Source organism: Anguilla anguilla, chromosome 14, assembly GCF_013347855.1.
Source record: "Anguilla anguilla isolate fAngAng1 chromosome 14, fAngAng1.pri, whole genome shotgun sequence".
Lineage (NCBI taxonomy): Eukaryota > Metazoa > Chordata > Actinopteri > Anguilliformes > Anguillidae > Anguilla > Anguilla anguilla.
In genome coordinates this window covers 25,170,125-25,242,213 of record NC_049214.1, presented here as the reverse complement: position 1 = coordinate 25,242,213, position 72,089 = coordinate 25,170,125, and the positions used below count along the sequence as shown (strand labels likewise).

Below are 72,089 nucleotides of genomic sequence, written 5' to 3'. Positions count from 1 at the left end.
TGCATTGACTGAATGTTTCATGCGAATCTTATACAACAAACTGAACCGAATAAAAAAAATATTTTTGTGAAGTCAAAAATATCGGGTGAACATAAAAATAGTCTGACTACACAGCTAATGCGACAATTATTTTTATACATTTTGAGGAAATGAGGGGCTATGTATAAAAAGCCTTATCATTTCTTTCATTTGATTGGATAGGGCACGCCTAGGACTCCTGGAAATCATCTTGATAATTATAGTATTATATTTTACTTTAATCTTGTTATATAATCCTCCCATCTCCCTTTTTCTCTTCTTGAATTAATACTCAACTGTGCTTTTTTAGCTACCTTTGTGTCACCCAGATATGTATCAGGAGCACCACAGCTAAAGCTTATACGCTGCTAAGATGCACTCGCCTGTGAGCCAGGGTCCATCTGACACATTACATCACACGACACGGTCAGTGCTGATTGGATGAGAGGCAGTGGCCCGTGGGCACCTGTTGCCACTCAGAGTCGCTAATGTAACAGTAACTCAAGGAACCCCGTCAGGACAAGGTCGAGGGCGTCCCGCCCAGTAACAGTCAGCTGATTATACGAGCCGTAAAGGCCTTGCTTTCAGGCCTTTGTGTGTGTGGACAACTATTGATCGAATCCAAGCCACAGTAGGGGCAGAACAAAGATTGAGCGCGATTGTTTTTAAATGGAATGATCGCTCTTATCTGTGTTCTGCTGGGGGATGTGAGAAACTCTGAGGGTAACCAAACCGCACAAAGTCCACCGCTTTGGGTGAACAGGCGTACATCTCAGACACCGAACGGGAGTTTATGTGTGTGCGGGGGGGGGAAAACACACGAAAAAGAACGTGCGATAAATGATCAAATGAGAGAGATATCACGCAATTCCAAGCGATTAATATCGTGCGCGTTTACCCCCCTAGCCGCGTGAACGGCGTTTCACATCGCGCACGTCCGCTATACCCTCCGCTCTTCGGCTTTTTGTTCATTAACACCTTTCGCAGCTCGCATTCGATGTTCATTAAAACCAGGAAAGGAAGAAGGCCCACCCAGTCAACAAGTTGCGAATACACTCAAAAGTTGTTTTTAAAAAAAAATTTATTTATTGAGCAAATCCTTAACACTTCGGCTCATGCCTTTAGAGGGGTAAAAAGACCGACCCGTGTTAAACAGGGAACACAGCTCGGTCGTACCGACCGAAAGAAGAGGGCGTGACCTTCCTGTTTGGCGCGTGTAGTTCACGTTTAACAGGGACTCAGAGCGGACGACACGGCGTTTCTCAGGCGGCGTAGTCTAGCCGAGACGCTCTTCCGCAGTGCGACTGCGCTTCAGCTTCCGCCGCCGGAAAGCCAACGCGCGGAGACGCGGAGCAGAAAACCCCCACCGAGGCCGTCAGGCCCACTCCAGGGCATTTCCTCCAACGCCTCCTTCGCCGAACAGCTGCCAGAGAGAGCGCTCATAATACGCGGGATTGCAGTTCTTTGCTCCTTATTAAGCTTATTAAGCACAATTAGGATTTTGAACAGCAGCCGCTAACGAAGGGAGCAGCCATGTGCGCGTCTGAAGCAGAACGACCTCTCGCTCCGGGACTGTTATCGCACGGTTATCCAGGATGGAATTCCGCTTATCACCCACATGCACCAGTGATCATTTATTCAGGTGACAAAGCTGTTTTTTTGGGGGGGCACAGCAGCAGCGGGATTAAAATCAGAACGCTCCAGGTGTGAATATAAACGAGCCCAGTCACAGAAGCACATTCAACATGTTCCTCAGGTGACTGGGAAAAAGGGACAAAAATGCGCTTCTGTGTCCGGTTTATGCTTGTGATGGAAATTTGCAAAAAAAGGTGTTCATGTTCGCCATGGAAACATGCTGAAGTGTGTTTCTTGGGTGTTCATGTTCACCATGGAAACATGTTGAAGTGTGTTCTTGGGTGTTCATGCTCATGTCATGGCAAAAGTAGCATGTCTTTAAGTACTTACTTTCCTTTCTCTAGCATGCACACATTCTTGCTGCCAGATCAGAGCCAAGTACATCTGAAAGGAAAATATTCATATATTAAGTATACCTTACTGTAAAATATCTGAACATGAATATTCACACTTGCAAAGTATGTCTGCTGGAAAGTATTACTACTTTCATTTTTAAAAGCTTCAGATGTCTTTTAAAATGGCCTTACATAATGGTACGTAATGGAAAAAGACTTTCAAAATGAGACCGATTCTGATTAGGCATGCCGACTAGGTGATACATAGAAGATCTATTTCTAAGAATAAACTTCCTTGCTTCAAGTGAACTGTTATTAGTTTTTAACAAATTCTAGCCAAAAGGATATTACTGCAAAAACCACGAGACACAAAACACAACCCAACATGTATAATACAGCTGCTATAATGAAGGTCTGAATGCACTTATGAAGAAAAAATGACTCATTACAAGAATTGTTATTGACTTGTCCAAACCTATGTCTTGGCCAGGAGGGTTTAATTCTGTATGCAGAGATAGTATAAGTGAGCTCTCATGAAGAAATAAAGTGCAATAGCAGATGTTCCATCTGCCAAGTCATTATGCTGTTGATGGCTATACAGCACTGAGATTTTCAAGGTTTCCACCAATTTGGCAAATTTGTTGCTAGATCTAGCTACATTTTGACCATCGGTGTGACATTTCATAGTCATTTGAGACAAGGAGAATTTCTGAATTCCATCATGAAATTCTGTCATATTATTAAAGTTACCCAATAATTAATCCACTTTAAAATATACCCTACCGGAGACTGGCTTTTACTTTTAGTTTTCTATTTTATGTTCCTGGATAGTAAGTCAGACGACCGCCTTTTGTTAGAAACCTGGAGTCTAATGGAAGACCTGTGGCTATAGTTGCAGTCATAGTTAAGGTATGGTAGAAAACTTACAACCAACATTTCCATTGTAATGTCATTGGGTTGGAGGTATAAGCTGGTTGAATTGGGTTAAAATATCAGTTGCCTAGGCTCCTCATAACATGGTGGGGATTTGTTGTTGGATGTCCTAATCTACATTAAGACATCAAAGGTAGGCTCAGTGACAAACCCTACTGTTAAAGTCCGAGTATTACTTATGTAAGTCAGTAAATTGTCAGCACTTATTAAAAAGCACATTCAGGTTCTGCTTATTCATTAACAATTGCTTAATGCGCATACAGGTAGTCCATGTTTTATCAGCGTTGCAAGAGACTTTCCTTTGCCGAAAAGACTAGGACTCTGGAACCGCGTGCATTTCAGGTACAACAGAAAAGGGCCACACATTCTATCCTCAAATATCATATCTATCCTCCCCTTTCAGGAAATATATCATTACCTTCACGACACAAACAACACCACTTTAAACACAATCAAGAGCCCAATGAATATAGCCCCCTAAGCTGACCAGACGCTCCTCTGTATTTCGAGGACAATTCTTCTTTCTGGGGCTGAAAACACCCAATGAGGCGGCATTTCAAGATTCCTAAAATGTCTGGCTTGGTGTTGCTCGTTCAATAGACCATGTAAAAAAAAAAAAAAAAATAGCCTAGTATTATATTCGTAAAGGCCGTCTGGCCTTGTTCTTTAAAAAAAAAAAACGATACGTGTGTGGCACATTGCCGCAACTCATTCCCATGCCAAGACTGTCTCAGTGCTTTCACTGTGCTGGAGGACAGACAGAAACAGACAGAGAGAGAGAGACAGAATCGATACCCATTACAAGCCATTTTGCACTTTATCTTTCTTCGGCCGGGGAAGAAGGCGAAAGGTAGGCGGGGCTTATTTAAACTGACACTAGTTAATTGACCGTTGTTAACAGCTCAGAACAATAAAAACAACTTGTAAACAACTGACAGATAAAAGGTTTTTTTTTTTTTTCTCTCTTCTGGCCGGTGCAGGCCGTCTGTTTGCGGGTGCAGTCGTATCGCGGCTCGGCGGTACGGAGAACGTCCTCAGACCGAGGGTGATTAGAACCGACAGGCAGACGACGCGGCTTAGCGGCACGATTTTCAACCCTCCGAGCCAGGGAAATAATGAAGCCGCTTTAATAGGCGAATTATCGCCACGCCGATTATGACATCATAATGGGCGCCGGGCGCCCGGAGCGTGCCTCAGGTGCAGGCCGGTATTGATCAGGAAATTGCGGAGCGGCGCTTAATTGATTAAGTAATCAGGCCACTTCTGGGGACCAGGCTCCTGACGGCTTCACTGTTACCAGCCAAAGCTGGCGCATAATGGAATCACTGACCTATGAAAATCTTTCCTCCTCTTTTCTATCCTTTTTTTCCTATCCTCCCTTTATCTTGCTACAGAATGTGGTCCCATGTTTCCCGGGCAAATACATATTTCCGGCCTTCTCTCTCTACCATATTCAGACCCCCAGCATCCAGCACCTTCAATTTACTAACTACCGTTATTGTATTTCCTTAAAATTAATAATTCAAATGTATGCATAAAAAATGAACCACTCGTGGCAGTGTAGTGTAATGGGTATGGGGCTGGTGTTGTGACAGTAAGGTCACAGGTTTGATTCCCAGGTTGGACGCTGTTGTTGTACCCCTGAGCAAGGTACTCGACCTGCATTGCTTCAGCATATATCCAGCTGTCTAAATGGATGCTATGTAAATGCTAATGCCAATTCATATTGGAATGTTTTTTAAAAACTGTAAATGTATTTATTAATGGTTAAATAATTATAAGTTTATCCTATGTTTTGGAATTGTATAAATAACTGTTTACAATAATCTCGTAACAATTGTTAATGTACAGCATTTGTTAACTACCAACTAATGAAAAGTTATTTTCATGCTCAATTACTGTATTTTTACCCGAATAATTCATGTTAACAACTACACTAGTTAATGTCAACCCATGTGACCTTACTGTAAAGTGTCGAACATGTTGCAGTGAACATCCGTCGTGTCACGGCAAGAACACGGCAAGCGGGTCCATGTTGCTCAGCCACCCTGAAACGCTCCGGCCCTTGTCTGAAAAACAGCGGCGGTCCTCTTACGACGCCGTTGCGTAAACAGCTCTCCGCTTTCATGCCCTTTTCTGTCCGTACGAAGCGGAGAGGCCTTAAGTACTCAAACTGCTTCCGGGCCCATCGGTGCTCCGCACGGCGCCGCTAAATGCTTTGACCTTCGCCGTTCCCCCCTCCGGCTGGAAACCGCGCACACAATGCAGGGTTCAGTGCGCCGCTCGCTCATTATAAAACCCTCATTTCCGCCTGCGGTGGTCGAACAGAGCGGCAGGCCCCCCGCTCCGGGCGTGTAACATAACGCAAGCCGCAGACGGGGGTAAAGCTCGCGCCCTTATTTAAATTTAAAGCCCTCGGAGGTTCGACCGCGGCGTCATGTTTGTCGTCCCGAACACCACCGCCGCGCGCGAGCGGATCCTGGGAAAGCGCCTCCGCCTCCACGCCTCCGTCAGGTATCCATTATTTACGCCGTGTATGTTTTATGGATGGCGCCGGAGGCGGGCGTCACGAAAACCGCGTCCCTAATGAGTTAGCGCCTGGCTTGTTAAGACGCGGATTTTTTCGGCGATATCGAACCCGCATCGGCACGCGCGGCAAATACCGAAAACGGCACCTCCGGGACGCGGCTCGGCGTTCCAGCGCACACTTTAAAAAAAAAAAAAAACAACCGGAACGGGACGGAAGCTCGGCACTCCACTCATGCCTTAGTCTCTCTCCTCTCCTCGTGTTGTTTTACCATTCCTTCCCTCTTCCTGTTTCCCTTACGCCGCCCCCCCCCCGCTCCCCAAGAGAGTATCGCTCCATTTCGCTGAAATTTCGCACATTTGTGTTGCAGGTCGGAGGTCACGCTCATAACGACTGCTAAATTAAATTACTGGGTAATTCATGTCACGCTCATCAATTCTGAACGGCGTAGACACACAAGCTGCCATTCACGGCTCGTAGACTCTCTCCCGCCTGGCCATATGCTCCATACAATCTCAAAAAACAACCTTTGCTCGGCGCCGCGCGCCTCATTAATCAAGTCCAACGCGGCTCATTTGTTATTCGTGGCGGGCGAGCGCGTTTATCAAATCCCCTTTGCCGGCGTATCTCACGAGCCTAATGCTGCTAGACGTGTTTTCCCACACATGACGGTGTTTCATAAATTAAATTCACCTCCGCCGCATTTACCAGGTACAGGCTGTAGACACGCGCCAAACTGCCGGTCGTGATTCTGCCCACGACCAGCCACGCCCAAGATGGCAAATGCCACTGCGGTCTCCAGATACGTGATCAGAGAACTTGCTTTTCTGTTTTGCCGTTGTGTAGACAGGTATAAAGTATCAGGCAGAGGCACATTGACCTCTTCATAGCGCCTGTGTCCGGATCACATGCATGGAAACTCTCTGTTCTCAGGCTCTGAGCTTTGAGCTCTCACAGTCTCACAGATCTCAATCAAATCAATCAAATATTATTTATATAGCGCATTTCACAGTAATTGTCACAATATGCTTCATGGACAACCCTGGCCTAACACCCACAGGAGCAGGCCTAAAGCTACAGTGGCAAGGGAAATCTCCCTGGGGCAGATGGGAAGAAACCTCGGAAGGAACTAGGCTCGGGGGAGGGTGGACCCATCCTCCTCTGGTTGGCTCAGGGTGTAGATTGGTGACCAACATGGTCAGTCAGTCATGGTGTGTGATCTGACCCCCCCCCCCCCCCCCCCCCCCCCCCCCCAAAAGAACCCTCCCGTCTCCAAACGCCCTGAACGAGTCTCATTTCTCACAGGCCAGAGCACATATCTCTGCACAGGATGGCCAGGCAGGTGATGTACTGCCATGCTGGGCTTGGAGTGAAATTTTCAATGCTTCACTGCGAGTCATGCTAGAAGTGAGAGATTCATGGAGTTCTATAATCAATATTTCCCTCACCTTTATCATTTTACCAAGATAAATTATATTTATGGAATCTCACCGTTGATGTATCTAAGAGCCACTTTTGTATCTTTTCTCTCAGGTACCCATTCACACGCACGCACATACACACACACGCCACACACACACAAACAAACAGACACACACGTGTACACACACACGTACACTCATGCACACACACACACATGCACATCACACACACTCACACAAACACACACACACGTGTACACACACGCCACACACACACAAACACACACACACACGACCACCAGTCAGAGACTTGCTGAGACTGGAGGGGTCTGATGGACAGAGAGAAGAGAAGAAAGGAGGAGAAATTGTTTGACTTCCTGCTTGACTGGTCCGGTCCTCTCGGGTGGCCAGACTAATGGTGGATGAAGTTGCTCTTGGAGGTATCCCATTGGGAGAACCGCTCTCTGGTCTCGTGTATTAGTCATGTGATTATTCAGCGCGTGAAAGAAGCGAACGTGCAGTCTGCATCTACAAGCTTCTGCACAGAATTACACTGGACCTGCCAGCCTGAGCCAGAGAACCCAGGAAAGACACGAGGACAATAGTGCATAGACCGATGTTCCATCAGACTGATATTTACTGGAGATCTGAGCAGTATGTGTTGGAATGAGGTTACTGGGGTTTGGGGCTGAGGGCGTCTTAGCCCCAAACCCAAGTGTACAGTAGCGTGTACAGTCTGTTCACTGCGCCCAGCTCAGCGTGAAGCTTGAGTGCCCTCCAAAAGTACAGTACGTTAACGGTAGAGTAAAATTATAGTACATTCAGAAGCCATTAAAATAAACAAAAACATTTCTTGTTAAAAGAATGAGAAAGAATGTATGAAATAGAAGCCTTAACATCTTTGATTGATAATTCATTCTAAGAATGTCTCTGTGGATATGCTGGACACTCCAGAAACAAAAAAAAGGAAGAAACTAGAATGGCATGGCCTAACCCTGTGCACACAGGGCTAGCTCTCAACCCGTGTGAGTCGCTTAGAAAACATTAGTAGCAAGGGGGAGAGGTTGACTTACTGCGAGGCTTTGCTGAAAAGACGATACAAAGCACATAGTAATCTTTCCCCCTTTTCTATGTCACTTCTGTGCCACCTACACATGCTGATTTTCCATATACATGGAGGTGACGTATCGTAAAATTCTCAAATAGTGGCCGGGGCCTTTATTTACCTCAACTGGACAGAGAACCAGGTGCTTATTTCAGACAGGCTATTATTGGAGAACTTTGAACTTGCGGCGCCGCTTTGGAAAGTTTGGAAACACTTCTTGAAGCAGTGCTGTGTGTTCTGAAACCTTGCAGTCCTCGGATTGTTTGATTGCACTGTTTAAGGACTTAAGGGGAAAGTAATGTTTAGACATCAAACCCTGTAAACCTAAAGCAATCTCTACAGGAAGAGGACCCTCCAACAGATGATGCAACCTGATCTGGAGGGAAACCACCAACAACTTTAAAGTGGTCCCAATGATCACCCGATGCATAGCTGGTACACCATGTCACTAATGCACTGTCCTGCAGAAATTTGTGAACTTGTTTTTTTTTTGTCCTTAGTTCCAAGGAGCCTAATCTAACATCTTTAACTTTATTTCCCTGCCTTGAGGCCATGCCAAATCAGCAAAGCAGACCCACTCGAAAACTTTGAGGAACCTGTACGCGAAATACCGCCCATATTATCTGCATAGTCATGCTGCACAGTTCCTCTTACACTTACACCCACTGCTCAAAATTCACTCTTTGCTGGCCAAGAAATTTCAAGTCTAGAGCGAACTGAACACCATGGAAAGAGGATGTGTGTTTTGAGGGCAGGTTAGGAAGAACCCAGTAGGTGGCAGGCAATATGTGTTTCTTTCTAGATGTCCTAAGTGGATTAGCCACTTCAAAATCATCTATGTAACGAAGAGCAGATCTACTCCCGTCCTCCATGCTAAATTAATTCTCATGGGGCAAAAACATAAGATTGATCATCTCCATCTATCTTATATTCAACAGGCTTGCAACTGGACATTTTCTCAAAAAGGACGATGCTCTCTTGTTGATAGCTGAAAGAGGCCCGCTGTCATTTGTACACTGAATTAGCACATTGCAGTTCATTAATATGATCATTCTATTAGGTAGAATATTTATTGCCCACACCCAATTTACAAGCCCCCTGAGGTGGCGTACTGCCTGGCCCAACTTGGAACTCTGAATGTTGGAACAGCTGGCCTCCGTACCGGGCACACTGACTCCCAACACACTATACCCAACAGCTGGGCACACTCACTCCCAACACACTATACCCCTCCGCCACCGCAGACACACAACAAGAATAAACCAAAATACAATGGACCCCCCCAGCCATGGAGACTGCAGACTTCATTTTTTTGAATGGATTAGTATAGGGAGATAATAGTACAGGGAGATGACGGAGAGTGGGAGATACGGTTGCAGAAGGCCGGTGGGTCTTTTGGGGAACAGACATTTGCAATATGACATCTGATATCCAATTGTAAATTAGAATTTTCTAAAAATGCAGAAAAATCTGCTTAAATAAGGCTGTCCTCTGATGAGAAGGGAAGTTGGTCGAATAAAGAAATGCAGCCCTTCGGAAAGTCCCGAAAAAGAAAGAAACCTCTGGTGGACTCAGAAATAAACACCGTACAGGTTCGGCCAAGGAAGATAAGATAAATCCAAAGAGCCTTGAAGAAAGCAATCGTCATCACATCACCAGCAGTCTGCAGAAAGAAGGGGTGAAAACATCACACGCCGGGAGATTCCGAGGACAGGATTATAGAGGCTACACTGCGAGATGCAAACCTCTCATCAGCAGCAAGAAATGAAACGTCACGTTCGAATGTGCCAAAAAAACAGCCTGAAGTTCTGAAGCAATGTTTTGGACTGACAGATGTTGTCTGGCTGTGTACAACGGAATTTTCCCTACCTCTACGGTCAGCAAGACCATGACCCCAAACTCCACAGAATTCATCAACGGGAAAAAATGTAAAGTGTAAAGTTTTGGACTGCCCAAGTCACTTTATTGCTGTGATTAACTGTGATTCATAAATTCATCTGTTAAAATTTTGATTTGGAAAATGGGGGACACAAAACCAGCTGTTTCTGTAAAATGGTAAAACATATACATAAACACCATAAAATAAACACCTGCCACAACATCCAACGGCCAGTCGAATAGCCGAAAATTAAAATATTTCCAGCTGGCTACCTTTTTTATTTCTGTCCTTGGTGAGCTGCTTCTCCTGACCCTAATGTTGATGCAAGGAGGCTTGCATCCAACTGAGCAGAGCCTACACCACGAAAATGAAAATAAACTGTCACTCATGCTCATCATTGGCCACAGCAGAGTCCCGGAACTACAAAGAAGTATTCATATGATTTGCCAAGTTCTGCTTTATTTTCGGTTTGTCGAGCAAGTAAGTGCAATACAACAGAATAACGGCAAACAAAATTGGCACGTGGCTTCTTATTTTTGTTATTGCAAGCTGCTTCCCATTCTGACTGCACTGATATTGAATCTTGTATTAGTACTTGTTTGTCTGTCTTCTCTGCCTTACAAAACAAAATTTTCATTTGTGCTTAAGCTTGCATGTGACACACAAAGTTGTATGTACTTGCCACATCAGTCAGACTTGGCTACCATAGAGCGCATATTCACATGATTTTGCAGATCTAATTGATTTGTGCTTGTTTTTTGGTGAACTTATTTGGTATTTAGACCAACAGAATAAATGAGAAACAAAATGGAGGTGGGGCTTGACTTAACTTTCTTAGCCAAACTATCACTGTTGATGCCAGGCAGTGTTAACGACATGCATGCACTCCTGAGTGAGTCTGATAAAGTGTAAAGTAGATGCTTTCACAGAGTTATCACGTGTGGGAATGATAATAACAGTCTCCCAAGGTATTTTTTTAAGATGGGCAAAAAAAATGATCCAGGCTTGAACCACCACGAAATAACACAGGACTACTCTTGTTTCTTTGAGCCAATCGTCTTTCAGTGTCTGACATTTGTGTTGTTTATTAATCATAATATTTACACAGACATTGGTAGCATTGCAAGATTCAAAGAGAAAGCTCTTTATTTGAATGAAAAGTTGAAAACAAAATATCACACTCTAGTTAGCTTGCTCAACATGAGTTAATTCTTAAATATTATTTCCCTGTGTGGCACAATTTTTTTTCAGAACACAAAAACATTATTTGTGGCTTACTTCATCCAGCTAATCCTGCTATTACACTAGTGGAACACCCTGGAACATCTCTTGAATGCCTACATTTATATAGCAAAAAAACAAAAACAAATATCACTCAACCATTGACATACTTTTGGAGGGCATTGTATATGGAGCCATTATAGTTGCACTTGTAGGAACATTTGACCTGATTAAAAAAAAATTGTACATAATTTTAAAAAGCTGTAAAAGGAGATAAAAATTAACACACTTCTGTGTCCATCATCCTGAAAGAAAACAAATAAAATATGTCCAATTAATTACCGTATACAAGACAGATTAATACACACGCAGTAGCCAGATATATGCCAATCATTTATTGTTTTTGTACTTTTCAGCCCAAACAGATGTCTGTTCCCAGAAATGAAAGGCAGAAATGGATTAACAAATGCATAAAATAGCCAGTGAACGAATTTTAAATGGACAGTGGCAGCTGTGGATGGAAACAAGACACGGAGAACAAAAACTGATGATTTATTTGTATTTGATTTATCTGTGCTCCCAATGAAATTAGAGGCCAACAATCATTGTTTACAAGGCTAAGGACAAACTAATCTTATGATTAAAATGAACTATAAATGTGTAAACTAAATAATCATTGAATTATTAATTGACGCTGCCAATTTATACTTAGCATATTTCATTTAGAGAATGATAAATAAACCTTAATGAGACTGATTTATTATTCTTAAATTACACCTCCATGTTTATAAGGATGGTATCATCTGCATTAAATGGTGCCCCATATTTCCTATGCATTATTTAACATGAGACAGTCTACACCAGTGGTCTCCAACCCTGGTCCTGGAGAGCTACAGGGTCTGCTGGTTTTCATAGTGACTCTGCAATTCATGAATCAATTAGAGCAGTTGATTACACAGTTAACTCAACTCACCTGGTGTCTTGGGTCTCAATTGGGTGCTGATTTTAAGGTGAAAACAAAAACCAGCAGACCCTGTAGCTCTCCAGGACCAGGGTTGGAGAGCACTGGTCCACACCTATCAAGGAGGAATCCACAACCTTACATGTGTGAAATTAAAGTTCATGACAGAATAAAAATGTTAAGCATGAGACTATGCTACATTCTAACTAAATAGGATTTAAAATGACAGCCCACTTTCTTCCACTGTGTTTAACAGGGCAATGCCAGCACCCTGTTACACAACTTCTAACACAGTGCATACCCTTACACAGTAGTTAGCTTGACAGTCCACACTTCTTACTAAATAACAGACTTGACTCACGTCCTCAGTTCTAAATCTAGCAGGATTTAAAATGTACCTTTTGTACATTGTATGATCTTCTTTGTGAAGACGTGATGTGGAGAGCTTCATGTCATGCCGACTCTCGCCACTCCATCCAACCATGTCACCGAAATTATGAACCGCCAGAGCAAACGTGGGCTTCTGTCAGAACCGGACACGCGTGGGCTCGGCTAGACCTTCACGTAACAGAAATATGACGGGTCGCTTCCTCGAAAAAAACTGCAGGCTTCGTTACTCGCCACCCCGTGGAGCTTGGACTGCGCCTCTCCGAATAGGCCCGTTATCGTTCACATATTCGGTGTCCGCCTCTGGTCGCCGTGGCGACATGCTTGCGTCTTGGGCGCGGTCACGAAACATTAGCGATGGCGCGCCATGTCCTGGGGGGGTGAGGGTAGGGAGTCCTGAAAAATAGTCTCAGCTTCACACACTTGTTTTTTTTCCACTGAGATGTGGCCAAGGTAGAGTGACATTCAAATCCATGTCGTAAATTTGGCAGTGACAATTTCATCAAAAGTCACTGTCTTGAAAAGTATATTTAAGAAATTTGTTGAGGGGGAAAAATGGAAGATAGAAGCTTATTTTCTGCTACGTTGAGTGTGCAGTCCTCGTCGTCGAAAAGGAATGATTTCGTTTTTAAAACGTTGCTGCGTTGCGTTTTCATACCAACCAAAACGGTGCTTCCGCTCATTACTTCAGAGAGGAGGAGAAGGAGAAAAACAATAATTGCCTGTTGGCAAAAAAAAGTTTTTCATGCTGATGTGAGCTCAGATGTCTTCTCCTACTCTGTCTCCCTCAGGTTCTTTTTGCTCCTAACTTGTGGAGCCCACAGGAACCTCCGACTCTGAGGAGATCTTCAGGGGGAGATGGAAGAGTATGGAAAGAGAGAGAGGGGGAAGGAAGAGAGGAGATCTGTGTCCCTGTATGTGTATGTGTGTGTGTGTGTGTGTTTTGTGTGGTGCCAGGATGTGCATGCACGTGCGTGTTAGCAAGCATGTTTCTGAATGCCGAGTAAAGCAACGATCTGCACAGAACATTTAATTATGAATGAGAATCTGTGGTGTTCAGTTCAGTCAATGTGAGAGCAGGTTCTACCTGTGTAACCTGAATCTATGGACCTGTTTAGATAATGCATCACACACTGACAGGCTAATGCAGCCTTAATGCTGTGCTTTAGCACTACAGCACTGCGGCTGGGCGCAGCGCGAGTCTAAGCCAGAGTAAGAGAGTTACATAAGCTGCTCAGCTCTTCCACCACTTCATAAGTCACTGTCCCTCAGGGTCACGGCCCGAAGGTGTTTACTGGGGGTGGGGGGGGGGGAGAGAGGGAGAGAGGGAGAAAGAGAGAAGGGGGAGAGAGGGGCGGGGAGAGGGGGAGAAAGAGAAAGAAAGAGAGGGGGAGAGAGGGAGAAAGAGAGAAGGGGGAGAGAAGGGGGGGAGAGGGGGAGAAAGAGAGAGGGGGGAGGGAAGAGAGGGATGGAGGATGAGAGAAGGGGAGAGGGAGGGAGAGAGAGAAAGGGAGGGAGAGAGAGAAAGGGAGGGAGAGAGAGAAAGGGAGGGAGGGAGGGAGGGGGAGAGAGAAAGGGGGAAGAGAGGGAGAAAGAGAAAGAAAGAGAGGGGGAGAGAGGGAGAAAGAGAGAGAGACAGAGAGAGAGAGTGAGAGTGAGTCACCGATGGTTTGAGGGGCCGGATGAAGCAGTCAGGCGGCTCAGGCCAAGCTAGTCTGGGACCTCCGATGGCTCACGCGATGCTTGTGTTGGGTGTCGTCCCCTCAGCGACCCCTCTCAGGACAGGCCTGGGGACCTCTGTGACCACGTGAGGTTTGGTTGCTGGGAGGACTAGGCTAGCTGGACACGCACTGGCCAGCCCCGCCACTGGATCGCAGCATAGCTAGCATCACAGCAGCATCCTACAGCGAATGAAATCAGATCACTGCGTGGCCTTCTTATGTACAGACAGAGCACAATGCTCCTCCACAGGATCACCTCCATCTTAACTGATTACTTGGGTCAGTAGGGAGATGCTTTCCTTCAGTAAATAAAAGAAATGAAGAGAGAAACATCAACTCCTCCTTAATATTCATGAAAAAAGCCAAAGAATTCAAAATTATTCAAATAACTGGAATCTTTGCAGCTGAAGAGAATTTGCCCCGATTTAAATTAATTTCCTTAATGCATAATTACGCACCATTAAAGAGATTGGGATTTTTTATATTTCAGTTTTTTTGTTGTTGCATGTTTTCAATTGCCCCGGGTACAATATAGTTAAATGCAAAAGTAGTTGGGACAGTGACACAATTTTTGTTGTGTTGGCTCTGTACTCCAGCACATTGGATATTAAATAAAACAATGAATATGAGGACGAAGTGCAGACTGTCAGCTTTAATTTGAAGACATTTACATCTACACTGGGTGATCCCGGTAGGAATTACAGCCCTTTTTCATACGATCTACGTTCCTATCCTTCAGCCGAAATATACAAAATCTACCTGGGAGGGAAGTCATTTCAAAGGATGCATTAAAGAGATAAAGAGACGCATTATGTAACCCACAGACTGCGAGTCGCCTTATATTAAAATTAGCATGACTGCTCATTGAGTTTCCCCTAAAGTGGGGGGAGTCGGAGCTGTCTACCTCTCACAGACCGGGGCTCCATTCTGCAGCCTCTCCTAGTGGATGATCATAACAGAGGAGCTGGAACTGAGTCAATGGGCACAATGGGGCCCAGTCTTTACACTCTACTGTATTATTCCAATTCCAATTAATAGGGTGCGATATGTGAGTATAATGGACTAGAGGGGTTATTTCATCTTACGCCAGACTAACGCAGCTAACATTCCGCAGTCAGAGCGAGCAGTGTAGTCATGTGGTTGGATAAATCATAAGCCTATTCCCAGCAGCTCAAATATTACAGTATTAAAGTAAATTATAGTATTAGTATGGCAGTTTCAAATTAACGTTCGTTACAGACAGGTGACAAGCCACTAGCTAGCTCTTTCTTGTTGCATATTTATTCACTGTTGCCGAAAAACGAATCCAAACAAAACGTTTGCCTCTGAATGAAGTCAATCAGTTGCGCCACATTAAGCATGACTTTGAAGGAGGGAACATTCTGATTGCCAATGAATGAAAACAAAAATAAATATAGACGACAAACTATGAGACTCTATGATGGTGAAGACCAAATTTACGTATGTTCTAACTGAGATTATGGACCATGCCATCAATTTAGGAGCCTGTCTGATGCAGCAGTGGGTTTTGGTGCATTTTTGTATATTTCTTCAGATTTGGACCTCTATGTGGTGGGATTGGACTAAGCCACTAGGGCTGGATTGTTGATCCTACTGTCAATAGTCATGGCAAGTTTCAAAACTTTATGTGAAACTGTTTCAGAATAGTTAGTATTTTTGTGATAAGCCACACTCACTGCAAATTCATTGGATTTTTGCAGTATTTAAGTGTTTTCAAAAAAATTCAAAATGGTGGAAAATCCAATATGTCATTCTTTTGGCTCCTCGAGGAATGCCACCTGAAGATGGCATCACAGTCTGCCGTATTTGATGAACTGGGGTTGTTCAAAACGGTCAGACAAACTCACTTTAAATGGCCACTTTAGGCCATGGCCAAGAGAGCAACAAACAGATATTACAACATAAAATACCATCCAAAACCACAGACGCAACACATTACACATCATACATTCTCAAACAAAACAGCTGCAAACCTCCGTTTTTAAAAGTGCGCAGCAGACTTTTAAAATCACCCGAAGGGAAGAAACGATCCAGCTTTGCATCTTTCTGCAGTTGATTCCGGGACGACGGAGCATAATAACTGAGAGCCGTCTTTCCAAATCGCGTGGAAGGGGGCGGGGGACAGAGAAAAGTGGCAAGGTCTGGGAGCGCAGGTTGTAAGAACATGTGCTCCAATTAAAAAGGTAATTTAAATAGCCAGGGAGTCGCCCTATTATGGCTTTGTACATGCAAATGAGCCAAAGAAACCGTTTACAGTTATGTAAAGAGGTCGGGCCTCAGTTAAAAGATAACTGGAGGTCCAGGATAGCTCTAGACAGGGAGGTGGTGCAGGAGTACACAACTTTATTGTCTGCGTATAGATGGATTTTGGATTTTGTTTTACAATTGAATTAATGTTGTTTATATAAATATTAAATAAAAATAGACCAGAATATATTACTGGGGAACACCCCAGAAAATTAACTATGAGGATGATTTCTGACCACCAGCAAGAACACTCTGCGACCCATCTGATAGATTATTTTGAAACCAGCTGACTGCTCTTACCTCCATGTCCAACGTTGTGGATACTGTTAATTTAAATAGTGTGGTTGACAGAGTCAAATGCTTTGGGTTAACCAAAAGCGGTTGACACTATCTGTTATCAAGAGTTCGTAGTATGTCATTTCCCACCTGAGAGGCTGCAGACATAGTGCTACGGCCTGATCTGAAACCTGATTGGTCAGAACTCAGCATGCCATTTTTCTGTTTAAAAAAAAAAGGGCCCTTTAACTGGGCATTAACCAGATATTCCATGATCTTAGCAACCAGTGAGAGCTGAAATAGGACGGGACTTGCCAAGGTCAGTGAGATCCCCCGCCCCCCCCTATTTCAAAAGGGGCAGAACTTAGGCCTCCTTCCAAACTTTGGCGATGGTATTTGTAGAGAGGGGAAATATTTAAAATGTGTGCCAAGGCCTGAGCTATCAGTTCCACTGGAAGTCTCGACAGATCAGAAGGCCGTTTTTTCCCCTTTGATACCCGTGCATCAAGGCTGTAGCAAACGGGCGGTTTAGTCTGACATACTCGCCCGGGAGTCGCCACGCGTGCGTTTAAGGGCACCTCAAAGAGCCCTCCTCAGGCAAACGATGTCAAGACATCCCGCAAGCCACAACTACTGCATGATAATTATTTCAGTCTCAGTTGGATGGTAAGCCTTGTTTAATCATTTGTAATTTTTTAATTGTCGTTAGTAGTGCTAAATCTTTTTTATGAACTGAACCACACTGTAAAAAAAAAAAAAAAAAAAAAAAAAAAAAAAAAAACTTTTACAGCAAACTGTTTGTTGATTTGAGAAAACATGGTTTCACAGTTTTCTCAAAACACTGTGTAAGTCATGTAACTGCAATAACTCATTATTTAATGACCATCCCATAAAATAACAGGATTTATACAGTTACATAACTAGTTTTTATACAGATTTATAGTTTTTTCCCTTCAATAAATGGTTTTTCTCTAAACAAAAAAAAGAAAAAAAAAAGAAGCAAAACATATACTCGACTACAATAACATTTAATTGTTTCTATTGTTATGCTCTGCAACCAACAGGTCCATCCCACTCAAACAAACCTGTAAGAAACTCTAAGATGCAAAGCAATTGTGCCTTATCTTATAAATATCACGCTCTGATACACAAAATGTGAGCATTAAACGCCTTAATTAATAAATCACTTTTCATTGATAAGAAATGTAAATGCTATCAGAAATTAGACAAAGGGATATGCCTCAACACTATCGCTAAAGATTGTTGTAATTATTTGAAGCCAACGCACAACACCAATGTTTTTACTGACACGCTCCTATTGTGCTACTCTGTTCATGTTGAGGGCTTTATGGCAGACCACAGAATTGCCCACTCCAATGGTGGCAGGTTAATTTGTGAGAACCTTAGCTATTCCACTTCCACCCAGGTGTGTTTGCACTACTGTAGTCACCAAAACAGGGCCCATAACTTTATTACACTTACACAGGGTTTTTTATAAATCAGGCAAAGGTGGTACCAATATTATGCAGTGGTTACACATCACCCACAATTCCTCAGGCAAATGTGTCACGTTTTTGTCCAGGCAGCCTGGAACATGACCAAGGCAACCATGTTGGAATCCTGTGTGCAGGAGAAAAGCTGTCCCAATCAACCCTCTGACCAAGTTTCTAGCATGCAAGCTTATAAAAGATTTATAAAGGTGCTGTACTTTGTTAACAAAGGCATTGTACATGCTTAAAGAAGCGTTTGGATAACTGCACTTAGTTTGAAGTGCTACCAAGCAGTTTGTAATATATTTAAACAACAAAATGCGCTCTTGACGAGAAGCGAACTTGTTTTTAGATTTTTTGGATTGTTTTGTGGAACATGAGGATAAACTTTTCCACTTCAAGCTCAGGCTGAGTCTAGCGCTTCAGCATAGCTACTACTGCATATTTTAAAACTAAGAAATCACATCTTATCACCCTACGGTGGACTGTTTCTCACACATGCCATTGTAGCTTGTGAATGTGTCATTTGATTTCAATGTTTTTTATATGCAGTGACTTGACTGGATTGACACTGCCATTGTTTTTATCAGTAGTTGTGATATTTTGTTCCTGCAAGGCGAAAAAAAAGATCTAATTAATTCCAATCTTTTTTTCCCAAAGAGCTTTCACAAGAACTTGAACAGATGGTGATCTGTCCTTTTACAAAAAATATTGCAGGTTGCGTCTCTATTGTGTGAGCATATGCTTGTTTTCACCTCGAAAACACAACACAATATTTGAGCAGAGGGGATTATCAGACTCATTTTCTTCCTGCAAAACGTAGCAGTCTGGGACTTTCTGAAAGGTCACTTCAGGAAATCTCAAAAAAAAAAAAATAATAAAAAATGAAGCTAAGCCTCTCTCCAGAATGTGTGTTCTCGGCAATGTTAATGTCGAAGCAACGCTTCTCCATGCATAGGATGTTCCCTGACATTTCTCCCAGACAGATTTGGGTCATCGCTCAGATGTCAGAACTGCACCAGCACCTAGATGAGAAAAAAAAAAAAAAATTCTAAAATTCATTAAACTGGGGGCCCTGTTAAAATGATTGGAAACCAATGCATCTCTTCCCGTTCGTCAGACAGAAGTCATCGCCGCAGTCATGAGCAGCCGCAGAGCACTCACGACTTAGGCGCTATTCACACGCTTGATGATAGTGCATGGCAAGAACAACTGTCTCAGTAATTCTAGCAATGGCTATATTTTCTGTGTTTGGCTTATAGTAACATTACATAAGAGAATGAAGCATTCAGGCTGTAAATTTGAATTCATGGACAGGTTTTTGCAAGAGGTGACTGAATCTAGGCCTTTGCATCCTTTCCATTTTTGTTCAGTGCTTTCACTTCTTTCTCCGTGTGAGTTCAAAACAGAAGAAAAGTAAATAATTCACGCCTCTTTGGTGTCGTTAAACGGTGTGAAAATGGCTCTCGCCTGACACTTCACTCCACACTGGGTGGCAATGCAGAAACACCTTTTTTTTTTTTTTACTGTGTGTATCGAGCTCTCAGAACCTCCGGCACAAAGTGCAAGGTGTGATCCTCAAAAAATTTTTTTTTTTTTTTTTTTTTTTTGAAACTGTGTATATTCAAATAATGGGTCAAAGAGAAATCCCGGCCTGAAACGAAAGTTTTTTTCCCCCACATTGTACAAAGCAGATATTTAAGAGAGAGGGAAAACTGCTATTAAGAGGACATCGGAAATTGGAGATTTTACACCCAGTGAGCTGGAACTGGACTCGTTCCATATCACCAGTCATGCAGCGTTTCCTACTCCACTCCCCCAGCCAAACGATTCCACACAGCTCCGTCCAAACTCATCATCTTCTCCACTTTTATATGTAAATGCCCGGTCCTCTTTTATTCTTAGCCTGCAGCGTACCTTCGTCTAAAAACTGCCAAAAACGTACAACTTTCCCCCCTCCCCCTTCCTGTCTGTCTTTTTTTGGCGGGCGGCGGCACTTTGACTTTTAAATCGGAAACCACCGCAGGGCCCGCCCCGAAGACGCCCGTCTGTCATCTGCGCCTTCTCATGAAAGGGAAATGCATATTCTCTTTCATTCTCTCCGGCAGGTACATTACTGCAGCCCCCGACACAACGACTCAATAGGCAATTTATCTTCACAGAACAGGTGCGGGTAAAGTGAGTTCTGACAACAGCCACTTTGAGAAACTCATTATAGAATGAGTAGAACGATGACTTCATAAATTGACTGTCTTCTTTACAGCTCTACCCACGCTCCCGTCGAACACGCCTCTCAATCACTTTCTCTTTTTCACACGCACTTCTCTCACTCAAACACCACTCAAGAACTTTCTCTCTTTCACACGCGCAGACACACCCTCTCCTGTACATTGGGGGGAAAACAAGCAGCAATAAAAACAGCAGCAATGTTGCCAGTGAGAAACCATTTAATGAAGGGAAAAGCTGTATCTTTTACAGGATGACCAGTAAATAACGAGTTCTCGCCGTTACATGACTTTGACAGCGCTCTTAAAAAACTGTGATATCCTGTGAAATTTTAAATTTTTTAGTAAAACGACTTTATTTAATTTTTAGGTCAACTTTCAGCATAGCTGTTCACCCTACAGTGGACTGTTTCTCACACATGCCATTGTAGCTTGTGAATGTGTCATTTGATTAAAATTTTTTTTATATGCAGTGACTTGACTGGATTGACACTGCCATTGTTTTTATCCGTAGTTGTGATATTTTGTTCCTGCAAGGCGAAAAAAAAAATCTAATTAATTTCAATTTTTTTTCCCCAAAGAGCTTTCACAAGAACTTGAACAGATGGTTATCTGACGTTTTACTAAAAATATTGCAGGTTGAGTCTCTATTGTGTGAGCATATGCATGTTTTCACCTCGAAAACCTTCAGCATAGCTGTTTCCTGCTCAGTGATGCTGCTTTTGAGCATGCCTTTCTTGATAATAAAGTAGTTTTGAAGTTAACTCTGGCATTGTGTTTCCACTATCTAGTGCTGTAGTTCCCAACCTTGATCTTGGGGACCTCCTGTATAGGCTGGTTTGAGTCGCAAACCAAGAATTGTAACAATATGTTCATTTTTATTAATTAGGTGCTTTCCTACCCAGCACTGTAAATGTTCAGGGCAAGTCAATGCTGTAGGAAAATGAGTGATGTACTGTATGAACATACAGCAACACTTATACAATAATGAGACAGCCCGCTGGCCCTGCCCTCTATGCTCCCTATGCATCTATCTATCACGTACAAAGCAACCCTTCTTGCAACTCTCTTTGCATCTCTTTTATTTAGATGAAAACATGACAAGCACTGCCTGGAGTAGCTGCCCTCCGCCCGGGGTCCTGGCAGAGGAACTGACAGCCCTGTGATAGAGGTCAAGTCTTTCTTCCCCCCCCCCCCCTGCTGAATCCTCCCAATTCGACACCGTCTCACGAGGTCCTTCTCAACCATTACTCCTCCTTTCGTTTCAGTAAAATTCGGCAAACTGAAATCCTCGAGCTGTTCATCTCGGTCCTCTCCCCTCCAATTCAATTCAAATACTTTTTTTTGCTTTGCTTGTTGGACATCTCTCTCTGCTGACGGACACGTTTCCTAAATGCAAGATTGCTACTGCAAAGCCTCTACTGGAGATACAGACATAATGTAGACCCATCTGTGAAGCACCCGAAGACCTTTGTCTGACCTCCACTTTTTGAGCAAGACTCTGAAAAACAGGTGACCAGAATCCTGAAACTGAGCCATTATCTTGGCAAAAAACTAAATTCTTGAGAAGCTCCAATCAAGCTTTCCCTCAAATCATACTACTGAGACTGCTCTTCTAAAGGTTCTAAATTACCTAGGACTGATGGTCAGAATTATAAAAGATTCATTACTGTTATTGCAATCTTTTCCTGTCTTATTATCTCTTAGTGCTGCATTAGTATGGCCTGGTGACATAACCATGGAGATACAATTGTATTTGTTTCAGGCATCCACCACGAAGCAGTTGGTTTCAAACCATCAAGTCAAACAAACATTTAATTAACTGTGACAGTCACTTTGGTTAATAATTAAATTTTCTCGTAATTAGGTGATTGAGCAGAATGGCAGACCAGTGTTTATCTTAACTGAGTGTAATTAGGCATTGTGTTTGGAACATCCAAAGCGTTCTCAATGATGATGTCATAATCGCTGCTCATGTTAGTTGGCTAGTTTCAAAAACAGATTTCATTCTGTTCCCATAATCCCTGAACAACAGTAAGAGTAAACCATTTTGCTCTATTGCATGGCATCACAAAAGCACTGCAGATAATAACATTTTATAGTATTGGTTAATGGAACATGATAGGGAAAAAAAAACACAAAACCACCAGATAAATGCAGTAAATCGTCCAAGGTACACTCATCTAAGTGAAGCGTTGCGTAAATAACCTTGCTAGCGTGTGGTATTTTTAGCCAGCTTGCTAGATATTGTGTCAGATTGAATCACACTGTAGGTGACTGAGTCACTGAATCACAGAATCACTCACGGAGGTAACTTTACAAGACTTCAGTCTCGGTGACTGTTTCCATTTAAATCGGCAACACATCACGCAGATGTAGAAATCAACGTATAGGAACAGCCGTAATCTGAGCACAGACCTTGCTGATTAGTGTAAATGAATCTCTTCAAGATAAAAATAAAGATTCATTTGCGGTTTGCGAATCTGCAGAAAAAGCTAACAGAACATTTGATGTGCAGCCAAAGTGCACTAAGTGGTTGCTACTACACCTCCGACATTTTTTATATTGGGCAGTATTTTTACAAACAATATTCTTTAGTAATAATGCTGAGACACAATCCATTGTGTAATTTTGATATCATTTTAGTTTTCTTTGATGCAAACTTTTTTGCATTAGAGCTTGATATTGATAAGGTGTAATTACCTTTCTAATTTAATTTTTATTGTGGGTCCCGTGAATTGGGATGGACCTGTTGGTTACTGTTGGGTTCCTTAAATGTAGTTTAAGTGGAGGGTGTTTTCTATCACTTCATTAATCCAGTAAACTCAAAACATAGTTCATAAATTAAGTTTCAGTACTAAAAATTATAATAAAAAATAAAACATTACAAATAACATAAATACTTTAGGCTTAAATACGTCAAATAAACCCCTCCATTTTCCTCCATCCTGGCTGCATCATATATGAGGGGCCATAAGTGTGCGCACGTACCTCCCAGATGAAACTGACAGTTCACTGTGGTTTGGATGCTCTGATTTTACAGGTGAAGAACCTGGCCCGATCTGAATGGCCTCTATGAACCCGAAACGAGCTTTGCATCACACTACAGGCATTTAGGAGACGCTTTCATGCGTCCATTCATTCAGCTGGAAATATTCTGAAGCAATGCAGGTTACAATAGGTACGTTGCTCAAGCGCGCAACGGCAGTGTCCTACCCGGGAATCGAACCTGTGACCTTTAGGTCACAAGACCAGTTCCTTACCCATTATACTACGCTGCCACCCCTTTTCGACCCCTCAGGAGTACTTTATTTGCTCCTCTTTTAACTGGCCTCTTTGTCGGTGGATCCTAACTGTGCTGCTGGTGCTACGGTCACTCGTCGCGAAAATTACAGAGGCCGAGTTTGGACGCGGCTTAATTTGCCGCCACCGCGAGTTACTGCTTATGCGTGACAGTGGTGCCTCGGCTGTGTGCGAGCAGGGCTCGTGGAGTAAAGAAGTGACGTGCTTTCGCCCTCTCGTTAAAAGAGCCACGAAAGTGTGGCCTGTTTCTATTTTTGGGAACATTCCTATTCAGACTATTTTATTTTATTTTTTTTTTTGGTCACAGTCTGGTGCGGAAAAGGTAATGCAAGCTGACTGGATAACTAATGGTCCGTTCTCTCTTTTTTTCTCTAAACAAAACAGCGACAGCTTGTAGAGAATGCCGCTGCACGAATTCTGACAAATTCTCAAAAGAGAGGACATATTTCTCCCCTGCATTTAAATCGACACAATGCAACCTGTCAGTTTTAGAATAGATTTTTTTTTTTAGTGAAGTTCTTCTTACTTCTATTTAAAGTGCTTAATGGACCAGCACCTGAATACATTTGCAATCTTTAAATGTATTATCAGCCAATCTGTGGAGCGAGCCTCTTTGGTGTTCCAGAAGTGAATAATTAATTAAGAAGTGGAGAGGCGTCCTTTCCTGTCCAGGCACTCGAATTACGGAATAATTTACCACAAACAAAATAACAAGCTTCATCGGTTGCAAATTTTGACTAAGTTATGTAAATGTAATTATTGTTGATTTTATCCACTTTTTTGTGTTGTTTTCTTATGCTTTTCTACTTATTTGATTTTGGATCTATTTTACACTTATTTTTTTAACATACTGTCTTTATTTAATTATCAAGCACTTAAAGCTCCCGGTTTATATGAAAGGTGCTGTAAGAATAATATTAATACTACTAGTACTGTTACTACTACTACTACTACTACTACTAATAATAATAATCATTATTTTTTAAATTATTATTGTCGTCGTTGTTGTTATATATTACATCTATTATTGTCCACTCGATGAGAAATGAGATGAGCCATGGAGGGAGGGATCGATAAAGAGAAAGATGGGGGGATGGAGAGAATGAGATAATTACATGAAAGGGAAATGCCACCATGGGTTTTTCTTTTATTTGCAGAAGAGTGGCTGTCATCCTGGTTAAAACGAGCTCTCAGCCAACCCTCCACATGTAGCGAGTGCAGAGATATAACCCGTGCACATGGCCCAGTTTCCTGCTTTACTATGGACAACAATGGGGTGGGCACTTAGTGCATGGGCAGGCATCAGACAATGCCAGTCAAAGGCTGGCACTCGGTATATAGTAGCTGTTCTCTGAGAGAGGCTAGCTGCTACTGTACTACACTCTGTATAGTATAGTATAGTAAGCAGTCACGCTATTGAATAGCAGCCGTTCTTTGACAGAAGCTAACACTACTCGGTAGCCGCTAAAGAAAATGTAAGTTTACGGTGTTCAGTTCAGTTTCATGCTTTAAGTTCCTCTGAAACAAGAACGCCGCCGTGGAGGCGCTTCTCTGGTCTAACGCCGGCGAAGGAAGGGATTTGTTTTTACCGGCCACCGCAAGGTGAGGGTGAGAGAAAACAATGACAGACAGCGAATGCCATCCCGAGCCACAGCTGAAGGCAGCCACTTTCGCCCAGGTTATTTATAATGAGAACATTCCGGCGAGACTGGTGAGCATAGCCCGCGACCGCCTGTTAGCTCCGTGACCGAACAACGGTCAGTTACCCTTTCGCCTACCGCGGGATGTCGGGGGAAGTGACTCCACCTTCAAATTACCCGCCCCGTGCGGTTCTTCAAAGAACGAGCACGGGTCGAGTTGTATGTCACCACGACTTACACCTCTACCGAATGTGCACCTGCCACTGCTGCTACTTCCGTTCAGAGCTTCGCTTTGGCCAGCCACTAACAGAGATGAATTCAGTTACGCCTTCACCTGTTGAAATGAGGATAATGTTGTTTTGCAGTGGTATTCCCCTTCAATAGCATTCCCAGAGTCAGTGAAAGGAGCAGCGCTAATGGTCTTTGTCCACAGTGACAGTAATTTTTTCCACTATTACTGTGGCCTTAGGTGCTGTGCAAAGTTTGGTCTTGTGATTTCAATCTCCGTGCCATTTTTACACGGAATATCAATGTCCAAAGTGAAGACAATCTCTGACTCACCTCTCTACACGTCAGCTGTACCAGGGTCAGTCAAAAGTTTGCATCGGCCTGTAGAATAGAGAAGGGGCAGAGCAGTTCTCTCTTTAAGCCACTGTGGAAGCTTTGCCTGCAGTTGTATATTTTTTTCCAGAACTGAGACGTATTGACGTACTCAACCGTTCCCCCTCCACTTCTCACCCAGCGGGGAAAGTGCATTACAGATGTCAGACCCGGGTTCTCTTTGAAGAACACACGCTCTCTTAGGCACCGGCCCTATTTATCATTTCAAACCCTCGCTGCTGTGAACTCGCGAAGCCTCAGAAATCCACAGCTATCCACACCAGCCAAAGTAAATAAAGTTTCCTTTGTGAATTTATGCTGATGAGAGAGAGAGAGGGAGAGGGAGGGACGGAGGGAGGGAGGGAGAGAGAGAGAGAGAGAGAGGGGGAGAGGGAGAGAGAGAGAGAGAGCAGGAGAGGGAGAGAGAGGGAGAGGGAGGGGGGGAGAGAGAGAGAGAGAGAGAGAGAGAGGGAGAGGGAGAGAGAGAGAGGGAGGGGGAGAGAGAGAGAGAGCAGGAGAGGGAGAGAGAGAGGGGGAGGGGGAGGGGGGAGAGGGAGAGAGAGAGCAGGAGAGGGAGAGAGAGAGAGAGAGGGAGGGGGACAGAGAGAGAGAGAGAGAGAGGGATGGGGAGAGAGAGAGAGAGAGAGACATGCAGGAAGGAATGATTAGATGCTGGTTGAAATGTCGGAATCAATGGAGAGAATGAATGCAGCTGTGCTTGTTAGATATTTCCTGCTTATTATGGGTGTGTGGAATGATTACACAATGATCTTCCAAACCCCTCACTTATCATTAGCAACACAATATTCCTAAACATTCCTGAACATGTTTACACTAACTGTCATGTAGAACTGACACAAGCTGCTGTAGAACATAATGAAGAGTCGTGATTCATTGCATTATTCTTATATCAAGGGAAATACTGATTTCTAGTGCATATTACGACCAGTAGTATTAGTAGTCACTGTATTTTATATGAATAGCAACAGTAATACACTGCACAAAAATTTAAGGCTCCTCCAATGACAAATTTATGAGTAACTGATTTACAATGCACTTTTCAAATTGGCTCACCAGAGGATCTTCGAATTTCAAATTAAAAACACTTTCATTTTTTTGTGTTGGCCCAGTGTAAAATTCTGTTAAAATTTGCGATCCTTGAGCCAACTCAAAAAGTGCATTATAATCAGTTACTTACAATTTTATAGTTGTTGGATCATTTGTAGGTCCCAGAATTCCTAATATATTATGTATTTAGATAGCACCTGAATGTATCCTGGGGTATTTTTGGTACATTATAAGTGGAATGATATCAGTGACTTATTAAGACATTTATCTTTCTAGGATCCACTAACAAATGAAAAGACTGCAGAGATTCTGCTGTATTTTTCATGGCTACCATGAATAAATAAACGATTCAAAAAAAAGAATAAAATCAAACAGGCTGAAACTACAGCAGAGGGTGAAAATGACACATTCGCTGACATTCAGCGAGTTGATTGGCTGGGCTAATCGCTCCCTTCACAGCACAACATCACAGTGAGAACCAACGGTAAAAGCCAAAGACAAATGGCCATGTGAAGAGGCACTTCAGGCGTGAGAATGATTAGCGTGGGAACTTGATCTTGAGGTAACTTTTGAAGAATGGGGAGCCTGTACGTGAAAGGGCTTATAAATACTCATATATTAGCAGACACAACAGATTTAACATAAAAAAGTAGGATAATTAATGTATCCTACTTTTCTCTCCCTGACCATAACATTAGGAATCGAAAGGGGGAGGCTTGTAGAAGATTACGAGGTTATGAGCAATGGTAAGGGGGTTTGGGGGTTTGATGGGAAACAATATTGCATTTGTTCTGTTGTATATATTCTGTCAAATAAAAAAAGAACAATAAAAAGAGAGAGGTTGGTGACTCAACACTTCTGGCATTTCAGTGCCACTGAGACAAATCAGATTTACTCTTCCGTGCCCTCCTCCCAGTTTCGCCGGGCAACACAGGAAGTGTGACTAATAAATGGATATTCAGTGGATAATACAATTATATAAATAACAGATCATTAAGGAGAAATGGAAGTCGGGGGAGTACGTGAATTCTGTTTTTAAAATGGCTGCCTCGTCATGCCGCTGAACTTTTAAGGAGCCAAACTGTAAAAAGTCGCCACGCTGACTCACAAATGCAGCGCATCGTCCGGAAGCAAGCATTTGTATCAAATAAAGGATCAGGCAAGTTACTGATGTGAAGATGGGTAATCAATGCACACAACCTACTACAGACTGCCAATAGCCACCTCACTTTGGCTAGAAGATGATGAAAAACTGTTGGCAGGCACCAATCTGAACTGGTGCTTATTATAAGCCACGGCGTCTATAGCCGCCTTCCAGGGAATATTTGCAGGTGTTTCACACAACTTCGTGTACTGTGGTGAAAATCAGCAACCGACATCTCCCGTAAGCTTGTGATCAAAGAGAAGATTAACTTGGATGTAGGTAATTCTTGCGCATGCTATTATCCAAGGAAACAGCAAACAAAAGGTTGTGAGTTAGCAGGAGGAGGAGGGGGATATGACTAAAGATTTCCATTTTTCGACTAAAAATAGAAAATGGAGGTGGAGAAACAACCTGTGAGACAAGGGGGGGGCAGTCAGCAAAGAGAGAGGAGCTAAGGAAAGAAGGCAGGAAGTGCTGAATGTGGGGAGGGAATAGAACACTGTGGATATGTGCTCGGCCTGGCCATTGAACACACACACACACACATACACACACACATTTAAGGGCACTCACGACGCCTTCAGTATTACATTTGTGTCTCCATGGCAACGGTCTGAAATACTCCTGTATGCGTCGAAAGCGTGTGTGTGTTAAGTGTGTACGTGCGTCTGCGTGTAAGTATATATCCGTATATACTGTAAGGGGCCTAGAGATTCCAATCATGCTGCCTTCACAGCAGTTCGGTAGAGCAGGTGAACCAGGCAAACGGCGGAACTGTGACAACAGGGGCCCGCTCGAGACTCTTCCCGCGAAAACGCGCAAAGAAATAAAGCATGCCTTTTGGGTAACGTCGCGAGGCAATCACCACTGACAGCCTGGGAACCGACGTGATTAATTTTGTCGCCGTGACATATTGCACTGCGCCGGCAGCAAACGGAGGAACAGATGCGGCTCGGTTTCCGTCATTGCTGTGAAGCGACGGAAGACATCTGCTTTTCAATGTTTTCTTTTTTTTTTTTGGTAGATGCGAAAGGTAGACGTACTTTCAATTACACAATTTGATTTTTTTTCCCCACTTCACAGCAGACTCTCTCTCTCTGACCAGGGTGACATAGCGAAAATATTTCAGATGAGTTTGAAACGAGATCCTGGGCGGCACTGGCGGTGCAGCTGGCACAGCACTGTCCCGTGTGGAGTTTGCATGTTCTCCTCCGCGTCTGCGTGGGTTTCCTCCAGGTACTCCGGTTTCCTCCCACAGTCCAGAGACATGCAGGTTAATCGGAGACTTTAAATTGCTCATAGGTATGAGTGTGAGACTGAAGGGTGTGTGTGTGCCCTGTGATAGATCAGCAACCTGTTCAGGCTGTATTCCCAGTGCATTTTGGGATAGGCTCCAGCACCGCCTGTGAACCTGACAAGGAATAAGCGCATAGATAACGGATGGATAAGATCCAGAGCAGGGGTTGTAGAGCCCACTTTTTTTTTTTGCTGAAAACTTACAAAACTTTAGTGTTTTCAGTCCTGATAATTTATTAATTCTTTTTGCTACAGTAACTGTATTGACCCATGGGATATTCATAATTTAATTTAAAAAAGCAACTTCATTGCTTTGCACTAGTCCCCAGCTTATTAGTCTCAAAAAATATTCGCAAAGAGATATTTTGCACTTATTGTTACTGTATCTTTTATTAATAAATAATGTATTGAACATTGGTATTTTATTTATTCGGCTATGACGTCAATGATATTATTGTAATTTTATAAAAGCAAGAAGGCACTTTGAGGCCGTGCTATATTGTGAATATAGTCACGGCTAAAGGAGTTGCAACCCTTGTTGAGTGAAGGTTTTATTAATGGTTAAAAAAACGCCTTTCCCCCCCGGAGATACAAATTAGTCACTTGCTGAATTTGCAATCATTTGCAAAGATCCTGGGGAAACGGCTATCTCTCTCTTTTATAGATATTATGACCCACTTCAGGGTCTTTCATTTCATTTCTGGTTATCTTTCCTTTATTTATCTGATCTTTTTTTTTTGGCAGTTACATAAAAAGTAATACTCTGGCCTGACCGAGACCTAGAAAAATTATCAACTGTTTTCAAGTTTGTGCTTTATTCTTCACAATCTCGAAGGCAAAATTATCACTTCTTTGTTAGTAATTGACTTTATATAAAAAGGAGATAAGAAATGATTAATAAAGAGGATGGAAAATGAACATGTTTTTGAACTGTGCGGGGATAGTACAGAAGTATCTCAGCGTCAGAAATACACTGATACCAGTTGGAGCTTCTTCACACAAAGTTCTTAATACGTGGAAAGACTACAGTAGCATGGATTTATAATGGAGCCAAGACTTGTCCTTTTGACTAAACTTTCACAGTGATACTATAGGTAAAAGAGTAGCTGCAGTGGGATGAATGGTCTGTACTATTCAATGTACATATTATTATCCATTCATCCATTATCTAAACTTGCTTATCCTGAGCAGGGTCACGGGGCGTGCTGGAGCCTATCCCAGCATGCTTTAGGAGAGTGGCAGGAATACACCCTGGACAGGCCGCCGATCTATCACAGGGCACACACAGCATTCACTCTTATTATTATGATGATGATGATGATGATTAGTATTATTGTTCCCTATATGATCCCATGTAATGAAATAGCTCAGATAGAAATGGCTGAACTGTGTAAACAGACAAGCACAATGACAGGTGACAAGAGCATCCCACAGACCCTATCCAACTGCCTGGGACTGAATCAGAGCATCTGACTGGATATTGTTTTATGAGGAGCATTATGGTCCTTTTTGCGTTTAGTGCGTTTGTTTAATACAGAGTCCAGCTTGGAGCACATTCCTCCTCAACGTGATGCAGATGAACGGTTCGGCCTCTCTCGCCGCGCCCCCCGTGGGCGAGCCCTGGGTCGAGCAGAGGGGTAATTGTTTTAGCGTGTCGGCCCTGGCGTAAACGTCGGAGCGGGGCAGTGTCGGGGAGATGCGATTAACCCCGTGGCCTGCTCCGGACTGAAGAGGCAGTGAGTAATTAATGCCAAGTGCAGGAGGGCGAGGGTGAGGGCGGTGAAATTAATGAATTTCCCCTCGCAGCGACTGGCAGATCCGCCGGCCCAGGAGCGGCCACGCGTTTCTGAGCTCAGCCTGCTGTTCTCTCTCCTGTCAGGAATTTCAACAAAAAACCAACATGCATGACAGAGGCAAATGCTCTGACAGAAAGCTGTTGTAGTGAGAAATGATGTAATGCATGTTATCACAAGTCAAAACTAACAGTGAATTTTGTGGAATTACCAAGAGACGTTAAGTCACTTCAGAAGTGCAAGGACGTCTCTCGTCTATAACGTATATAAACACACATGTAAGCACTCAACACCCACACACACACACACACACAGGACAGTACAGTGCCACAACAGAGACATGTGAATTGATTGAATAATGATGCAAAAGGTTTTTTATTATTGCAGGGAGAAGATCAATTGAGCACTGGATGCAGTACGTGATTGGCTTATATAGAGAGCTGTTACTTAGGCTGTTACTTAAATTTACTGGTAAACCAATGGGTGTTTGGGGAGGAGTTGGCGAGGGTGGATGAGTGACAGGTGCAGGGCAAGAGGACAGCGCTATGGGGGTGTGGCCTAGATGGCTGACAAGCGGTATGGGGGTGTGGCCTAGATGGCTGACAAGCGGTATGGGGGTGTGGCCTAGATGGCTGACAAGCGGTATGGGGGTGTGGCCTAGATGGCTGACAAGGAAACTCAGAAATACTGACGCCAGGTACACTTCATGACCAAAAGTATCTGGACACTGCTTGGTCTGTTTTTCATGGTTTGGGCTAGGCCCCTTAGTTCTAGTGAAGGCAAATCTTAATGCTACTGCATACAATCTAGACGATTCTGTGCTTCCCCAACAGTTTGGGGAAGGCCCTTTCCTGGTTCAGCGTGACAATGCCCCCAGGCACACAGCGAGGTCCATATACACATGGTTTTGTCAAGAACGATGCAGAAGAACTTGACCGGCCTGCACAGAGCCCTGACCTAAACCCCATCCAACACCTTTGGAAAGCCAGTTGGAAAGCCAACAGTGAGCCAGGCCTAATTGCCCAATCAGAGCCCGACCTCACTAATGTTCTTTTCTATGAATGGAAGCAAATCCCTGCAGCAATGCTCCAACATTTTGCATAAAGCCTTCCCAGGAGAGTGGAGGTTGTTACAGCGTGCAAAGGGCACACCAACTCCATATTAACGCCCATAATTTTGGACGAGATGGTACATTATGTTTACATGTGGCCGTAGGGAAAATTCTGACATTCTGACAGTAATGAATTTCAGTGACAACAGATTAAAAACGGGAAGCGAAGCCGTCAGCTGTGATTGGCGAGGGACGCTAAAGGTTGCGGGCTAAGCTTAGAACAGAATGCAGAGACTATATTTGCGTGAGATGTTTGTAGCATCTTTGATTTTGAGGTGTATTACAGGATACGACCGGAACCGCAGTTCGCGCCTGTTAAGAATAAATATTCAAATATTGAACCCCCCGAAGAAATCAGTGACATTCCAATCCACTTAATTTATTTTCCTGTTATGCGGTTTAAATGAGGCACACTATAAATATGCTTGCTTCATCTTGGTTTTTGATTACAAATAACTCCCATAGAAACTGCCTCGCTATTAGTATTGGCAAAGTAATAAGCATTCTCATGTCAGCTCATTTATGTTAGGATGTCTGAATTACATGGTGATACCATTTTAGAAGATAACAACAACAGCAACAACAATAACAATAATAATAACAATAATAATAATAATAATAATAATAATAATAATAATAATAATAATACTAGTGTAAGAGTGTGTGAATAGTGAGTGAATGGTGTGTGCGTGCCGTGCAATAGATTGGCAGCCTGTCCAGGGTGTATTCCAACTTCAATTTCAACTTCATTATTGTCCCGAAGGAAATTTGGTTGCAGCCAGTCATTTGATCACAATTAAAACAGGTGACAACAATAACAATCCAAAAACATAAAGGCAGCATAATATATACACATATATATACACACACACAAATATATATATATATATATATATATATATATATATATATATAATGTATAAGATCAGGATGCAGGCCAAGAATAAAGAGCCAGGTGGAGTGCAGTGTGGAGTAAGTCAAGTGCTAGTGAGGAGCAAAGTGCTGTGGCAGTAAGGTGTACATGTCTACATATTACATTCAAATCTACGTGCATCTATGTTCTACATTAAGAGATTTAGCCTTCCTGCCAGTGCATGCTGGGATAGGTTGCCAGGTCAACCTTCATGAAGCATGTATAACGCCAATCACTGCCACAGCATTCCATCTCTATCGCCACTGTGAAGTGCCTATGATGTCACATTTTATAAAAGCTTTTGACATAAGTGTTTACTTCACCTGTCTTTCACCAGGGATTGTGAATCAGTCCTGAAGACGCAATGAAAGACTACGAAAGAATATTAGGTAACGCATGTGAAGGTGGAAGAAAAGTTAGCCTTGCTGCCACTTGCTTTTCCAGATGCTTCAGTATTTAAAAAAATTTCAGTAAGATCCTTGTAGTTGTAAGATCCTGTGACACTTTTTGAAAGAGTAGGAGTGTTAACTTGGGTTTCCTGGCCAAATTCTCACAGGTTCTCTTCACTGGCTCTCTACATCTGGCGACCCAAGCACCCCCTGTATCTGATTGGCTACAATCCCTTGCTTTCCCCGCCCATTATGATTCACCAGGTCATCACTGCAAAAAGGATCCAAGTTTGCAGTTGACCTACCTAAATAATACCAATAATAATAATAATAATAATAACATAGCATCAACAACAACATTATTATTATTATTATTATTATTATTCTAAATGGGCATCAAGCAAGAAAATATATTGGGTTATATATTGGGTATATTTACAGTATATGTTCTTATATAAATCCTAACATTTGTGCTTACAAAAGCAATTTCACTTCCATTTCATTAACACGCCATTCTGTCTGAAATCACATCACCTTTCAGACACACAGCCAGACAGCAGCAGTTCAAAGCCAATCTTTTAGCCTTTCACTTCCAATCACAAAGCTTTCAGATGAAAAGCGAAGAACCGCAAGGACAAACCTTTTATAACCGATTTCTCATGAGCCCGCCTTTCAGCCGCGTACAAAGAGCCTGCCGTGCGGCGGGCGACGCAGGTTAGGCTGAATGCCAAAGGAAAAGGTAAATAAAGTGATAATAGTAAATAGAAGTTAAATGAAAAACAGAAAAAATGCAACGGCTTTTCTTTAACTGTAGTCCGGCGAACAAATCTGTTCCTAGGTAACGAATGAGCACACTGTTCTCAGGAAGGCTGTCAGAGGGGGTCAGAAGTCTCCATTGTCTGATAAATACAAATAAACAAGCAATAAAAAATACCTATTATCATCATAATACTAAACCAAATCAATAAATCGGTTTTAGTTTTCTATTGTAGTTTAAATCCGCGGGACTACTCCAGTTCAAATCTCACGTGAGTCGAAGCGGGGGAATTGGTCATGAATTGGAATTACAAGAATCCACAAGAATCCGAGGAAAAGGAACTGGAACTGAAAGATTCCGAGCTGAGTTGAATTAGAATAGCAAAAAATGTGAGTCTTTCTGTGAGGTCAGGAGGGGTGCGTAGGAACAGCGGATGTCGGCATAATCGGGGTCGAACACAGACCCACACCGACGCCAACGCAGGTGAATGCAGGACTAGCCCGCATTCCAAGGGCACGGGCAGGTCAGGGCTTTCATCCTTGTGAGTGATTTGCCTCGCTCTGTGTGTGTGCGCGCGTGTGTGTGTCAGACAGAGAGGGACAGAGACAGAGAAAATGCAGAGTGATGTACGAAGGAAAAAAGGTAGAGGGAGGGAAAAGGAACGGTCAGACAGTGGTTTGGATCAATGGAGAGGATGAATTCAATGGCATTCTTTAGAAAAGACAGGAAATGGAAAGGCCGGGGGAACAAGCCGTTAGCTGTCGCCCGTTTCCTACAGCTCACCTCCACCCCTTTCACAGCCACCCAGTTTGGATCTGTGCTCATCAAGCACAAGTATAATACAAAGCATGGACTGACCGTTGTTACACCTCATGCATCTCAACCCACTTGCACTTTTCAGCATTGCACACATTCACTGAAATATCTTCTGTAAACTTCTTGTCCTTTATTTGAACAAGTGAGAAAGGCCCTTTCAGAAGCCCCTCTCCGTGTCGTAACCATAGGAGGTTCACACCAGCCAATGACCTGCTGCAGGGCCTGGAGTTTCCTCCCCAAGAAGGTCACCCAGACAGAGCTGCTATTTCTGCGCCTTACGGAGTGATGGAGAGAAGCACCACTCAGCCGGGCCATATCGATTTAGCTGCGAGCGGGCGGCCAATCAGAAGAGCCGAACTTGTGGGGTGGAGGAGGGGGGGGGGGGGCGAATCGATACTCACTTTGCTGGAAGTGGAGGCCCTTGACATTGCCGGGTTGTCTGGCTCTCCGCGGCTCTCAGCGCCGAACGCGCTCTCGGTCTGTCGCTGGCAGGCGCGTGGAAACGGACGCTTCGCCGAGACCGGCCTGCGGATCAGGGGTCGCTGCTCTTCGTCCCGGGTTCGTAGCCCTGAGGTGGATCAGCGTCTCCTGTCAGCAAAGCAGAGCGGGGAGATGAGAAAGGAGGGCTGTTACAACATTTTTGAAGTGAAAATGAAATGATTCATATTATTTTTTGAGAAAAACCATGAAATCAAAAGGAAATGGTGATTCTGAGGATGAGGCAGAAAACAGAAAATGAACACACGCATGTGAACACATGCAATAGTAATAATAACAACAACAATAATAATAATAATAAAATAATAATAACAAAAAAATCTAACATTTGAAAATGAGTGTACTTTTTTCCCTCTCATGAGACTTAAAAGTGTATACAATATTGAGGTTATGATAGTGGTTGCATTCATATGCAGAACAAGGTGTTGGTTTGTGTTGACCACGCGCACACTGGTAGTGAGTAGGATTGTGGTCTGTATTGGTCTGTGTCTGTGTTGACCACGCGCACACTGGTAGTGAGTAGGATTGTGGTCTGTATTGGTCTGTGTCTGTGTTGACCGCATGCACACTGGTAGTGAGTAGGATTGTGGTTAGTGTTGGTTTGTGTCTGTGTTGACCACATGCACACTGGTAGTGAGTAGGATTGTGGTCAGTGTTGGTTTGTGTCTGTGTTGATCGCACACACACTGGTAGTGAGTAGGATTGTGGTCAGGGTTGGTCTGTGTAGACCATGTGCACACTGGTACTGTGTAGGATTGTGGTCAGTGTTGGTCTGTGTCTGTGTTGATCGCACACACACTGGTAGTGTGTAGGATGGTGGTCAGTGTTTGTCGGTGTCTGTGTTGATCGCACACACACTGGTAGTGTGTAGAATGGTGGTCAGTGTTGGTCTGTGTCTGTGTTGATCGCACACACACTGGTAGTGTGTAGGATGGTGGTCAGTGTTGGTCTGTGTCTGTGTTGATCGCACACACACCGGTAGTGTGTAGGATGGTGGTCAGTGTTGGTCTGTGTCTGTGTTGATCGCGCACACACACTGGTAGTGTGTAGGATGGTGGTCAGTGTTGGTCTGTGTCTGTGTTGATCGCACACACACCGGTAGTGTGTAGGATGGTGGTCAGTGTTGGTCTGTGTCTGTGTTGATCGCACACACACCGGTAGTGTGTAGGATGGTGGTCAGTGTTGGTCTGTGTCTGTGTTGATCGCACACACACCGGTAGTGTGTAGGATGGTGGTCAGTGTTGGTCTGTGTCTGTGTTGATCGCACACACACCGGTAGTGTATAGGATGGTGGTCAGTGTTGGTCTGTGTCTGTGTTGATCGCGCACACACACTGGTAGTGTGTAGGATGGTGGTCAGTGTTGGTCTGTGTCTGTGTTGATCGCACACACACCGGTAGTGTGTAGGATGGTGGTCAGTGTTGGTCTGTGTCTGTGTTGATTGCACACACACTGGTAGTGTGTAGGATGGTGGTCAGTGTTGGTCTGTGTCTGTGCTGATCGCACACACGCTGGTAGCATGTAGGATTGCGGTCTGTGTGGTTTGTAAATCAGAGCAGTTGTGTTAATGCAGAGCTGGGAGTTCAGGTGAGGCTGTCAGACTGAGCTGAGTCGGGCTTCAGTGGGTCAGCACTGGTACAGGAAAAGGAGTTCACATCTAAATGATTTATGATCTGTGAAATGCATTCCCACTTTCCCCAATGAATTATGCAGCCTTATCATTTCAGTTATTTTATATTTTATTAAAGTTTTATCATCATGCATTCCGGAGAATGTTTTGGGTATCAAACAGAATGTTCACGGAAAACTGCAGGCAATTTGCACATTCTGTCCTTAATAATAATGAAAATATAATAATAATAATAATAATAACCTGCACAAGGGTAAAAGCTACATGTGAGAAGCCTTGAACATATTTTTAATATGTTCTGTCAAAATGCAAAATATGTTGTGCTTTGGTGCAGAAGGAAATGCTGTTTGGATCTCATTCTTGAGCCTGCTAATTTTTGAAGCAACAACTATTCCTTCATCCTGTCCTCATCTGTAGACAGTTCTGAGGGATATGAGGGCTAAAAAATGTGTCTTATATTATTATTATTATTACTATTATTATTATTATTTGTTACTCGCAGAACAACAATTTTGTTTCATATGTTAAATAATAAAAGTCCTGCATAGTATGCCTTTAAAACTCTCATATTTCTCCACTCCGGTCTGGTTTAGGCACCTCTGGACTCTGCCACTGCCTCCGCTTCCAGCACAGCGAGGAACACGGGAGCGAGCGTTTGACACCGCAGCGTTCCCACGGCACCGCTGGAGAGCTGGCACCGATTGGAGGTCAGACGTGTCTCTCTGATGACAAACGGCAATTCGGCCCTTTTTGCAGGCAGAGCGCGTTTTGGCAAAAGAGCGACAGCAAACTGTGATCTTGGCATGCTCGTCGAAAAGCGAAGGACGCGACGCCTTTGCGGACGCAGGCGCTAAGTGTTCTCGCCTCACTTTTGCGGTTGGCAACCTTGAGGCGACCATGACTCCCCCCCTCCGCCCCGCCCCATCATGATGATCTTCATGAAGTGGTAGGAGAGCTGAATTCTGGCAATCATCTGACACGGATGATGGACCCTCCACCTCCTCCTCCTGGTTCCTCTCCCATCACCACCCTGTAGCACTCTCACCTTTTTCATATTAGTACAGGTTGTGGTATTTTTTTATAGCTTTAGGTCATATTTTTACGGTTTGACGTTTCTCTCCTACGAGCTTGTTATGTATGCGTTTCGTATTTGCATGTTTTGATTCTTGATTAGAATAGCTAACTTGCACCAGTGCTTCTGTGATCTTACATCTATTCTCATTGGGCTGGGAATGTTGTGTGCTGGGTCTGGATTTCCATATCAATCAGATGAATATAGTTCAGTGTCTCACATTGTAAGCTAAACGAATGTGATGCATTGTGTTTGCAAAGCAAAGTCAGCAAGCTGTTTATGATTGTGGCAGGGCTTGGTTTGTGGGAGTTAGTGGGAATTCTCGCGTCACTCTGTGTCCAACTCTCCTGTCCACCAAAGGGGTGCGTCGCGACATGCGACAACTGGTGCCAAAACCCGGGAAATGCAAGAATTCCAGAATATTCCGGTAATTATTCTGTAAGGACGAGAGAAAGAGAAAGAGAGATCTTTACAAAAATAAATAAAACACCTTTGCCTTTCACCCTCATGGGACCCGGGTAAAAATAATGAAGCAACACAACAAACTAACATATCAAAGACAAAAATAACCAAAATTACAACACCGCTTCTCAGGTTTTTCCTTGCTGGTATCACACTCACACACACTCTCACTCTCACTCACATTTTCCTCAGTAACAGACACCTACTGGGAAGAAAGTACACTTTAAATACCCGGACCAATTTAATTAGTGATGAACTTCAGGTGTGGGTGCTTACTTAACCAGTAGGTGTTGTCCTCCGATTGCCTTTAACCTTTCCCACAAACCGAGCCCTGCCACAGTCATATATATATATAAAACTTTGGGATCCTATCAGGACCACACCAGACAAAAAAAATCCATTGCAATCCAATTCAGTGGTAAAAATGGCAGTTGATAGATTCACACCCGGAGGGATGTAATAATGTATTACCTTCAGGAAGAAACCAGTGAGCAAGACCAATAAAATAAATAAACAGGAAGAGCGGTTATAACGACAGTGCAGAATCTGTCCCCTCCCGCCTGAATATAACCGACTGAAAAAGAGGGCTGAATTTTACTACGTCAATAAACTCAAAAGAAAATCTAATCCTGAGTTCTGCTTGAGCGCCAGCCCGGCTTTTGAAAATCCAATCAATCTCGCTCTACCTTTTTCTTTTAACTTCAGTTATTGCCTCCATGAAAGCCTTCGCAAATAAAGTTTTAGAAAAAAGAAGAAAATTAAAAATAAGAAAAGAAAAACAGTGATTTGAATTTGACTTTGGGACGCTGCATCGAATTGCAGGTTTAACAGCGAAGGACTCACTTTTCCACAAGAATAATATACACCCCCCCCACAGCACGCACACAATCACACACACACAGATGCACATTCTGACGCATCAGAACACATCGAATGTTCACATGCGCAGCAACAACCGCATAAAATCAGAACAAATCAAAATGTCCCCAATGTGCATAGTATGAACAGCCATGCCAAATATTTGGGCATGCTAAACCACATCAGCAAAACAACACTTGAATGAGGTTAGGTCAAGCCTGCTGAAATAAATGACCCGGTCTTTAAAACAAGTCCCTTTGCATACCTCATTCACCGACAGAGACTGTGCTAAACATTGCAATAAGCTGAACAGCTGTCCCAGGCATACTGAAATATGGAGCTGCGTTCTGGTCTCTCTTTCCCCTTCCCCACACAAGCCCTGAAATATAAAAGTAATAACATTGAGAGATGCATAATGATGACATGAATGGGGGCAGCTACGGCTAAATGGGGGAGCTTCGTGAAATAACAGCCATGCTTTTTTGGCTGAAATGACATTACATTTAGCAGATGCTCTCATCCAGAGTAACTTACAACCGTTACACAGCATTTACATTGCATCCAAGTACACAGCTGAATACATACTGAAGCAATGCAGGTTAAGTACCTTGCTCAAGGGTACAACGGCAGTGTCCTAGCAGGGAATCACCTGCGACATTTAGGTTACAGGACCAACTCCTTACCTTACTCTTTGTACTACATTGCCAGCAAATGATTTCCTACTGAGGCCCACTACTGTGGGAGTGCTGTGCTCCAACAGCACAAATGTGCAGGAAGTGGCCAGAAGACGTTCGGAAGATTCGATCATCGAACCAAGTGGTCGCAGGTCCTGGTGGCCATATTCTCAAAGACACAGTGGGAATATTCAGCTTCAGTAGCTAAGTGACAGTACTTGCACAGGTCATGCAACAGGTCTGTTGTGTTTTTTAGGGATATAGATTCGCTTCCCAGAGTTCAGGACGCATGAGGTACTGTACTGTATCAACTGAGTGCGATCATTACATTTCATTACATTCATTTGACAGACGCTTTAACTCAAAGTGACTTATAATAAGCGCATACCGAAGGTCATTGGAACGACTGCAAAACACAGGTCCGATGAGGTACAATACTCATTATGTAACAGTTATCCATAAAACTAGAGTAAATGCTCTTGTTTTTAAAGTGATAAAACTGTAGTAAATGCTCTCGTTTTTAAAGTGATAAAACTGTAGTAAATGCTCTCGTTTTTAAAGTGATAAAACTGGAGTAAATGCTCAGGTAGACAAAATAATGGGGGGGGGGGGGGGATAATCTAAAATACACATATCTTCCACAGAGGTTTAAATGCCAGGCGAGCATATGTACGAGTAATGAGACATTCAGGTGTGTAGGTCACAGGAAAATAATAAAAACTGCAGGTAAAGGGTGGTCTGGTGGGCCCACAGCAAGATTAGTGCACGTGGGAGGCTTGGAGAGAACCAGGATTGCGGTGTTGTTTTAAGTGACTAGAAATCTGCGAGGAGCAAACCGTCGATTCGTTTCACCGTTTAGCGACGGCTAAGCAGCACGGCAGCAGCACGCGTGCAGTACGTTTTAATTGGACATGCACCTTTCCCCCCCTGCCTCCACATGCTCAGACCGACTCTCCACAGCAGGGGGGTTTTAACCCGCAACGCAGAACAAAGTAGAAATGTTAAAACACGTAACGTAACGCGTCAGACCCCCCCCCCCCCCCGTGATATGGCCGGGGCGTGCGTGTGACCACCCGGCAAATTAACTCGGGCCCCACAATTACTCCGGAGCACTTCGCCGACTGAAAAAGGCCCCGAAGTCAGTTTCAGTCAATACCTCCTGACATTTAAGGGCCCCGCTTTAATTTATGCCTCTGTGTGGCGGTTTGAATTTGAATGAGAAAACGGAGCAGGCAATTAAAATGTCAAACGGCTCGGGCCGTTGGAAAAAAAAAATATAGAAAATAGAAAAGCGTATCTAAAATTGAGACGGCAAATCAAATGTCAAATAAACAAACAATCTTTTGACCGTTTATTGACTCGGTATTCGATTTTCCGCGCAAACGTAAATGTGTGTGTCCTCACCGCGAGACCTAGCCTCTTCGGGATAGTTGGGAGAGATTATAGTTTTGTTTTGCTTTTATTACTTCAATCTATGGCATGTCTTTAACTCTCCCCTTAACAGACACAGCAGTTGTGATCTCAAAAAAAAAACAAAAAAAAAAACAGTTCAACACATCTAGACTTTGATAATTTGAGAGACAAACTCCACAGAATGCTTGGTCAGAAATACAAATCAAATGTTGATTTATTTTTATTTATTTATTCTTTTGGCCAGTCAAAGCAACATTACTTTTTAACGCTTATGGTCGTTTTTCACCGGTAAAACGAGCGAAGGTGCCCTTTGATTTCAGAAAGTGGTTTCACGGTTCTCGATCACAGAAGAATCCTTGTGCCTTAAGAAAGCCTCTGCTCAGCAGAAATTAAATGTCTCTGATTTCTGTAAACAGCAGCATATCCCGATATATGCAAAGTTCCTTCATCTTAGCACTCCTTAATCACTATAGCCTTCGCGACTGTAAATAATTCTGTAGCTACTGATTATTATCTGTAAGGACACAGAACTCCAAGCACACTTACACGTACACCTAAAACATTTGCATTTCACATTATTTTTTGCATAATCATTTTATTTAGGTATTTAATTTGCTTAGCCTTTTTTTTAAACAAGAAGTCATTTTGAGGTAACATCTTTTGCACGAGAGGCAACTATTTAAACAATTCAATCACAACACAAACCATCAAAAGTATTAGCCCACACAATATTTAGGGTGATTTGAAACCAATTTCATATTAAATTATCATTTAACCCATTCCTTTTTTAAATTATATTTTTTATGATTCTCTGCCATAAAAACATAGATAATTAAAACAAAAGATATACAGACTATAAAAGAAAACTTGTGACTGACAGACAAATCAAAATAATAAAATATAGATAAAACAGAGGATGAAAAGAGGAGGGTAAAAACAAAGACTGAAAGCTGAAAAAAGAGAATCATTTGTAATGTGAGCATGCATGCGTGTGAGCTTAGGCATTTGTGTGTGTATATGCAGAAAACAAAAAAGTAAAGGAAAGAAAATTATCATTCAACATAAGTTCGCTGCTTCACAAATGCAAGTCTGTTGAAGCATAACAATTATCCATCCATTATCTAAACCCGCTTATCCTGGGCAGGGTCGTCAGGGTGCTGGAACCTATCCCAGCATGCAATGGGCGCGAGGCAGGAATACACCCTGGACAGGCCTCCAATCTATCGCAGGGCACACACATGCCATTCACTCACTATTCACTCGCACACTCATACCTATGGGCAATTTAGAGTCTCCAATTAGCCTACCTGCATGTCTTTGGACTGTGGGAGGAAACCAACGTGGGGAACATGCAAACACCACACAGAAAGGCCCAAGGCGAGATTCAAACCCATAACCTTCTTGGTGAGAGGCAACAGTGCTACCCACTGCACCACTGTGCTGCCCAGCATAACAATTCATTTATCATGTAAGGAAATGTCAGCGGCCTCCTTCCCCTTTAACCGTGAACTCAACGGGCCAGTCTGAGATTTGCACTATAGGCTGATGGTTGTCTGTCCTCTCTGTGTCGATCCCTCCTTCCAGCACTTATATAGCACTTATATCATTATCTCAATGTTGTAGCTCGTTGTCATGCCTCCTAGTCTGACTTACCATAACTTTCTAACCTAGCCTATGCTTACTGTGTGAACTGGACATAATGTGTTCATGGCTGTGAATAAGTGTTACATAAATGAGTATTGTACCGTACCAGACCCGTGTTTTGTAGTTGTCACAGTGACCTTCAGTATGCACTTACTGTACGTTGCTTTGACTAAAAGCGTCTGCCAAATAAATGCAATGTAATGTGTCTAATCCATCTGTGGTTCCGGTTTATGAAAGGAAAGGCTCCCCGAGTTCTGCTGCAGAAAGCCGTCTATCCCTTAATTTATTTTGTACATCAGTCTTTGATAAGTGGCACTTTCCGCCAACGCAGTTTCTTTTTCCCCCATTACCTTAGTGACCCTCGACTGTAGCAAGAGCAACTTTTTTTACCAATAAGTTATTTCCTTTTTTAAAGTCTTTTCAGCCTTTCAAAAAAAAAAAAAAAAAAAGCATGATCGATATCAAATTGTAGTCTCTAAGCTATCGCAGATCTTTTCCATGATCATTTGGACAAAAGGTGGTTCGGGTGGGCAAATTATAAAACATGTGGACAATGCCACCTGGACATGATTGGCATCGTCTGCAGGGGTTAGAAGTGATCAATGCCACTTTGTTCAACCTCACAAATGCCCAGTACAGCCCGTTAAAAACTTCAAATTAGATCAATTTTGACCTTGGACCAGCAATTGCTTCTCCAGTGTGGTCCATTCTTCAACCTTCAAATGTTATCGTTGGGTCCCCTTCACAGAAAGGTCTCAGTCCACTGCAAGTGCCCCCAAAGTGCACCAAAAAGGTGACCTCAGCTTAACTGCAATGTGCACTAGCCTCCTAAAGAGGTCCAGCTTAGAGCGAAAATCTGAATGTATTGGGTGCCTAGAATTTAGCTGTCACACTCTTGAATTATCAAAGGATCTCAAGAGTATCATCATGGAAGAGGCCTTCAATACTCTTTGTCACTCATTAAAAAAATCCTTACCTCCTATATCAGCGGTCATTTCACATTGCTGCAGAGCTTACCAGAAAGGGTTACAGTTTCTCTTTTATGCATACGTCTCCATATATTCTTAGTGGATCACAGTATTCAGTTCTGAGGCTCTGCTGATGGACAAGTTAGTCTGCTGTACTAAACGTCGACCCAGAGTGGTCTGTTACATCTGTCAGAGAAAAATCGAACCGTTTAGGCAGCCAGGAACGCTTCCCAGTAAATATGCATATTGAGAGGCCCTAGTCCCCCTTTGTCCATTACAGCCCGTGATATAGTACGCAGATTCATTCTGCCTCATTTTCCAGCGGAGATCCATTGATTAAACATTCTGTCTCTAGATTTTAAAAGGTTAACGAGTGTGCTTAAGATGTAGCATACACATGAGGCACTTCTGTTTTGGAACCATGGCCATTTTTTAAACTTGGATTTTACCCCATACTATGATTCAAAAGTTTGTCTCAGCTCTTGAATAAGAGTTCATACTTAATTCAAAGGTGTGTCAAGACTATCATTACTCTAAACTACCATGATTTTTAAAGGAAGGTATCCCCTAATACTTCAATTATCACGTCCATTGAAATTTATATTTCTGGAATTCATTCTTATGACACCATTATGACAGGGTTATCACCTCAGATCAGATGTAGCCAAGTTCACTTTATACCAGGAAATGTCTGGCAAAATCCTCAAAGAGAAGCACAGAGGTTTGGGGTTCTGATATTAGGACTAGTATAGCATCTGCAAAATCTGACGGTTTGCTCTCCAGAACCCACACTGTGAACCCCATTATTTACGCATGCGATCTCGCGGCCTCTACTAATGGTTCCAGCGCTATGATGAACAACATTGCTATCGATACCGGTACATACTGCGAATGGAGAAAGTCTAAGTACATCAGTGGCTGCTATAGGTTCAGTTTCATGGTATGCAAGTCTGACGACCTGGCCCAGACCCAACCTGGCCCAGACCAAAATTCATTCCAGGTGAAGCCCAGATAGACTTAGTCAAAACGACTGAAGACTTGCAGCTTCAAAGGATTTGGTTGCCTCTGAGCTACACAGGGCTTTTGCCTTCCAGACCATAATCCAAAGGCATCTAAGGTTGTTGTGGCTTTATAATTTCCACATTATAATTTGACACGCTTTGCCCTCATGCTAGCAACTTAGTGAAAAATGTACCATCATGGAACAGGAAGGAGACTGGAGGCCACTTCCACACTCTTGCTATCTCTGACATTAAGGGGTGGTTGGGGGGGGGGGGGGGGGGGGGGACGTGTAGTGTAATGGGTAAAGAACATGGGCTATCCTAAAGGTTGCAGGTTTGATTCCCAGGCAGGACACTGCCATTGTTTCCCAAAGCAAGGCGAGTAACCTGAATTGCTTCAGTATCTAGCTGTATAAATGAACACCATGTAAAAAAAAGGCTAAACATAGTGGCAGTTGTGCTAGATAAGAGTATCTGCTGAATGCCAGTAATGTGATGTCATCAAATATTTTCAAAATCTTAGGGGCAAACTGCTCAGTAATTTTTCTGCAGAACAGTGAAACCCTTAGGCAATAGTCTTATTGTTCTTAGCAGCTCCTTGTGGGTTATTAAGCAGTCAAACCATCTCGCGCCCTTCTTTGGAAGGTCTGATTAAATCTGAAAGGTAAATTAAGGTGCTTAAAAAAATTGCTTGTATTGTGTCTAAGTCTAACTGACAGTCTGGTACATGAAGTTCTTCATAGACCTGTCGGTATACATTATTTATGGTTTTGTGATTAGAGTGAAGCTTTCCCTTCTTGTTCCTAATCCCACCTGTTTGGCAAGCTCCTTCTTTACATTTCAACTGACGAGCCAATAGTTTCCCTGCCTTCTCACCTGACTCATTGTATCACTGTTTCAGTTTAAATAAAGAATATTGTGCTTCCTTGGTGAACTACAGATTTAGTCTCGAACCTTGCCAAATGCTTTCCTCTTTTCCTCTGAAATTCCTTGGTAAAGTCAGGGAAAAGGTTCGTTTGCTACATGAACCCCGCCCCCTCTTAAAACATCACAAAGAACCGATTGAGGAAGATGTTTAGCGGGAGAACTTTTTTTAAAAGTAATCATTCAGCATGAAGCCTGTAACGGGAAACAAGCAATTAGACAGGCGATAACATTCAAACCTGACAGAAGTGGTGAAACCTCGACATGGTCACGGCTGTTCGTTAGCAGCCCTCATCTCCCACAGATTGCTTTGTCGTGTTGCGTCCGCGCTAACTGAATCCATTTTACGGTCTCGCACCTGTCCCTTCGCTTCGCTCCGCCCGCTAATTCGCCCATGAGTTTTGCGGCGGTGGGATAATGGAGTCGAAACTCTCGTCCGCTACCGGAGTGGTCCGTGCGACGAGCGCCCGCTGAGAGGACGATTAATGCGCCGCTCGCCGTGAGTCCCGCTCATTCCAGAGCGTCTAGCTCCCGAGCGCTGCCGCTAACAGAGCACAATTTCCCCTCTAACCCGCACGTTTGTTTATTGCCTTGTTTCGTTTTACGGTTTATTGCCGTTACCCTTCGCTATATTGCATCCTCATGGAAGTGATAGTTACCCTTGTCGGAGGGGGGGGGGGCATAAGTCTTGCTGGAGAACCGTGTAAACCATGGCCATTTTCCTTCCTTTGAAGATATCTAAAAATCCAATATACCAAGGGGGTTAGTCCTGAGAAAATATGATATCAACTATATTCCAGTTAATTGGTACAATACATATTATTTTACTGTATATAGTTACCTTTCATTTTGGAATTTAGCAGATGCTCTTAACCACAATGGCTTAAAAATACCAACCAGCTATAACTGACATTATATTACCACTAACAGTAATACATATGTTGCATATTACTCTTTAAAGATAAATCATATGTAGGAACAGGACACTAATTCATTATGAACTGGCCAATTAAATCATATCAGGAGGAGTGATTCATAATGAGCAGACCAATTAAGTCATGACATGAGGTCATTAATCATAGTGACCAATAAAACTGCAAGCACAGAGATCATCTTTAAGTGACCAATGCGATCACATCATGAAATATAATTACTTGTGAGATATCCAATGAAATTGTGACAGTAGAAATAATTAATCTTGAACTGGCCAGTGAAACTGAAATGAGAGGTAATTAATTGCAATCAATAATATCATGACATTAAGCCATTATACCTTTTAATACTCTACTTTTCTAACATAGCATTGACAATTATGGAGGTTGAGACACCATAGAGAAATCACTGTAAAGAAAGTTAGTGAAATTGAGTTACCAGTGAAACTGCAACATGAGAAGCAATTGTTCATAAAATACCCAATAAGATTTTTGTGTCTTACTGGCTGACACAAAAAAAATGTAGGTCTATTGAAATAAGTTTAATACAGCCTGTGATGTAAGCACCTGTTGGTGCCAAACTGTATGTGAACCAGACATGTAAATAACAGGAGCTGATTTCTGATTTGACACCAATCATAGGTAGGCACACCCTGTCCTAACCCAATTTTATTAACCCTGGCACCATGTCAAGGTATAGTCATTGTCAAAGTTAAGATTCTGTAGGAGCAGTTACCTGTAGAACCAAACAAGCGCAAATCAGCTGCGACTGCACATGCGCATGCATCCATGTGTGCATGCACCCACGCACACACCCTCACACAAACACATGACCTCTTCTTTGGCTCATGACCAACCTTTCCACAAAACCTTGTGAAAATCTGTGAATCCATTAGGGAGTTATGCGCCTTTTTGTGATAGGCCACACCCATCGCCACACCCCCTCTTAGTCAATCGGCCTGAAAGTTACTCAGCTGTACCTTCCGGTCATGACCAACGTCCATGCCAAATTTCAGCCTCCTGGGGCGAAAACTGAGGCCGCTACGGGGTGGGACGCTTTTGTGGACCGACCAACCAACCAACCGACCAACCAACAGAGATATAGAGCTGCGGTCGCAGCTAATAAACCTAATGTGGTTATTAATGTACCACAATATTAGGCATCATTTAATGGCTTATTTATTTATTTCTTTCTTCATTCCCCATCTTAACCTACATTTGCTTTTTGAATTCTTTCTACAAATTTAATATTCACTCAGTAACAACAAAGCCCGATGGCACGAGCCGGCTTGACAGGCTAGTTGAGCCCCAGCCTCCAAATTATAATAACAGCATTTAATCGGCGGTTTTTTTAATCCACTAAAACCAGGCAAAACCGGCGAGGAGTCACTGGCGGATACAGGGGCGATGCTAATCTCCTTATTTACTCAAGCGTGTATTTTTAATTCGGTAAACACTCGGTTCATTATTTATTTCGCTTTCGTCTAAAAAAAAACAAAACATAACCTCCAATTACAGGTTAATGGCAAATATTCCCTTCTGTCTCCTCAGGTTCATTGCTGAGTCAGTTTAGGATAATTTGGCAGTTTATATCTTGTGCAGGTTGGAAAAGGTTGTAAGTATACTACAGAAACAAATACGGAAACAAATTTGCGCATTGTGTACCCCAGACCTGGGTCAAATACGTATTCGTTTTGGATTCAAACACTTTTCTACGATTTACTGATCTTGTCTGGTGTATTGGAACCAATGAAATACTCTCAAAAAGTTCAAACCCCGCATTCTGCTCATATAGGCAGGCTCAATTACACCAGGCAAGATCAACAGAGCACAGAAAAGTATTTGAATCTAAAACAAATACGTATTTGACCCAGGACTGGTGTGCCCTGTTCTTCAGCATTGTTTTAGACCCAGTTGTTCAGTCATTACATTTCAGTGAGCAGTCCTTTCCACGGGCTTTATGTCCTCTCCATTGGCTATTAAACACTTACTCACTCATTGTGCTCACATCCATTTGCAGAATGTCTTGGGCACATTAAATGTGTAAAATACAATTTTCATCTTTTCATGCAGGTGGATAATTTACCGAGGAAGGTCAGACTGAGACTTACTCGAGGGCACAAGAGCTGTGCTCCGCTTAGGAATCAAACCTGCTTCTTTTGGGTTATGAGCGCCTGAATAAATACATGAACATTTTCATAAATCACGTCAATCATTAACGGACAGGAGAGGGGTTGTTTTTTAAAATGAGATATCTGTGAAAACTCAGTCAAATTTCTCGAAAATGGCCTGTAAATTCATCAAAATGATCCACTTCTTAAATTCAAACCACCTTGCCAAAAAAAAAAAAACAAGCAAAACAACAACAAAAAAATAACAAATGGGCCTCATTTATCAAACATGAGCTGAACGAATTTGTAAATCATCCTTAACTGCATTTACGCAAACAATTTGGGATTTATCCAAGTTTTCGTATGTTCGTTTGTTCTTAGCATCTGAACAGATTTCACGAGAGCTCTAAAACGTTTGTATTTTTCAGCTTTCACTGGACAGGACAGTGTAGAGAGACAGGAAGAACAGGGGAAGAGAGAGGAAGAGACGTGCGACAAAGGTCGCGCGGTCGGACTCGAACCGCCGGCATCGCGTCTCGTAATGAGCATGTGGACAGTGCTCTGCAGGCTACGACACCCCACCAAGTGTCCTTTTTGATTGACCAAATGGCCTTTTTTGGAAACCCGTCTAGACGAAGCTTAAAGAAGGAAGGCAGAATGCTCATTTCTGCTGGTACTGTCATCAAATTTGAACCAGGATTTTTCCAGCATTGTGGCTGCGGCTCCACTGTGTTTATAAACCCACCAGGCACACCCACAAGCATCTGTGTCCACTCAAATAAACCATCTTTTAGGTGAGAAAAAAACTTGCACTTGCACTATTTAGGGTAATTCTCTGACCGAATCAAATGTCCAAGGCTTATCTTTCAGAAGAGAGCGAGATTATGCCTGTAGTCAAAAGGTTTTAAGAATAGTAAGCATTTTATTTTGGGTATGTCATTTTCAGACTTAAAAAAAGAGAGATGATACAGAAGGCGTTAAAAATACTGTTGCAAAATTATTTGAATAAATCTGAAGTCAATGTGAGTATTATATTATATAAAAACCACAATTGGATTCAACAGTAACACAGGCGATGCTTCATTTGCATAATCCTGATTAATCCAATTAAAGTTTAATTGCAAGTGAATATAAATTCCATAAAACACATGAAGGAAGTTTCCTATGAATAGGGCACAGATGTCACATCTTAGGCCTTCATTGCTAAGGCTGACCGGGCTTCATTAGAAGCTTCAGAGCGTGGCACTCTTTGGAGAGAGCGCACGTTCGAAGACCAGGCCCGGCCCGGCCTTGTTTGCGGAGGATGACGAATGAGTCATGAGCCCATTTCGACTGGCGGGACACCTCCTTCCGAGCCTGTGCAAGAACGGGGAAACGTCGCCGTACCCCCTTCCGGGGTAATTCCAGACAGCGGCGTCTCTCGCACGATTTGGCCGATGCCTTCGTCCGGCGTAGACAACTCGGTCGAACTCCCAGTGACCTCCCCCCCGTGGCTGACGTGCGTCGTTCGTGGGCTGGGAATTTCTCCTTTGCCTCCAGTTTCATGTCAAACCGTTTTCCTTTTATCGTTTTTCACAGTGTGCGGACCTTGAGACGTGGAGTTTACAACATTGGCTATGTCAGGCTTTAGTCTCCCCCGGCCCTGACGGTCCACTGCTTACACTACTGAATAAAATATATTATCTGGCTTCTACTTCCATTAACAGCACTTCAGTCTCCGATTCAGGTTTTTTTTTTTTTTTTTTTTCCCCCTTCGCCGCTTCCTCGGCCATCTCCTTAAATTGCCTGCAATGTAATTCTGAGCTCCTAAAGTGGTATTTCAGGGACATCCATTTATATTAATTGCAAGTTCTGTGAACGTGGTTTTCATTTATGATTGATTGGTGTTTATCGACATACGCACTTGGATGTGGGAGAAAAAGCTGCCTGCGCATGTTCGATAAATCCGCCGGAATTTGGTATCTTACCAAAAATTTGATGAAATTTTACAAAAATGTTGAAAAATGTTGTGTTCAGTGCTGAATCACTGAAGTTTGTTTGGTTGTCCAAATGTGTCTAACAATCAGCAGGTGGCAGCAATGGAGGTATGATGGATTCACAGTTGGTTTTCTTACATGATGTATATTATCAGTACTGTCATTTAAAAAATCTTTCTGTGAGCTTTTTGAATGTTCCAAAGCCATCAGTAAGTACAGCGTGTGTGTGTGTGTGTGCGCCTGCGCATGTGTGTGTAAGATACAGAGGCAGAGTGTGTGGTGACTCAGTATAGTTATTAATGCTGGCTGACACAGGCAGGCTTAAGTGGCTGGCTGCACACACCCTGTCAGCTTCACGGAAGTGATGTCACGTGACAAATTAATCCACACAAAATGAACATATTTTCTCACAGGTCATTAATTTAATTTCAAAATATACAAATTGGAATAATAACTATCTATATATATATATATATATATATATATATACACACACGTTTAAACCAAAATGGTTGTCACAGAATTTCATGCTGATATTTACCATTTTGTCATTCATGCCATTAAGGTATTTTAATTTGAACTGAACTGAATTTTTTGAGTGAGACAGAAAGAAAGGGAGAGGTGGGGAGATTGGAGATGTCGGAACAAACTGAAGCCTTTTTTTGCATCGGAGGTTGAGCTGTCTAAACTCTGTCGGCAAAACAGAGCACATTATTTCAGATCGAGAGCGACAGAGACAGAGACAGACATTAAACCAGTGTTAATGTGACAGAATTGCACATTTTAAATGTGAGACCAACATCCTACAGGCAAGCATTAGGGGCGTGGAGAGGCAACACTAACTCTATCTGTATCTGTTCAAAAAACAAAATGAACTCTATCTTTTTATTCATAGCGGCAGTGAGGAGTGCCATTTAACCAGGGATTGTATCTGTCTGTCCTACTACTGCTTTATGAATGAGTCTTTCATTGTGTCAAGAAAAAATTTGCAAGCTGCATCGAGTTATGCAGGCCAATGTCAGCTTTTTATAGACAACTGCACCTATGTGTTTCAGATGTCTGGACTGGTTGGGAGATACAGTAAAAAATAGCCTTAAGAAAGTCAGTGGTCTTTGAGATAAGCTGTATTCTGCAATACAGTGTTAGCAGGTTGGTATGATGGTTAATTTAAGGGGCTTGTAATTTAGGTTCGGTTCACAGCCAGAATGATGCTTTTGCACCCTTGAGCAAGGTACTTAACCTGAATTGGTTCAGTGCACGTATATGCAGCTGTACAAGCGCAATAAAAAAACGCAATAGGTGTGCATCAATGGGCGCATAAAACGGGCGAGAGAGTGGCGCCCGATTGGCTGCAGGGCAGCGCTTCTCTGGTGAGCGTACATTCGTCTTATCAAGTGCACGTCTGAAATTAATGAAACGGTGATTATAAAAAATTAAATGGTGGTATTAAACTAAAACTGACCGCAAAGCAACAATGACTAGCGTATACATGGAAAATATATTCCACCTGCGGGGGAAATAAACATGAAAATGAGAATCGGTTTCACCTTTGTTTTGATATCATGGCGGATTGCACAGAGGCTCATAACAGAGCCTCTCATAATGGGGCTCGCTCTTCAGCCATGACAGCATTAGCAGTCAGCTGTTGTGCTAACGCGCTGTTTTTAAAGGGAAAGGAATGGGACAATCTGATTGGTTACAATGAAGCCAAACGCCCATCACACCCACAACGTATTAATTCCTATCAAACTAGCCTCTTTTACAACTGTGCTGTAGTTCTGCTAAACCCTGATGTCACAAAATCACCATATTTTAGTTGAACGCGCCCAAATTCGCCAGCACCTTTTGCTGGCGCTAGCGTTTTACAATTACGCCTTGACAGTTAAAATATTTGAGAATACGATTTTGGGGTTCGAATGCGCCGCTTACTAGCGTTATGGCAAAACCGCAATTATTTTTTACAAAAACAGCGCTGCCTCAGCCGTCACAGAGAGCAGCACATAATTTCTGCGTCGGTCTCAGGAGTTCTGCATTTCATACTTTATACCGACAGATTTCCCCTCCTTTTAGAATCAGTCAAAGAGACACACTTCAATAATGTATCTCTGAGACTTTAAATTTTTAAAAACGGGGGCCTTATTATTATTTTATGACTGGGATGGAGTCCTTGATGAAGGAATTCCAAACGCGGGCTTCAAGTGTTTTTTGTTTGGCCGACGTCCATGAGCCACTGGCGGACTGGATTTTTTTGCCGCGACGAGCACTCTCCTTCGGCTCTGCGGACGACCCAAAACGAAGGACGCGCCCCTGACACATTCTTCTCAAATGGCAGCACAACAAAGCCATCCGTCAAAGACATTTTTCAACAAAAAATCCTCATCCAAACTCCCCGCAGCCACGCTGGAATCTGAACGAGGATCGGAGTCCAAGATAATTTATGACACTGGCTGAATAGAAGCACAGACTCAGATTTTCAAGAGTCGTGGTTTCAAAGTGTGGAGCGGTACTATGAAAATGTAACAGAGTGCATTAAACTCCTGATTGTACTTAAAAGCTATCGCAGGCATTAAATAATACTTTTACTTGTGGATGAGCACAAATAATACTTAAAGGCATTAGATAAGTAAATAAATATATAAAATAATTAATAAATGGGTAAATTAATCAAATGTATAATGTTTTAGACATCGACACTAACGTGTTTTCCAGCAAGACTAATGGAAGAGATTGTAAGGAATAAAACAGAAATGACTGAATTACATAAAACCGGTGCTGATTTGAGAAGGGGGACACTATGCACTCTTTAAAACCCACAGACAGCTGTGCGTCTTCACACTGAAACACGGGTTCGAACCCTGCATTTTTTGTTGAAAAATGACGACAAACCATGTTTGACTTCAGCATGCGACAGACAACGAATTTACATGCTTCAGCAAGACGACGCAATTCCTGGCTCCTGGCAGAAGAGTTGACCGAACCTTTTTTGTTTGTTGTTGTTCTTCTTTGGTATCGCGACTGGACAGAGAGAGAAACACTATCAAAAGCCCAGTGGAAATACTTTGAGGTAAATTAATCACTTCTGGTGTATAGGCCCTGTGGCATTAATGGACAGTGGCCTAGCTCGCCTTGAAGGTGGGGTTTGAGAACCTCAGAGCTTTGAAGGACACACATCTCTCTGATCTCCCTCAGCTTCCCGAATACTGCATGGGCCTGGAGCTCGTAGCAGAACCGGCCCGGGAGCGTGAATCACCTCATCCTGTCAAAATCCTCTTCCGGAGAATTCTTATCTTCTCCTTTCTGCGTTTCTCTGTGGCTTCCTGGGGTAGGATTTTTGCCAAGATTTCGGGTAATGATCAGGCCAACTGGTGAGGCGGCAGACATTATAAGACAAATCAATTATCTGGAATTAGTGTGTGATAAGAAGATGCCCTTGACCATTGCTTTAACTGTGGCTTACTAAGAGCTTAGTGTGTTTGAGGAGGGGCTAGATTAGGATGTGTGATAGACAACAGAAGAAATAGGAGGCGGTGTGGTGTAGTGGTTAGGGATCTAGGCCACGGCTTTTGATTCAATTCCCAGGTGGGGCACTGCCGCCTGCGTCCTTGAGCAAGTTTCTTAACCTGAATTTCTTTTGTATCCAGCCATATAAAAAACGTGCACAAAAAGAACGCGAGCTATGTTGGTTGCGCTGGATATGCTGTTAAATGCCTAGAATTCAACTGTACGTATAGACAGAAAGCAGCGGTTGTGGGGGCTGCAGAGATATTTGTGGGTGTTTGAGAATCCTCCTTGAATAATTAACCTTGGTGATTTCCCAGAAAAGGATATTTCTGAGTGTGAATAAAGTATTCATGTGGCAACCAAGAAGAGGTGCGCTGCCAGTTGCATAAGAAAACACGCATTCATAACAAAATTTCCCTCCTCCTTTTTCCAACTTTGACACGACCACAAGTAAAAAAACATAGCTGACTTCCATAAATATATCACAGCAACCAGCTTCCGCCATTTCATTTCAAAGAGCTCCACCACTTCAAAACCACAGAAAATTTGAAAGGTTTTGAAGATAAATGTCCGCGGATTGCTGGACACCCCCCACTGCCCCCCTCCTTCGTGTGAGCGGTTTCATCATCAGATACCCTGTATGGCAGGTCTACAAACAAAAGAAATAACAAAGCCAAACCCAGCGGTGGTACTAAAGCAATCGGTCGGCAATCCCACTTTAGAATTCAACGCTCTCCGCAGCCCCTGCTCTGATACACTATACTGGCGTTATGAATACTTAATCGCACCACAGTCTCTGATTGTTTACTTATTAATGCTGAGCTCACGCCGCCGTAAGTTGGAAATGCTAAACGCAATACAGAGACGAGAGAGGTGAGAAGCCTCTGTTCGTCCGTACAACGTCGGCGTCCCCTTGGCAAGAGAAAAAATAAGGACATTACAGGTGGAGATTTAAACGGAATGGACTGTTCCTCATAATTGGCATATTGTTTGACGGGGTGACTCAGTCCGATTGTTTCCCTGAAATCAATGGATTCATTAGGAGTTGTGGTTGTGTGTTGTTACGTGTGAACCATTTCAAACCTCATCTTCGTCCCATTTCCTGAACCAATGTTTCTGGTCAGGGTTGTGGCGGCTCGTAGACTGAGAGGTTGAGAGAACTTTCTGTGTGTTAGGCTGAGAGAGAATGTCTGTCATGAGAATGTTCCGGTAATGGTCTGGAGGCTGAGCCGGTTGACTGTGTGATGACAGCGCAAACTGTTGCAAAACAGGAAATGCAAGCCAGCAGCGAGAAATATGAAGTGTACAACAACAGCTGTTTGCTCTAATCCTATCAAACGATCACCCTCTGAAGTAGCAGCTATTTTATTAAAATGTTAGCCTGAACAGGCTCAGTGAGTCTGCTGACAAGGATCTTCAACAGTTCAGAAGACAGACTGGATTTTTTGCTGCTCAGGTTTTCATCACACACACACACACACACACTAACTCACACGCACACATATGCACGCACACACACACACACACGCATGCACTCACACACACACAAATATGCATACACGCACACAGTGTAAATTATTTGAGTAGCCATTATTCTTTGCGGTATTTGCATTTTACACAGTAAAGGAGTATTCTACCATTTGTGTATTCATTTCCAGCCGTACGTCCTACACATGCCGCTAAGTGAACCTTTAAGAAACCTACTTGCCAGTGGCTCTCTTGACAAATGCACATGCGGGCTCACACCGGCACGCGCGGTTACATTAGTACCCATTCAGCAGATGCTTTTTGACCCAGACAGGCTTAGCTTAGCTTACAGCCTGTAGCGCTCCACATGCGAACGGAACCTGCAATCTTACAGTGCTTACAACATCCCAGCTCCCTAACCATCATGCGTTATACACCGCCACTCAACGTACGGCATGAACATTCCACTACGGCTAAGACAATCAGCTCTGGAGAAGTTTTATCGGCTTCAGGTCACACCGCGAACCCGCCCGTGGCCTGCCGAGCGGCTTCAGGTCACGCCGCGAACCCGCCCGTGGCCCGCCGAACGGCTTCAGGTCACACCGCGAACCCGCCCGTGGCCCGCCGAGCAGCGCCCGAGCGGAAAGGAAACGGATTTCCGAGCGAGTCGTGCAAGTACGCCCGTCGCGGCGCTTATTGGTCCGCTCGTTCCCATTCAGCCGCGGCTGCATTCAAGGACAAGGACCGGAGGGACAGAGCAGGTCTCTTACTCTCTTTCAACCCAGAAAAATCAATTAAAGGCATAGAAAGCCTTGATAAAGAGCCAGCTTAAGGACTGAAGTGGTTAACTGCTTTCGTTTGCAGGAGTCTTAATGGGGGGATACTGCGATTTAATATAATTTTCAGAGACATATTCTGAACATGTCCGGTCCCTTAAAAGGAAGATAAAAATGAATATTCAGCCTTTTAATTAACATTCATTAACAGAAATATCAATTATAAATAATCTTTAATATACAATGAGAAAGTTGTGCGGTGATTTCACAATATTCCATAGGCAATTTTAGCAGTAACCCCACAATCAAAGCAGTTTGACCAAACTTAAATGATATTTAATTATTTTATTTCATTTTGTAGAGAGAATCATTAGTCTGTTGATGTTTGGTTACATTAATTAGTGAAGCACTGGTTCTACTTAAGAAGGATCATTTGATTGCATTAATTTTAAATTATATAAATGAATTGCTAATTTAAACAGTTTCTAAGGACTTTTCAAGATGTGTTTACATCTGTCATTAGCACATTTTCCAAGCCAGTGAGAACTGAGCATGTAAAAAGCCTTGCTTAAATGAACACTTACGTATGGTATTTGGCTGAAAACTCACACATTAAACAAGGCAACATATCATTATACTCATGTTCCATATTGAAGGAGGAAAATTAAATAAAGTCAACAGAAAACATTTTGTTACGGGTCCAGGTCGTAAAGTGCTAGCAAGTGGAAGAGAAGAGCAGGCGGTTAGAAATGGGCAGCTCTTGATGCTACATTACCAGTGATTGATGGCTCCTAGTCTAATGTCACCCCAGGGCTTATGTCTGACTGAGATGCAGACACTGTGGTGTTATCAACAGTAAGAGAGACCTTGGCTCAGTTAAGACTTGGAAGGGAGGAAAATCAGCTCAGTTTCGGCGAGGTTGAGTTTTGGGCTGTTTCTACACCTAGTTCCTTTGCTAAAGTCCACACCGGAGTTTGGCCAACTGTTACACTGAATCATTTTTATTTAGTCCAATCGGTTTCACATTTCAACGATCTGAGCACACCAATTCGTAAATAAGGCGATGTCTGTACACAAGATTATTCGATGATTGGTCAGAAATCCATCCATTATCTATTCCCGCTTATCCTGAGCAGGGTCGCGGGGGGTGCTGCTGGAGCCTATCCCAGCATGCATTGGGCGAGAGGCAGGAATACACCCTGGACAGGCCGCCAATCTATCGCAGGGCACACACACCATTCACTCACACACTCATACCTATGGCCAATTTCATGGTCTCCAATTGGCCTACCTGAATGTCTTTGGACTGTGGGAGGAAACCGGAGTACCCAGAGGAAACCCACGCGGACACGGGGAGAACATGCAAACTCCACACAGAAAGGCCCCAAGCTGAGATTCGAACCCACGATCTTCTTGCTGTGTGGCAACAGTGTTACTCACTGCACCACCGTGCCACCCGATTGGTCAGAAATCTGACGGGTATTCCAGTTTTCAGGCATGCATTCGCCTAACGTTACAGGGAAGACAATGGAGTATCGAACACATTGTGCCACTATTTTATTACTTATAATCTGCCATCATTACCAGCAGCTCTTATTGGTTGAACACAAACACAATGAGTGTGATATAAATACACTGCTAAGCAGAAGGCAAGTTCTGGTGTTGCTGGAACTATTTGTTCCAAATAGTTACAGCAACAAACTGCACCAGGGTTCACTTGGAAGAGGACCAAGACCACTGTTTTTTTTTCTGCAACCAAGGTTAGTTCGTTGAGTGTACACCCGAGTGCAGGTGGAGTCTTTTATTTAAGTTTGGTTTGTCAATACAAACCAAACTTAAATAAAAGACTGATTGGTCCACACCAAACGAGGCAGGTGTGAAAGCACCCTTAAACTCAGTTCTTTTAAAGCGAACCAAAAAAGTGAACCAGCTGCAAATGCACTCTGTCTTTTTTGTGTTCACATGGGAAGTGGACTTGAAAAGGGCTCAGCTCTCCTTCTGTTCTGCTCAAGCATTGATGAGATCCCAGACCACGTGTTGTTCACACCACAGCTCCTTTAGAACTCAGATCCCACAGCTATAACAATGGATTATGGGCAGTGGTTGACATAAGTGGTACGCTAGTACGCATTACCGGCAAAAATACTAAAAAGCATGGCAATTTCATGTCCTAACAGAATGCGTGCCTAAAAATAGGAATGCATTTGCATCATTATGACATAAAATGGCCGTGCATTTTAATCTTTTTGCCGTTAATGCATACTTGTGCGCCACTCGTGTCAACCCCTGATTATGGGTAATTTTCTTCATGATGGCCTCTGCAAATGTGTTTATCATTTGGTTGTGCTACATTTTGAGGGAGGGGATGCAAGAGGAGCACGGGTTTCTTCTGACCACATAACCCCTCCGAACACCACCAGCAGTTATTCTGCTATTTCTTTTTAGACAGGTACGTTCAGAAGTCACTGCAGCTGGGTAGGCTCAATGGGCCTCATTCACAAAACCTTTTTTAAATTATTCTTACTTTTGTTCTTAAAAATGTTCTTATGGAAAAAAACAATATGGGATTCATGACACATGTGCACATCTTTATTTCTGCGCATATCCCAGGTGTATGAGATAATGTATGCTGGCTGTTTGTAAATTTTATGTGCAGTCCTGTTCATGTGATTCACATAAGGAAGTTTAGTTAAGACTCAACTATGGCTGACTGAGATGCTGACACTGTGGTGTTATCAACAGTAAGAGATGCCTTGGCTCAGTTAAGACTTAGAAGAGAGGAAAATCAGCTCAGTTTCGGCAAGGTTGAGTTTTGGGCTGTTTCTACACCTAATTCCTTTGCTAAAATACGCACCAGAGTTTGGCTATTTGTTACACTGTATAATTTTTTATTTAGTCCAGTTGGTTTCATATTGCAAGGATTTCAGAAGTTCGGGTCATCACAATCACAGGATTACAAAAACCAGGGTCTCCAAAAGACCTGACCTGTATTATGAAACAGGGCTAACAGTCCTCTGTGGTACACAACATAATACTAGAGTAATAACATTATAGGCCCTTTATCTATTTTACTCTAGTTCTCTAATTTCAAGTATCAACTCAAAATAACATCTCTTTTAACTGTACAGTATAATATTCAACTGTAAAATGAATTGGCAGTTCATTTTAACACATGAAATAAACTGAATAATATTATAGCTTATGTAGCTGGAATAAGTGCTTATCAATTAGCTTATTCAGCTAGCCTATATTAAGTGCTTCAACTTAATTTATATTAACATAAAAGTTAGTCACCGACATGAAACATGTTCAGGTTTTCACAAAACAAATGCGGTAATGGCTTTTCTTAATGTGGCATTCGCTTAGCATAATTTTTATATTACAAAACCATGAACAAAGGCTCAGTTAATTCGACGAAATGATCGAATGGTAAACATAACACATGTTCTACCGAATACATACCAATATGCATACCGTGGCAACTCAAATCAACATCTTAAATTGACCAATTTCGTGAACTGAGCAGAATTTAACTTAGCGCCGCTAACCGGGGCTAGCCTCCTTCACATTAAAGATTGGACATGTTAGCAAGCTAAAAGCGAACTCACTCACCAAGAATAAAAGAATGTGAAAACGGTACTCCAAGCGGACTCCCGGTAGCTGAACTGTGGGGATAAACCTTCCTACAATTAATTTGATAAATTTCAGTCATTTATATCATGTTCTGATCAAATTATGAACGTATCTGAGCACGATATACTCACGAAATATCTTTTGCCTTTTCGGTCTCACTGCTCTGCTAATCACGCAGTGCACGTATGCGAGAGGTGTCACTCAACATCAATTAAAGGCGGGATTCCCCTATTTTTCACTTCTGATAGGCTATGAGAAGGTTAAGTGGACATCAATCTTTTTTTAACAGAAAAAATATTAGTAGCCCATATTTTCTACTGGGTTAAGGATAGCGTGAGAGGCGAGAGGTTCCACGTAGACGGCCCAGGAGTGGAGCCGGGGTGTGTCACCGTCCCTTCCTGTATTCTGCTACGCCCTTTTCATCACAATCGATTGTTCATCGCCAGCCTTCAGTGATAACGAGACCGCCGGTCGCTCTGCGGCGCTCAAGTGCTTTCGGACGAGCCGCCAGTCATCTCCCTCGGAGTGCAGGGCGGAGCCCGGAGTTGGCCTCGCCGTGCTGGGACTTCAGGGAGCAGGGCGGGCGTGCCAGTGGCGTATTAATTACGGCTGACCCCCCCCCCCCCCCCCCTCCCCAGGCCCGTCCGGAGAAAAATGGTGGGAAGGATCTTCATTTCAGATTGGATTGTGTTCCAGTGAACGCTGAGTAACAGGCGGGGTGCCTTGTTAATCACACTGGGGCAGCACCACTGCTCTGGTGGGGGGGGGGGGGGGGGGGGGGGGGGGTGCTCTCCTAATTAAAATGGTTGTTTCTTGATTGATTTCTCCACTTCTCTTTCTTTCCATTAAGCTGCTTTGTACAGGGGTCGGAGTGTTTACTGAGGGGAAAAACATTTAGAGAAAGGGAGGAGCCAGGTGGCAGGAGGGGGCTGAAATAGGGGGTGATCGCATTCATGAGCCCGTTCTTCTAGGTGTGCTCTCGTCTCTGTGGTTTGTCATCACTCAGTGAGACGTACAGTGTTGGGTTATGTAGTCATGTGCGCGTGTCACAGGCAAATCATGTCCTTGCACGGAGCATTCACCACAGACTGAAATAGTCAGCCAATGGCAGGCTTATACCCACAGTCTATATCCTGTGAGTCAGACTATGTCTAGCCTCGCGAGCCAGTCTCTTTTTTCACTTCGTTCAACAGAGCCTGGCCGATGCCTTGACGTTCTAGGCATAAACGAAGGAGGCAACCTTCCCGTGATAGTTGTATTTTCCCAACCAATCAGAGTGTTCTGGCCAGGCATGGTCTGAAACATGCACCAGAAAACTTTACCGGAGGCAAACTTTTCCACAAACCTGCATCAGTTTGCCACTATTTGGGGAAAATTATTGTATTGATTGTAACAGGCAAACGATCAAAACCATTGCTTCTTCTGACCATTTTTTTTCTGGGTATTTACTTGATAGCAGACTGCATACCGTAGGCCACGCTTGAAAAATTTAACTTTTGCCAAATCCTGTAGGCAAGCAAGCGAGTACATCTCTGTTTGATAACAGCGAATCCAAACATACGCGCTGAAGGTCCTTCAATGAAGTCACGCCATGTATTTGGCAAGTCTGTGATATAACAGAATTAAAATCTTCTTTGAATTTGTCCACAATTCTGTTTTTAGGAGATAATTTGGGTTAGGTCGATAGCTTTGTCTGTTTCGCTGGTGTGTTTTAGTCGAGACTTAGATTGCAGCACACACGGGGGGGAGGGAGAACCGGCACACTGAGACAAACAGTTCAATTAACCAATAGGGAAGCTGCCGCTGTCTCCCAGCAGCAGAGGCTCCTCCCTTTTGCCCCAGAAAGTACATGCATTCATCCAGACTAGACCATGTCTGCCGTAACTAGTGGCTGTTTTTTATGTTGCCAAGGCCTTGCGCTGAGTTGAAGACACCACACTCAACCTCAGTGTGTATCTGGAAATAGCTTTTTGTTCACTCGATGACAAGACTGAGAGACATCGAGATGATCAGCCATATGGTGTGTCACTGATGTATCTGTGTAAGCAACTCAACGGTGATACATATCAATGGATGGGTTGTTCAATCACCGGGCTCATCTATTGATTAGTCGTACTGTCCAAGTAAAATGTAATTTTCTCACTGTGGATTTCTCCTGAAATAGTTGCATGATAATCATAAAATTGTCCTATGTTAGGCATGATTATATATATGTTATGCTGGTCAGAGTAACCCTTAGCATGTGTGTATGTGTATGTGGGTGCGTGTTTGTGTTTGGGGTGTTAATGTTTGTAGTTTTTGGAGATTACAGAATTTTATACAAATAATTCACTTTTTTTCTTAATGAAAACTTTCAGTTGTGGCTGCCTGATTATACTCTGGTTCTTGCCATCGTGATGAAGAAAACATTTGCATTCATGGTACACACACGGAACCTGCCACTTCTACCTTTCTTGGTAATTAATTTTCAGTCTGTAATTATTCTCCTGAGGTCTACCGCTAAGTTAAACAGAGCTAGTGTGAAAATAATGAAGCTCGGGTGCAGAATGATTGAGGCTCTCTCACAGACTTGCATAAAGAGAAGGCTGCACCAGCATAACCTCAGAAGGCTCAGCCAAAGATGCAAACCAACCAGAGATGTTAGGCCTCAAGAACATGGCTTGTTTAGAGTTTACTCAAATATAGTAAACTCTAACCCGGTTTCAAAGAGTAGAAGTACTAACCATGTATTTTGTCCACCAACATGCACTAAACCAGCTGATTCTAATTAGCACTACTCTTCAGCCAGGCAGGAGAACTTATTAGTGTAATCAGCTGGTTTAGTGCATGCTGGTGGAGCAAATACATGGTTAGTACTTCTACTCTTAGAAGCCGGGTTACCCACCTCTGCGTAGCTGATCTCTGATAGCTGATAACCTAGCTCTCTAACTGATGTATGACTTCCTGCTGTCTTGTGCATAGTTTGCTGAAGATATGGACCATTTGAAAATAAAACAAAACGATTAAAAAAAAAACTTTTATCGAGACGGCACATAGCGAGCCCCCGGCCTGGGCTTTTATTTTTCTCTTCCATGTTCCCCCTTTTGCCTCATCTTCCCCCGATAATCCCTCCTTTCTCCAAGGTTAGCACTATGTGTGATTTACCCCGATCATCGCGCCGGGATCTCGGACGGGCGGAAAAGACCTTGAGAATTCCATTATTGTTTTATGACTACGCGTTCAGGCTTTCCTGCGCTTATCACCGTCGTGGTGGAACACGGTTTGTTTTTAACCTGCTGTTACATCACCGGCATCGCTGCGCTACTTGCATCCGGCACGGCAGACACGATACGACAGTCTTGTCAGGCGTTCTGGATAAAAACATCGCCCGAAACAGTGCGCAAATAAAAAAAATAGTAATAATAATAACTACTTGGACCGTGGAGATTAGATGGGAGATAGAGTGCAATGGTGATGTGGAGGTGTGGCTGGGCATTAGGATTTGCGCTCACGTTTCCCTCTCGCTACAAAAACAATATATGTCCTCCTGCCTCTATAAACAGTAAATATCAGCCTAGCACTCTGTGTGGTTTCATAGTACCATGTTCTGAACCCTTGTTCCGGGAGGAAATGATGCCCATCCTATGGGCCAGATAAGCATGAGGCCGCATACATTCCCAAGGAAAAGGTACATAGATAAAACATTTTGAATTAAATAATATTTACTTTGACTTGGCTTACAAGTTCTTATCCTAAAAGTAATAAATAAAGGTAGCGGGTTTAGTCCTTGACCAATATGCCTTGTGTGGAAATGTATGTGTGAAAATGTATATGAAGACAGGTCTGTATTAAATTAACTTTTTTCCAGCCGAAACTTCATTTTTTCTGATACTATTCCAGTCCAGTTTTCAAGCAGATGGACGATAAGCTATGGTTTTTGTGAACGTGACTGCGGTCTTTGTTTATTTGATTGCATTAGTGTGTTTCTTTTTTTTCTAATGACTCAAAAATAATTAAGAGCCTTCACTTTAATACTTTCCTGTCAGGGGTGGGATTGTCTGTTTCCACTGATGATAAATTTGTCGTTTTGTGGAGTCAATAGTCGATGCTTGTACATTTATACAGTACAGGCCAAAGAACACAGTAAATAATGGGATATAATAAAACGCCTCCTCTCAGACAGCTAATGTACAGGGCAATTAAATCACTGAGATTAGTCTAATGTACCTGCAATATTCATAACAAAAACTGGAGTGGGTAATGAATGAAAATGAAATTGCTTTAGCGATATCCCTGTGTAACTGGCCTTTTGTCTATTTCATCATTCGTCTGGGTGCAGTTCTCTTCTTATTGGAGATCGGTGCTATAAGGCAACGGCAAACGAGATTTCGTAATGAAAATTGTTACTCATATCGCATTAAGAATGGACATTTACGACCAAACAGAACGGAGATGGCGGATTAAGTGCCTCTCTTTCTCGCCGATGTTCCGGAAATTACCGGACTCTGCATCAAAACGATCAACTTTTGATCAAGGATAGTGGTGCGGATCAACAAGAAATCATGAAGCCGACCCTGACTGGATTCAGAAAAACAAAGAGCTTATTTGATTTACAGCTTCCGTTTGCCAAAAAGGAAGTATTGACAGGTGTTATTTTATTCATTTCCCTTCGCAAATGGTAGTCATGGTAACACCCCAGTGGAAAAAGACAGGTATGGGAGAGCTTTTGAATGATTCTGGCTCATTGTAGAACTGGGAGGGTGTGACTCGGGATGGATGGGGGATCCAAATCTCTCTCCTGCTGCAAATAGAAACTTATTTCCAGAGGGATACACCTTGTCTGGTGTCTCAGGTATATTTTTTTACTGCTGCTACACTCTAAAAACAGACGTGTTAAAAACAACACATACTGCAGCGTGTCATTTTGTTAAAACATACCTCCACAACTCCCTTTGTAACATGTAACCTACATTTATTTATTTGTGACTCAAAAGTAGTGCATTTGAAATCCAGTGGTTCAGCATGTAATAATAATAATAATAAAAATAATAATTATTATTATTATTTCATGGATTTCAGGGCAAAAGAGGTGATTTCAGGGCAAAAGAGGTGATTAAAATAGTAAAGGTAGAGTTTTGATGGTATTTAAAGTTTTAATGGCAGTTGTAAGAGTAGTAACACAACAGTGTGTTGTGAGTAGTGTATTAAAATTAGCGATTTTCTGCGGTTAATACACTATTCACAACACTGTTGTAGGACATCTGAAGCGCAGCAATACAAAAATCAAAGGATCTGTGCTTTCTGAAGAAATGCAACCTTGTCTGAGCTTTCTTTTAATTATAACTAGAATTTTCCTTCCACATTAATATATATATATATATATATATATATATATTAGCCTTTATTTTGTGGTCTCTGATCACGAAATGGTGGTGAACACGCGGAGCAGCGAACACACTTGCTGCGTCCTGCAGACGCAATGAGCGTCTGACATGGCGCGCATACGGGCAGCGCTTTCCCAACGGACCGAGACAGCTGGCAGCCGGTCCTGGACGCGCAGACGGCTCGCCACTCGGCGGGCGCCCAGCGGCCCCTGCTCCACACGGCCCCCCCCCCCCCCCCCCCCACCCCGAGCGGCTCCGTCTGCGATCCAGAAACGCGTCCGTCCGAAGACGTCGGAGAGAAGACGCAGGGCTCGCCGCGGGCGGACGACACGGGCGGGGGGTCGGCCTGGCTGCGCCGGAGTCGGCCTGGCTGGCCCCCCGAGGGGGAACGCAGTCGTGCTCGCCCGCCCGGAGCTCCCTCGCATTAGTGCGTGGGGTGGGGCACCGACCGCGCCCACTTTCCCCGAATCCGTCTACCTGTTGCAGGAGTCTCTAGTGTGCTCCTCGACTCCAGGCGCTACATTAACACGTAAATGAACATTCAGCTGGAACCTCGCAAGCAATATGGGGAATCTGGCGTACGGACATACAGTAGCACATCGTTGAGCTCGGAGTCTATTAGTGCATTAGCATAACATATGTTATTTCGTATGTATGCATGAGACATCTGTAAAATTACGTTTTGTATTTGAAAAAGACCGTAAATGAGACTGTCGCACAATTCACTTCCACCGCCTGCTTTTCTTTGCTACTGCCAAATTTCCTCCCTGCACGTGAATCATCAACAAACTGACAAATGCCTAGCCTGAGGATGCCATATGGTTTGACTTCTCTGACAACTGTTCCTCTTAGGAAGCTTCAGTGAATAAGTCCATCACGTCATTCTCAGCTGCGAATGACTTTCCAATAAAGGAGGCTGTTGCTTTTTTTCTGTTTTGTCAATTCACTCCGCGTCCGCGAAGATCGTCCAGTTAACGCCCTAGAACTGTGCTGTTGAGTATCTCCCAGGCCCCAGGGACGCTCTTAACTTCCAGACGCTTTGTTTCAAAGTGCTTGGCCGTAGACAGGGGACATTTCTCATTTCCTGGAGCAACGCGGGCGACCACCGGTGATCCAATGTGGCTTCGTTCCGCTCAGCAGCCCTCAATGGATATAATTTGGTAAACATTTAAACTCCATTCTCAGGGCTGCAATTCCAGCTTCAAATGAATTAAACTATTTAGAGTTCTGTTAAGTGCATTGGCCTTGGAAATCGGAGAATGAAAGGGTACATTTAATGGAAACCTTTTAACCAGCACTTTTTTTCTTACAACCTACAATTGACAATAGCTGGAGCTGTTTGTGGTAAGCCAAGCTTTGTTAAAAAAAGATATTGCATAATGTAAAAGAGAGAAATACAAACAAGTAAACCAACAGACAGACACACAGGCCGACAGTGACCATGTTTACATCCATCCATCCATTATCTAAACCCGCTTATCCTGGGCAGCATGCATTGGGCGAGAGGCAGGAATACACCCTGGACAGGACACACCATTCACTCACACACTCACACCTCTGGGCAATTTGTAGTTTCTAATTAGCCTAGCTCCATGTCTTTGGACTGTGGGAGGAAACCCACGCGGACATGGGGAGAACATGCAAATGCCACACAGAAAGGCCCAGGTCAGATTCGAATGTTCTTGCTGTGAGGAGACAGTGCTACCCACTGTACCACCGTACCACCCACCATGTTTACATGCTCATCAATATTCCAGTCTTATTCAGAATAGCATACCAGTTAGCACACAGCCCATGTTGGCGCCTTGTTCCAAAATGCAAAACCCAGTTCGACCCTTATTCCGAATATGCGAAACACAAATAGCAGAGGTTGCTCAGGTGGATAATAAATCCGAAAGTGAAAACCATGAGCACACTTTATTCCGCGTATAACTCTTAAGCGCGGTCCATGCATGCACCGACATGCATGTCTTGGGTGTTGAAGACAGCCAGCTAGATTACAGTAAAAAATGTTGCTGCAAGTACAAAGCCCTCACTTCTGGACCGAAAAGGAGGCAGAAGCGTTAATTTCTGTATGCAAAGAATCAAATTGTTGCGCAATGCATGGACAGCATCAAAATAGAGATTTGTTTAAGGCTGCAGTAGACAAAATGAAATAGGCCAAATTCACTCAAACCACAGAACAGGGCAGACACAGGGGGAAGACCCTGAAAGCATTTCAAAAAGAATGTATTTTATTTCTGGAAGAATGTTTTAAGTGGGACCGTCGACGTAAACTCGTCAATGTTAAATTTTAATTGCAATGAGTTGCACAAGTTTAGGCGTTTACATTCTTCGGTCAGTGCTAACGGGCTAACGAGATTTTCCATCAGTATAGCACTATTTCTCTCTCTCTCTTTTTGTCTCTCTCTCTCTATGTCTGTATATCCATGTCTTTCTCTGTCACTTACTCTCACTGTTTGAGTTTCTAAAAGAGTGGTTGCCCCTCCTTAAGCAACTGTTTCAAAACTTTTCATATTGCGACTTTGTTCCGTAGTCATGGCAACATATACCGGTCTGTTGTATAATGATACGCATATAGATAAGGACACTGCACATTTTTATTTTTTTTAAATGGACACAGTCACACTCCTTGAGTGATTATTCTGCATGTTCAAAAGTATAAATTAACTCAGCCTTTGCTTTGTACATCCTTTAATGTTTCAGAAGAAAGTACTGTCATTAGATCCTTGTCGAGCTGCAGAATAGGCTCGTAACGCGCTAAATTTGTCTCCACGCAGAATGGGTAAATTACACATAATGGCTTCTGTATTTCTCTGGCTGCGAAGGTGAGGGGGTTTAATTTGGAAGAGTTATAGCGATACCTCAGCTGCCAATACGTCTGAAGCCAAAGTTTTTCTTTAATGCAGAGCTATTCCATCGTTTGGTGCACAATGTTTGGAGCACATTTGTATTGCAAAGACTGTAGCTCTACCATATTATTTATTTATTAATTTAACTTTTAATTTAAACAGGAAATCCTCATTGAGATTAAAGAATTTTTTTTCAAGTGTGTCCTGGCCAAGACAGGCAGCAGCACATTTAACACAGTTGGAGACAGACAATATAACACAATAGAAAGACAATAAAAAAAGGCAGAACTCAAGGTGAATATATATAAAAAATTTAAACCAGGAAGAATAGTTCAAGTGAGTATGCAGACAGGGAATATATCAGAAACAAAATAAATGTTTATGATGAGAATGGGTCATTCAAACCACCCTAGTGGCCTCTTCTTTATCTCCTGATTGGTCATTCTCCCGTCCAAACTGTGAATGTTTCCTACATCCCAGATTAAATTCTGATATGCGCCTGCAGTGTGGCTGGAACGCCTATGGGGCCGAGCATAATGCACCATCTCAGTGCATCCACTGCATTATAATATTACTTTTTCAGTAAGACATTGTTTTTCTTTGTTTTAATGCCTTCCCCCCCCCACTTTCCTCTCCAGCTTCGAACGGCCAATCACACGCTACAACGGCAACATAGCACCAATCCCGGGGAGGAAGGGTGGGAGTTAGAACGATTTCAAGGTCTCTGACAGACAGGTGCCCTCAAAAAAAGTGTGCTCTAATTGTGCAGAGATGGGGTGGCCTGGGGTGGAGGGGCCCGAGGTAATATCTTTTCATGGTGCCCAAAATCACTGGTGATGCCCATGTACAGCACTCTTAGCAAATCTCTATTTTGAGAGATTGCAGACAAGCTTGTGGCCTCCAGAGCATGTGATGTCATCCACTGCTTCATGCCACACCACAGTATGGAAGTTGGCCTCGCATAATTGTGAGTCAGAAGACAACCGGTCCACTGAAACCCTCCCTGGAGGATGTTAAAGCCAATCGTGTTTTTCCATGTCGGCATCGTGAAGGTCCAGATTCTCTAGCTGACCCATCAGTGAACTAGAACAGTGACTTAACACGATGAGCCACCCAGCAGCCCAAAGGATCTTGTCATTGTGGTGGTCTTAAAGCATCTAAAGACACTTGCCCCAAATGGAGGCTAGCCTTTATGCCAAGTGTTGTGACTTTAGTTGACTACAGAACAGAGCTTACAGCACTCAGACATTGGTCCCACACGGGGTGTGGTGGGTTTTAGCCCAGAGGGGGATAGAGGGATGTGGGAGGGAGTGGGGTTGGATGGGAGAAAGTGGGGAAGGGGCGTGGCTTATTGACATGCGGTGAATGTCAAACGCTGGGGAGGGAGACTGCACTGAAGCTGCTGATGCCCTGCGGCGTGGAGCTCCAGTGGAATTTCCCCACGACCGACGGCCTGGCGAGAGCAGGGGCTGGAGGTCAAGGGTCACAGAGCTAATGGGGGCAGATCAAACTTCCAATGGAATATCTTTCAGCCTCTGGACATGCTGCTCGCAGAGAGAGTCCGCAAATCCATATGGCCAGTGAGTGCGCACGGCACGTGTACACACATGCAGACACGCACACAAGCACACACATATATAAACACAAACACACACAAGCACTCTCACACACACACACACACACACACATACATACACACACAACACACACACACAGACAGTGTGTGTGTGCGTCAGAGAGTGAAAGAGAACAAAAAAAAGCTCTTCAATACAAAACTGAGGATCTATGAGGCACCTGCTCCAAATGAAGCTTACTGTCATTTCCTATCCTCTGAGATATCTTCACACTGGGAAAACTACATACAAATATAAACTAGTGAAAGTTTCGAGGTTATTCAGATAGGTTAGGTATTGTTATTATAATCAATAGCTTATTTAATAAAAATATGCTTTATTGCAATAACAATACAAAAATTGTATCGATACGTGAGGCGTAAGCACTTATATTTACTTTCCACAAATAAATAAAGCATTCTAATTTAATCATACCAAAGAACAAATTCAGAGAAGAACAGGATGACGAGTGCCGAAATCTTGGAAATGTGGAATCATTTGTAAGTTAGCAATCAAATCTGATCATATGCATGTTTCATGAGTGAGGCCCAATGATTATAAATGGGGCCTTCTGTGCCTTGTTGGTGATTATTGTATCATTTTTATTCAATGAGAACAACACCGATGTTCTTCAAATTTGTAGGATGCTCAGGATAAGTGTGGCTGCTAAGTGATTACGATGCAATCTAATTAAACGTGATGAGAAATGTCCGGTGCGCTGAGAGGGAAGAGGAGGGAAAATGCAAATTAGATTTGCTCTGGATTGGGTGAGACGAATAATGAAATGCTTGTATCAGTTCGACCTACACGAGCAGATTTTAGATGAGCAGAATTTTGAATGAAAAGAACTGAACTGCGCAAAATCAAAATAGCCAAAAGATTAAAATGTTATTTTTATGATTATTCTGCATCCACAGAGAAAATGAATGGGATTGAAACCACATACACTCTCTGAGGGAACGGTAAGAACCGGCTTTAAAATTTGAGGTTTGTTCAGAATCACCACATCTGACAGACTGATACACTGTGATTGAAGTCGGTAGCTTCAGGCAACACTGAACTATTAATGAACGTGTCAGACGGAATTGGTTCTGACCCATTTGCAATGCTTTTATGACCCAAAGATTGGTCACTGGGACCTAGATTATGGGGATAGACACATTACTGTACAGCTCGCTTTCAAACGCCCCATTAGAGACTTAACGAAGCGGGAAAGAACAATACTGTTGCACGTCGCTGTAATAACAAAGGGAAGTGATGTCATGGTTTTCAGCCAATCACTGACTGCAGATATGAGGTGTACTGGATAATGTGAATGAAAACGAAACACAGGTGTTATTGAACTAACACCTCATAAATTGAAAGGTTACAATTGTTTTGTCAGCTGTGCACTATTAAACCCTTTTCTGGATGTTTTTCTCTGTCATTTCGAGAGGGGTTCACGCTTTGCTCCAGAAGTGTACATTCTGGAGCCGTCTGGTCCTCCCGAT

At 43.0% G+C, this 72,089-nt stretch overlaps 1 long non-coding RNA gene across 1 annotated transcript; it reads right to left on the bottom strand.

The window, feature by feature from the left end:
- Nucleotides 1-38,300: 38,300 nt before the first annotated feature.
- LOC118213251 lies at nt 38,301-60,947 on the bottom strand. Its single transcript, XR_004762376.1, has 3 exons — nt 60,903-60,947; nt 60,751-60,803; nt 38,301-38,867 (listed from the first exon to the last, which is right to left on the bottom strand). It is a non-coding gene; the product is annotated as an uncharacterized LOC118213251 (long non-coding RNA).
- Nucleotides 60,948-72,089: the final 11,142 nt, after the last annotated feature.